Source organism: Vigna unguiculata, chromosome 2, assembly GCF_004118075.2.
Source record: "Vigna unguiculata cultivar IT97K-499-35 chromosome 2, ASM411807v1, whole genome shotgun sequence".
In the NCBI taxonomy this organism is placed as follows: Eukaryota; Viridiplantae; Streptophyta; class Magnoliopsida; order Fabales; family Fabaceae; genus Vigna; species Vigna unguiculata.
The window spans coordinates 4,940,748-5,012,836 of record NC_040280.1 but is presented as its reverse complement, the minus strand read 5'-3'; the positions used below and the strand labels follow the sequence as shown (position 1 = coordinate 5,012,836).

The 72,089-nt window shown below is 36.6% G+C and overlaps 4 protein-coding genes across 4 annotated transcripts in view; 2 read left to right on the top strand and 2 right to left on the bottom strand.

Annotated features, from left to right (window-relative positions):
• Positions 1 to 36,599: 36,599 nt before the first annotated feature.
• On the bottom strand, positions 36,600 to 40,449 carry LOC114166330 (pentatricopeptide repeat-containing protein At5g39710). The gene is made up of 2 exons (XM_028051046.1): positions 37,929 to 40,449; positions 36,600 to 37,229 (listed from the first exon to the last, which is right to left on the bottom strand). The coding sequence occupies exon 1, from the start codon at positions 40,410 to 40,412 to the stop codon at positions 38,109 to 38,111; it is 2,304 nt and encodes a 767-aa protein (XP_027906847.1). The 5' UTR covers positions 40,413 to 40,449; the 3' UTR covers positions 36,600 to 37,229; positions 37,929 to 38,108.
• Positions 40,450 to 40,636: 187 nt separating this feature from the next.
• Positions 40,637 to 41,539, bottom strand: LOC114174205. The gene is made up of 2 exons (XM_028058996.1): positions 41,196 to 41,539; positions 40,637 to 41,123 (listed from the first exon to the last, which is right to left on the bottom strand). Exons 1-2 carry the CDS (start codon positions 41,455 to 41,457, stop codon positions 40,855 to 40,857), a joined length of 531 nt encoding a protein of 176 aa, XP_027914797.1. The 5' UTR covers positions 41,458 to 41,539; the 3' UTR covers positions 40,637 to 40,854.
• Positions 41,540 to 64,207: 22,668 nt separating this feature from the next.
• LOC114174148 lies at positions 64,208 to 65,156 on the top strand. The gene is made up of 2 exons (XM_028058924.1): positions 64,208 to 64,547; positions 64,620 to 65,156. Exons 1-2 carry the CDS (start codon positions 64,286 to 64,288, stop codon positions 64,886 to 64,888), a joined length of 531 nt encoding a protein of 176 aa, XP_027914725.1. The 5' UTR covers positions 64,208 to 64,285; the 3' UTR covers positions 64,889 to 65,156.
• An 850-nt stretch (positions 65,157 to 66,006) lies between these two features.
• Positions 66,007 to 72,089, top strand: part of LOC114167398 (armadillo repeat-containing protein 6) — a 6,988-nt gene continuing 905 nt past the window's right edge. The window contains exons 1-7 of the mRNA XM_028052490.1: positions 66,007 to 66,304; positions 66,373 to 66,648; positions 66,736 to 67,019; positions 68,876 to 69,004; positions 69,839 to 69,961; positions 70,551 to 70,658; positions 71,662 to 71,840. Coding sequence (XP_027908291.1) covers positions 66,169 to 66,304; positions 66,373 to 66,648; positions 66,736 to 67,019; positions 68,876 to 69,004; positions 69,839 to 69,961; positions 70,551 to 70,658; positions 71,662 to 71,840 — 1,235 coding nt within the window. The 5' untranslated portion in view covers positions 66,007 to 66,168. The remainder of the gene's footprint in view (positions 66,305 to 66,372; positions 66,649 to 66,735; positions 67,020 to 68,875; positions 69,005 to 69,838; positions 69,962 to 70,550; positions 70,659 to 71,661; positions 71,841 to 72,089) is intronic.

Below are 72,089 nucleotides of genomic sequence, written 5' to 3'. Positions count from 1 at the left end.
CTAGATCCGGCTTTTGTAATATTTTTTGGATTGGGTAGTCGGTCTTAACGGTTATGGTATGGTTTTGGAAATATGGGCGAAGGCGGCGTGCTGCGTGGACCAGGGATAGGGCTAGTTTTTCTACCATCTGATACCTGGTTTCAGGATCTTGCAGTGTTCTGCTCACAAAATACACAGGATTTTGTGTGCCTTCTACTTCTTGAACAAGCGTTGCGCTGACGGTATAGTCGATGGCCGTGATGTATACCAGCAGGGGTTGGCTGGTGTCTGGTTTGTGGAGGATAGGCGATGAGGTTAAGGTTGTTTTGAGTTTTTGGAAGATCTGTTCACAATCATCAGTCCACGTGAACCGGGTGGATTTCTTTAGGAGTTGGATTATGGGTTGAGTTTGTTCAGCTAGTTTGGGTAGGAAGCGAGAGATGGCTGTGAGACGGCCAATGAGACGTTGGACTTCTTTGACGGTAGTGGGGCTGCGCATTTCGATGATAGCCTTGCATTTTTCAGGGTTAGCCTCTATGCCGCGTTGGGTTAACATGAAACCAAGGAATTTACCCCGGTCGACGCCGAATACGCATTTGTCGGGATTTAGCCGGAGGTTATATTGGCACAGCGCGGAGAACACTGCCGCCAGGTCTTCAGCATGTTGATGATGACTTAGGGACTTGACAACCATGTCATCGACGTATACTTCGACACAATGTCCTGTTAGGTGGCTGAAGACTTTGTCCATTAGTCGTTGGTAAGTTGCCCCGGCGTTTTTGAGGCCAAAGGGCATGACCCTATAGAAGTAGTTGGCATCGTCCATGATGAAGGCGGTCTTATGCATATCTGTTGTGGCCATGGGGATTTGGTTATAACCTGAATATGCATCCAAAAAGCTAAGCACCTTGTTTCCTGCCGCGCCGTCTACGAGTCGATCAATGTTGGGTAAGGGGTAGGCGTCGCGAGGGCAAGCCTTATTCAAGTCCGTGTAGTCTACGCACATCTGCCATTTGCCATTGGCTTTCTTCACTAAGACAACGTTAGAAAGCTAAGTGGTGTATTGAGCTTCTTCTATAAATCCTGCGCTCAGTAACTTGTCGGCCTCCACCTTGGCTGCTTGTCGGTGTTCTTCCCCAAGCTTGCGCTTTTTCTGGGATACGTAGCGGGCTTCTTTATATATAGACAGCTTGTGGGATGCCACCTGGGGGTCTACTCCAAGGAGGTCGGCGGCTGACCAGGCGAAAAGATCTGTGTTATTGATGAGGATGGGTGTGATTGTGGCACGCTTGTCAAAGTTTAAACCGGTGCCTAAGTTAATGGAGTGGCCATTGGGGAGCTCCAGAGGAGTGGTGTCCTCGACTGGTTCGAGGTGAACATCCCGGCCTATTCTGGGGTCAAGGTCCTCGCCGGATAGGGCTATGCTGGAACCAGGGGGTCGTTCGATATGGTTGGTTTGTTGGATTGGGAGTTGTGGTCGTAACCTTGCCATGTAGCACTCGCGTGCCAAGCGCTGGTCACAGTGTATGGTTAGGATGTCGCCGGATGGGGCAGGGAACTTCATGGCCAAGTGAGGGGTGGAGACGACTGCGCCAAGTGTTTTGAGGGACGGACGACCCAGGAGTATGTTGTAAGATGTTGGCGCATCGACAATAAGGAAACGGATTGGGATGGTTTTGGTTTGGGTTCCGTCCCGAAAGACGGCGTGGAGGTCTATGTAGCCCCGGGTGGATACTTGTTCGCCGGAAAAGCCATATATGGGCTCATCATATGGGATCATGGCGGTGTCAGGAAGTTGTAATTTTTGGTAGGTGGCCTAGTAGAGGATGTCAACTGAGCTGCCTTGATCCACAAGGACTTTCTTAACAGCATAATTTTCGATTTCGACAGTGATGACCATGGGGTCATCTTGTTGGTGGTCGAGGCCGTGGAAGTCATCATCTGTGAATACGATGGGGGGCATACGGCGTCTGTGGTGGGAATGGGTGATATGGTTGATGGATTGTATATGGCGGAGGTGTCTCTTTCTGGCAGACGAGGTGGAGCCTCCACTTGCGAAGCCACTAGAGATGGTGTTAATGGTGCCTCGTAAGTGGGGGTCGGCAGGGGTGATGTCGGTGTGGGCGGGCTTTGGTTGTTGATTGTTGGGTTAGGTGGGGTGGCTATTGTGATGGGAGTCATTTGGTTGACGTCTGTGGTCAGGTCGCGGGGGGTGGCGGGATCGAGAGGAGGAGGAATGGTCATCCCTACGGATGAAGCAGCGAAAGTGGCCAGCACGGATCAGTTCTTCTATTTTATCCTGGAGTGCTTTGCATTCTTCCGTAGTGTGACCATGGTTGCGGTGGTAGCGGCAATATTTGGTCATGTCGGCGTTGGGAGGTGTGGTTGTCTTGCGTGGTGGAGGGATTAGATCGGCTTGGAGGGCTTCGTCTAGAATGCGGGAGCGGGCTATTGTGAGGGGGGCGTATTTGGTGAAGCGAGGTTGGCGGGGTTCACGTGGGCAGGTATCAGGGCGTGGGTTAGGTTGTGGGGTGGGGTTGGAGGTGGTGGCGGCGTAGTCGTTGCAGAATTTGGTGTGAAGTGTTTGCATTTCCTCCATGCGGACGTAGTCGGCTGCACGCAGCTTGAGTTCGTGCATGGAGGCAGGTGGGTGGAGGTAGACGTTGTTGGCGAAGGGTCCGGGTTGTAGGGTAAGAGTCATGCACTGGAGAATCATTTTCTGGTTGAGGTGCGGTGTACGAAGGGCAGCTTTACTAAAGCGATCGATGAACGCTCTGAGTGGTTCGTTAGGTTCCTGTTTGATACCGAGTAGGGATATGGTGGTGGTTTGATGGGGACGGCTTCCGGCGAAATGGGTGGAAAACACGTGGGAGAGGATGTCGAAACTATCGATTGAGTAGGGCGGGAGAGTTGTGAACCATTCTAGGACAGAGCCTTTGAGGGTGGTGGGGAAAGCTTTGCAAAAGACTGCGTCTTGGGATGTGTACAAGGCACACTAGTTACGAGTGCAAGTCTGTCTAAAAACAAGACTTTTCGTGTGGTAATGGAAGTAGTCAAGCATAAGTATTTTGCTATGCTAAGGAATGAGTCAGAATGACTATGACACCTACGGTTTGTGCATTTAAACTTCAGAGACTTATCCAGGCTGAGTTAGTGTACAATGGTTAAAGACTTGCCACAAATTACACTACAAGAAAAACTTAAATTATCTATGAAAAATTAGCCACAAAATAAAATTTGTATGCAACTATTAATTATCTACAAAATTTACTCACCGATAAAAGCTTGAACCAAAATGAAATGAGTAAAACACTTATTCCACGGGAAAATAAAATCCATGGATACCATTCTTTATTCCACGGATAAACTAAAGGTAATAAAATTAAATTAAAAGTTTAATTAGTGTTGTCCTCTCCCCAGCTGACACATCAAATCCCACTCTCCAAAAATGAAAGAGACCAAAGCCCTCAAAAGATAAAGACATGAAGTTCTCCTAGGAAGAACCCTAAACTCTCGCAATCTAGGAGGAACCCCAAAACCGACAATAACTCTAAAAAAAATCCCTAAAAACTCGAAAAAATCTTGCAATAGAACCTTAATACTGGCAGTAACTTTCCAAAAAACCACAAAATCCCGGAAGTTATCCAAGGAACTTGAATCAACTTCGTGATAATTGTCTTGGAATTCACAAAACCTTTAAATGAAGTCTCAAAGACTCCTCCGCAACAGTTGTCCTGGATTTAAAAGTGCAAACATGTAAATGCTCAGCGAGACCAATCTCATCCTCATTTCATGTTATTATTGTTAGTTTTAAAATGGTGATTTAAGCCAAGAAGGGGGGGGGTGAATTGGCTTTATAAATTTTTTAAAAAGCTTAAACCTATTTACAATTCAATCAAATAGACTGGAAAATTACGATGTAAAAGCAGCAGACCAGTACACTTTCAATCGATTAAAACATAAAACAGCAAACTAATTTGTTCTTGAACTATAAAACAACAGATTAAAAAGACAAATCAGTCGGCTAAAATACTAGAGATTTATGCAAAATGTAGAATTCGCAGATTTAACTCAAACAACAATCTTTTACATACAAGACTTGTTCCAATCATTATTTTTAACAAGTATACAACCTCATATTACATAAGAATGCATTAAATCACACCAAAGAATGAATTGCTTGGTTTTCTTGAGTTTTTAAAGTGATTCAAAGTGAGTGAAATGAGGGAGAGAGAATTGCACAATTGTTTTTATACTGGTTCACTCAATCATAGAGCTACATCTAGTTTACCAAGACAACCTAAGCCTGGTTTCCACTATATTCAAAAGTTTTACAAATCACACACCAAGATTACACTTTTGAACAAATAAACACACAAGATTTTTGACTCACACAAAAATCTAGACACACACCTTGCAAGAATCACACTTACAGACCTGAAACCACATCAAGCAAACCAACCAGAGGCACAAGAACGTCCAAACCATATGGTGGCTATCCCTAGCCAACCATACATGTGTTCTTCAAGCTACTCACAAGCCAAAAATGCCTCCAAGATCAACCAAGATCTTCAAACCACGAGTTGCAGCTATGTATTGTAGAGAGAGTTTTCCAAAGAAGAATAACAAAGTTTCGTGCTAAAAAACTCATATTTTGCCTCTGCTCTTGAAAACACAACATATATAGTCTAGTTTAAGTGAAAACAATCGATTGAATTTTCCGTTCAGTTAGTTGATTTCACTTTACTTAAGTGAAATCAGTCGATTGAAAAATAATTCAACTGACTGAATGCATTCATACCAGAAACTATATACTGCAAGCCTTTTAACCTGTTAAAACCCATTTTAACAGATTAAAAGAGACACACTAAGGCACACAAGACACCTAATCTATGTCATATAGCCTACCAAAATGATATAACAACAAAACTTAATCTAAAAGAGACACACTAAGGCACACAATATGTAAGACTCGTAGAATTTAATTAATTAAATAAATAATTAATTAATAAATACGGGAGGGGAAATAATTATGACATTAAATTATGGTTGGTATGATGTGGAAAAGTGCTAGCTCATGTGGCTGAGAGCACTTTGATTGTGCGAGAGGACTTGGGTTCGACTCTTATGTATGCTAACTTTTGATGTTATGGTTTTATTATTTAAATCTATGAAAACATGTTCTTGTATATTATGATAATTGAATTGTGATTCCTAGCAAGAAATATGAATTGGTTAAATGGTTTGATATAGACTTGGTGATTACATGGTTGTGGGTTCAAGTCTTGGAGAGCTTACATTAATTTTATATTTTTTGGCATTTTGGATTTGACTTGAATATGGAAAGGTGGAAAGGAAACCTAAGGGAGTGGGCAGCCAAAGGGGGTTGGAAAGGCAGCCGTAAGGGGGGAGTTGAATGGCAAAATATGCCTTATTCAATGCCATTTTCGTTTTGGGTAATTAAACACTTAGTTTAGGCACACTTTAAAAAGGAAAATTAGGTTAAGGGCTAAGGTTTGATAAGTTGGGAAGCATACCAGAGAGAGCACGAAAATCTGAGTGTTAGGAGATTTTCTGGTTCTATGCTTTTTGGAAGATTTCTGATCGGTGAGAAAGATGGGGAAAGGTAGTTATAAGATTATGGGAGTGGTATTTGTTGATTTTCGGCTTGAATAATCTGTATAAGTAATGAAACAGTGTAGCTAGGTACCAAGATGGAAAAAAATTGGGAAATCTGATAATATAAAGTACAATTGTGTGAAGATTCTGAAAGGAAAACCTATGGAATAGGTAAAGTCATTTAAGGGACGTTCGGATTGTGAAATTGCGAGAAGTGGACGAGATTTGGAGTCTGGTTGGTGCAGTGCAGGAATCTGGGAAGTTCCAGAACTGATGCACCGCCTGGCGGCGCGAAGCTGGCCGCCAGGCGACGTTGGTGACAATGCAGAGGGAGTGCTTTTCGTGATTGAGCGGGTGTTGAGGGTCAGTGGGAGCTTGGTGTAAAAATGAGTGCATTTGGTTGAAGTTCGGAGTCATAGGGATGGGAGTTGATGGAATGAAATTACATAGATGGTGGATAGGGTATGCGAGGATGAGTATATTAGAGTAACGAGGGATAATTGTAATTGAGGTTTTGGTATGAGTCATAGAACTGTGTGAGTGCAATATTGGACCTTGAGAGGTCTGGTTGGACGGTGGTACTGTAATCTGAGGATAGTGGAAATAAGTATAAAATATAGTGAGATAAACCTGTATAATTAAATAGGCTATAAAAGGGGAAGGAAATGAGGACAAGTATTGTAGGAGCATGGGTAATGTTTAGAGAAAAGGGTGAGTTATACTAAATTATAACAAGAGTACGTGAATCTAGACTAGGAAATGGTTTCAAGTAAGGTACCCCCAGTGATGCAGGGGCATTGTGACTAGTCAAGTCTAAGAGACTTGTTATGATTCAGTTAGGGAGAAAAGCATTGGGAGCTAGAAGCTGTGAACCATGAAAACTCGTGACAGGGAACTCAATTGGAGTGCTGTTGTACTGATACAACGCCTGGCGGCATGATTGGGTCCGCCAGGCGATAGTTTGGTAACAGAGGGCAACTGAGTGGCCGGCGCCTAGCGGTGAGCGTAATACCGCCAGGCGATACTTACTGCGAGATGAATTTTGAGGCGTTGTGCGCCTGGCGGTACGCGACACCCGCTAGGCGGTCTGGGAGCTGACAGCGCCTGGTGGCACGTGTCCCCGCTAGGCGATTTATACTGCTGCAGCTTTGAGTTTTATTTATGAATTTGTGATCTACAGTGCATCTAGTGATGCTTTAAGGGTGAGATTGTTGGTGTTCCTTGAGTTGTGGCTCGGAACGTATCCCTTGAGTTGTGGCTCGGGATAGGGGTTAAGCACGTGGTATTCCTTGAGTTGTGGCTCGGAATAACATCTCTTGAGTTGTGGCTCGGGATGGCAGATGGACACGAGGAACCCTTGAGTTGTGGCTCGGGTTGGCGAGTGTTGCCGGTGTGAGTGTGCTGGTTGTGGCCAGTACGGATGGGTCCAGATGGATTGCCCTCCTCAGTTTTTGGCTGACGAGTTTGGTAGTCTTGGGACGATACGAATTATGTTCGTATATGGGAACTCTACCTGGCGTTGCAGTGTATGATCCGTAGCATGTTTTCCCGCACGTGCTCTATCAATTGTGGCCGATAGGTATGACAGCAAGTCACCTTGAACCTTAGACGTTGTAGAACACGAATAATCTGATTGGGGGTCAGATGGTAGGAATTCAAGAATAGGGCAATGTGAGATGTTTATGTTATGTACGATCTCTTGTGTTTATATGCTTATGTTTCTGTAACTTTATATATGTGATTTAATTGTTAAGCTCACCTTATCTACGTGTGTGTGGCGATGATCGTGTACGCGGTACACGGGAGCAGATGTTGGTGATGCAGGTGGCTCTGGTGTAGCCTAGTCGCGGAGAGGGGATTGACTTGGGGAAACTCTTACGTTTATCTACTTGTTTTTGAAAACATTTGTAAACCCTGATGGGTGACTTGATAATATTGTGGTTTTGGTTTTGTAATGGACGTTGTAAACTTTATCCGCTCATTTAATAAAGTTTTAAATTTTCCCGCGTTTTGGGAAAATGAGGTACTATTAAACGCACTGTTTTATTTATTTCATTTATTTATTTATAAATCAGTAATATCCTGACGGGATGTTACACAATACACCTAATCTATTATCTTGAGATTTAACACACTAAAACTTAATCTTCAAGTGGATCTTCATCAATCTTCATCAAACACCTCTAATCTTCATGCACATGGCTTTATCAATTCTTTGCTTCAAGCTTGCTTGTGCCAACAATTGTTATAGGGGAAACGACGTTGATGGGGTTTGCGGGTTTGCCATTTTGATTTACAGGTTAAACGGCGTTATTTTTTATCACATACATTGGTATACTTTGTCAAAAATGCATTCTTGGTGAGAAATGTTCATTTTAAATAAATGCATTTTCTTAGGAGATCTTGTTGATTTAACTTGCATCGCATATCCTATCTTTAAATAGTTGTGTTATGGGTGCATATTAAAATGACTTGTCACAAGAGGTAGGGTTGATACACTGCATATGCTACCTTTGTCAAAGTACTGAAACAAGGTAAATGCCTCATTTTCTTTTTCTGTTCTCTTTGTGCTCTTTAGTTTATGTTTTTGTTTACTGTCTTTGCCTTCTATCATTTCTAAGCATTCAATTAAGTGATAAATAAATGCAATAATTGATTATATCAGAATACTCAGGGTCGTAGTTAGGAGACCTCCATATCAGCTCAAAAAGTTTTTTTATTTGGTTTTCGGTTAGGTTGTTGATTAAAATTGGGAAGATGTGTTTGGTTAAAGTTTACATTGATTAAGTTTACTAATAACACATTTTAGTGTACCAAGTAAAGGATTAGAAAAATTATGTTTAGACAACTATAATCATTAGAAAAAATAAACTTATGTTATAGTGGGAAAAAAGAGAGTAAAATATAACTTGAAAATTGTGTGAGAGCTTGTGATGTTGTTTATATATACCAATTAAACCAAACATGAATTTACGTGAAAGGATATTGTAATAAGACTTAATCTTTATAAATAAAATCATCTAGTATTATGTCTTATACATTTATTTGCTTTCTTGGAGGTGTTGTTTCTCTCTTGATAGTTGGTCACAAATCGGAAGATCATGCAAAGGAAAGGGAGCATCAAGAGGCATTTCAAGCTTTGAATCAATTGTTGAAGAACTTTGTGGTTACTTTTGCTAGAGTGATGTTTAATACTCAAGGTAAACAATTCATGTTTTCTATATAGTGATTTGTATGTTTACTTTATTAACATTACTTTTTAATTAATGTTTAACTTTTAGTACTCTTATTGTGATTCAATATATTTTGAAATTTGGATTGTTTTAATTTCATTTGAATTTTGGATTAAATTGTAAATGGATTTGATTTAGATAGGTGTGAAAAAATACAATGAAAGGCACCAACATGAAAAATTAAAAAAATTAAATTAAATAAAATTAACATATTACCCACAAATGGTGGTTTGTATGTATTATTCATATGAGTTGAGCAGTAGAAAATTACCCACGAATGATGATCCGTATGTATTACCCACGAGTGGTGGTCCGTATGTATTACCCACAAATTGATCTTTCCCACGGACCAAATGTTCGTAGATAATTTACCTACAAGCTTATTACCTACGAATCTTGCGTTGTTGGTAGTCCATGGGTAATTTCTGATTTCCCACGAATTTTTGTCATTATCTACAAATTTTAGTTATAGATAAATACAAGTTTTTTTGTAGTGTTAGAGTATTTGAAATTGTTTGTAAAGAGTGTGTGGAGTGCAAACAAACAAGAAACAACTTCCAAGAAGTGCTACCTTAAAAGTATGCAGAAAAGCTAGATGTCATCCACTCGGATGTATGTGGGCCCATGCAAGTCGATACACTAAGAGGTAGTAGATATTTTGTTTTGTTTATTGATGACTAGACTAGGAAGGCATGGATTTACTTACTTAAACGCAAGGGTGAGGTATTGGATGTGTTCAAAAGATTCAAGAACATGGTGGAAAGGTAGTATGGCCAGAAAATAAAGAAGCTAAGGTCTGATGATGGTGAAGAATGCACCTCTAGTGAGTTCAGAAGATACTGTGAGGATACAAGCATAGTGAAGGAGATCACACCACCTTACACACCAAAGCATAATGGCACAACAAAGAGGAAAAATCGCATGATACTAAATATGGTGAGATGTATGATGAAAAGTAAGAGTTTGCCAAAGTATTTGTAAGGAGAGACAGTTGTAACAACCAGATATATTATGAACAGACAACCTACGAAGAGGTTAAAGGCCATCACACCTGAGGAAGTGTAGTCAGATGAGAAACCATTGTTAGCCATTTGAAAGTGTTTGGTTCAATTTTCTATAACATGTTCCAGACCAACAGAGAAGGAAACTTGATGACAAAGGAGTGCCATTAATTCTAGTTGGATATCACACAACTAATGGATATAAACTATTTGAACCCAAAACAGGTCAAGTAGTGGTGAGTAGAGATGTTGTAGTGGATGAGATAACTAACTGGAATTGGGAGAAAAAGGAGCCAGAAGAACTGATGAGTGCGTATTTTTGCCCTCATTTAATGTTTAACTCTGGGTATTTAATTGAATTTGTGTGCTTAAAGAGTGATTTAATTGATAATTCTGATAATTAGGTTGTTTGAGCTTGTGTGATAAAAATGTCTTAAAAAGTGATTTTTAGCTGCATAAATTATTTTTGGATATTTTAACGTTTGTTGATGCAGCTGAAGTTAAGTTTTAAGCTCATTTAGAGGTGTGGAAATAAATTGATTAAAGCTTCATGACACCTTAAAGATAAATCAAAGAATAAGAAATTATCAAAAGCACAAAAATTCAGGCCAAGCATTGCATGAAGACGATAAGAAAAACTTGGAAAAGTGAAGAAGTTTGGCTAAACCAAGAAGAAAGGGACAAAAAAATTGGACCTTGCGGTTTTCTTTATCTTTATGATAGAAGATAATTTGGGAAAATATATCTTTAGATATTTTATTTGATATTTTTAAATAATTATCTTATTTAATTATATCATAAAATATTAAAAGATAATAACTACCAAATCTGTTTAAATATGACAAGATCTTCTTGAATCTTTTTAGTTACACAACAAACAAATATATCTTGAAGATATTGGATTATTTAGAAGATAATTTAAGGAGATTGCAAAGGGTTGATTTGGAAAATTAATACAAATATTAATTGGTGATAATTTATCATATATCTTTAAGTAATTAATTAATTTAATTATATTAGATATTGATATTATCAACCAATTATATTTGTCAAATAGTCTATATCTCTCCAAGTATTTTTAAATATTTATATTTATCTTTATTTCAAAAGATATTTGAGAGATTTTAGCAACAGAAAAGCCCAGTCCAATTCCTATATAAAGAGACCAAGGGAGAAGTAGAAAACAAGCTCGGGACTTCGGAGTTTTGGAACCCTTAGGGGTGCCTAATTTCGTTTCCTTTCTCTCTCTTTTCTTCTCTCTATTCTTCTTTTTATTTTGTATTCCATGGATTGCTAAACTTCTTGGGTTGATTCCATTGTAATTTCATTATGGATTCTGAGGTTAGAATGAATTAATTTCTTTGTTCTTTTTATTATTGTTGAGGTTTTAATTTATCTATGTCTTTTATCTTTGAATCGCGTAAAAAGTAATGATTTTAAATCTATATGCATGTTGATCATATGAGTTCAAGGGTTTTTAAATTTAATTGAGACTTTACTTTGATTTTATTTAGAAACTTTCATGTGATTAAATGAGTTTTTACCAATAATTGAGACTTTACTTTGGTTAAAGGTATTTACTCTAATGAAAATTAATCGAGACTTTACTTTGATTAATTAAGCTTTTTATTTGGTGAGGAGATAAAAGAATAGACATGATTAGGCATAGTAAAATTTGATTGAGACTGTACTTTGATTGAATTTACTATGGATAATCTAAAAGTTCTCACTTTTAATTGAGACTGTACTTTGGTTAAAAGTGAGAACGCCAACAAATTAATTGAACTTTACATTGATTAATTTGCAAATCTACAACAATAATTAATTGAGCAATAATCTTTAGATAACCGATGATGAATCTATTTTGAAAAAGCAATGGAATCAATCTATTTTCTTTTCTATTGTTTTTATTTCTTTTTATCTTTTAAATTTTATTTCTATCTTTGTTTATCTGAATCCCCTATATTTTTTATTTTGTTTGACTAACCGCTTTGTATAGTTTTATAAGAACTAATTTGTTAAAAATCAATTCTGTGTTCGTTGGGAGACGACTTTGGGTTACTTTACCCTTACTATTTTGTTGACTACTTTCTTAACAATACTGAAGTTGTTATAGATAAGTAGTATTAATTTGAACGCGTCAACGACAGCATTATCAAGAACCAAGAATTGTGTTGGAAGAGGATGTTACAGAAGCAAAAGTAAACATTGTTGACCCAAGTGTAGGGTTGCGAATATCATCTAGAATTTCACAATAGCCTCCTCATCTGAAAGATTATGAGCTATCCTATAATACTACAGTTACTACTGAAGGTAACTTTGTTCACTATGCTTTAATAGTTGAGTCTGAGCCTATTGAATTTGCACAGGCAATACTTGATGAAAAATGGTTAAAAGTAATGCAAGAAGAGATTGAGTCTGTAAGTCCATGGAAAATAAAATAAATAAATAAATATTTATTTAATAAATGTGAAGGCAGGAATCCTTAAGTTAATTAATGTGGAGAGAGAAGATAAGAAATAGTATTAGCTTAAGTAGTTAAGAGTACTTGGTTATGTTGAGAGGACTTGGGTTCGAGTCATGTGTATGCTAAATATTTGTTAACTATTTTTAATAAAATACTGGACTGTGATGAGTGATAATATAATCCTAGATGTATAGGGATTATCATGAAATGCGAGTTGGTTGAATTGGTTGTGCACTTGTTTTGAAATTGTATGGTTGTGGGTTCGAATCTTAGGGGATGTGACATAGGTTATTTTTGCCAAATCTTATTTTTGGCATGAGGGAGAATGGTCAGAAAACCCTAGCCGCCATAGAGACCCTAGCTATCATAGAGAGAAGCTAGAAGGGTTGAGAAACCCTGAAAAATGAAATTTAGAAGGAGAGTTAGTGGGAATTGGAAGGGTTTTTGGTACAACTGGTACAACTGCGAGCGGGAAGGTTCGTAGCTGGTGGATCACGTGTGTTGGACTATGGGTGGGGAGGTCCGTAGAGTTAGACCATGAGCGGGCAGGTTCGTGGAAGCATTGGAATCCCTAAGACCAGCTTGAGTATGTACCTGGTGTAGCGTAGTGTTCTTTTCTTATTTTCGTTATCATGTTGTGATGTGAGACTTGGATCAGGAGATGTTGTGCCATGAGCGGGTAGGTTCATGGATGGTGGTGAACACGTGATGATATGAGCGGGGAGGTTCACATCCTGATACTCTCGTGTGGGGATACGAGTGGGGAGGTTCGTATGTTCCGTGCTCACACTTGAAAGATGATGCGAGCAAGGAGGGTCGTAGTTGGTGGATCACATGTGTTGGACTACGAGCAGGGAGGTCTGTAGAGTTGGACTACGAACGGGAAGGTTCGTAGAGGCAAGACCACGAGCGGGTAGGTTCGTGGGAGCATCATATATCCTGAGTCGATGTTCAATTATTTGTGTGACTTGCAGGTTGAAAAGCCTTGGAGAATTAAGGTCTTGGTCAAGAATTAACTAGGATAAAATAGTTGGGTGTATCTTGATGCTATTAACTTATATGTTAATTGTTATGAGCTCACCCTTTTTGTGTGTGTTTGGCGATGATCGTGTGACTTGTCACTCGAGAGTAGAAGACGTTCCAAGTGATGCTGGTAAGGCATATAGCTAGAAAGGGGCTAGTGTGGGGAAGCTTTTTATGGAAGTTTACTATCATTTTATTTTCATATTTTTTTTGTAAACTGTATTTTTATTGGAATATGAACTATTATGGAATATTGGAAAATTGTGGTTTAATTAGATGAGTTTAATAAATGTTTTTAATTTCCCGCGTTTTAGGAAAGACATTTAAATAAATATGACTTTAGTATTTCTTTTATTTTATATTATTTAAAATTAGTTATATTATTTTATATTATTTAAAATTGGTGAAGCTGCTTGATAATAAGAAACTGATCGCATTGAAGTGGGTGTATAATGTAACATCATAGTCGGATATTACTAATTTAAATAATTAAGATAAGAAATAAGTATAAAATTGCATTTATGATAATTCCTTTTTCCCAAAATGCGGAAAAAATTTTATTTCATTTATATACCGCAATAATCCAAAATCCATAGCTATAATTGTCGATTACAAAATTCGAGTTTAGTAAAATAAATGTTTACAAAATATTTAAAATCCATAAAATAAGAAAACATCATAAGGAACATCATATGCTCTCGTGTAATGAATTACACGATCATCTCCAAACACAAGCAGATAGGGTGAGCTAATAGATAAACATATAGATAATTCAAATATATACATATAAACCCATCAAAGGAACTATATCCTTTGATTCCATACCACATGGCCACCACCATGTTATCCATGATCTACATCTTTAGATGATAACCTCAAGATACCCTTTGCTGCCTCCACCTACAAGCCACAACTTATAGAGCACGTGCGGGAAATCTATTACAGACCACACTCTGTAACGCTAGGTGGAGTTCCCAATACGAACCATAGTTCATAATTGTCCCAAGACTACCAAACTCGCTGGCTAACGCCGAAGAGGGCAATTTCTTGGACCCATCCATACGAGTCACAACTCGCACACTCACACCACCACCACTCGTCAATCTGAGCCACAACTCAAGGACTGATCGTGTCTATCCACCATCCCGAGCCACAACTCAAGGGATGTCATTCTAAGCTACAACTCAAGAACGTGCTTACCCTATATTCCGAGCCACAACTTAAGGGATACAATTCTGAGCCATTACTCAAGGAATGCTACAACAAATTTCATCCTTAAGGTATCACCCAAAGCCTCATAGACCACGTACATCCAAATCACACAAGCAATTACTTGACCATGGACCCAGGATATGCATGCTTCCACGAACCTGCCCGCTCATGGTCCTACCTCTATGAACCTTCCCGCTCGTAGTCACACTCTACGGACCTCCCCGCCCGTAGTCCAACATACATGATCCAACAAGTACGAACCTCTTCGCTTACAGCAGCCTTCAAGTGTAAACACGGAACATACGAACCTCCCAACTCGTATCCTCACACGAGAGCAACATAATATGAACCTCCTCACTTATATTATCACGTGTTCACCACCAACCATGAACCTACTCGCTCATGACACAGTCAAGCATTTCCTGGTCCAAGCTCAACATCACAAACATGCAAAACGCAATCCAAAAGAGCACACTGCCCTTTGCACTATCACCTGACGTTGCATAAGTGTCGCCAAGCGACAAGCCAGCGCACAGCCTAGTGGAACCTCTCGTCGCCAGGCACCAAACGGATTCTAGAGCCATTGTTTAAAGGCTATCGCCTGGCGGGTTGCTCCTCACCACCAAACGTTACGCGTTTCAGGGATGTCCCTGATTGAACTATCGCCTGACGGCCCCCAAGTGCCGTTAGACATTATACCAGTAGCGAAACTTTATTGGTTTTAGCACCTAAAATAGAGTAAAATCAATCCTAATCTTATAATTATGCATATCCCCAATCAAGAATATAGGCTTCCAGAAATCAACATGACTCACATGCATAATATCAATTTAGATGGCTTTAGCATAAGTGTACACAAATATCACCATATATCATATGCATCAATTCCTACATATTCATATATATACTCCACCATTTAAATCCATGCTAGCATTCAATTCCAACTTATGAATAATGCATGCTCAAATCAAATATAAAATAGCAACACTCTAACAACTTAAGCACATGATTATATGCATTAATGTGAGTTAATATTGCACTTCACACCTCCTATGCAACAATTTAATTTATATTGATACACATGCATTAACCAATAAACCAATTCTCAACATGTGACTAACCAAAAGACACATTCAAATTCATAGATACTTACAACATAACCCAATATTGCTTCCAACTCATGCCACATTAGTAGTTACTTGAAATTATCAAGAGATTATTCATGCACTTTAAAGACTTTCAAACTAGCAATCATTTGTAACGTATATCTCTGGCTACAAACTTCAAATCAAATCTCCACCGTTCAAAGTAAAGAACAACATGTTATGAATCGCCTGTCAAAATTTCTTCTAAATTGAACGGTTAACGAATTGGGAAATGCAATTTCATGAAAACTGTGCAGACTAGAAAAATTTGTGGCGCCTAGCACCCAAATGTCAGGAACATGGCGCCTGGTGATACCTGCTTCGTGAAAACACGAAAAAAAAAAGCATTTTTCATGAATAAAACACCAAAACGCGGCGCCTGGCAGCAGCTCTTCACCGCTAGACAGTTCTTAACAAAAACCCAGAAACTGAGTTATTTTAACATGAGTCGCCAGGCGGTTTCTCAAAATTTTCAAAAACTTATGACAGTCCAGAAAATCACGCGCACAATATATTCATGCTTATCATACAATTCAAAATTATGAATTTAAAATCAAGAAACGCGATGAACAACTCCCCTAACCTGAATAATCTTTGCTCAAATTGTTATAGTTCTTCTTGCACCACAATTGATCCAGCCCTTCTCTCCTTTCCAAATTTGCTCTAAGCTCTTGATAGTCTCTCTAATTAGTGTCTAGAACTCACTCTCCACAGTCCTCACAATATGGTAGTCTCAAAACCTACTCTCATTCCACAAAAATTAATCTTAACTACACTTTGATTAGGCTTAATGGCTAGAAAACGGGATTGCATTTAAAAATGGTTTCATTTGTCATTCAAAACCATACTAGATGGTTTTTCCAGTCCTTCCATTTGCCCCTTAAGACGGCTAGGGTTTGTACTCCTTCACAATCAGGCCAAAAAGAAACTTATTTTGTGAGAGCTAAGGTTTAAACACATATCTACACAATTATCAAGTCAATGCACAACCAACCAACTAGTTCATGTTTAGTGATAATTCCTATAAATCTAGGATTATATTATCACTCATCATGATTACAGATATTATTAAAAATAATAAAGGTTAAAATACCTTTTTGCTCCCAATTTTCGTCAAGTTTTTTCAAATAAGTCCTAATTTTGGTTTTGTGTTCAAATAGGTCCAAATTTTCGTCAATTTTGTTTAATTGGGTCCTTTTTTGCTAACACCATTTAAATCATTAACGGTCATGAATAGTGACTGTCACGTGTCATTTTGTAGTTTTTTTGAATTTTTTTATTTTTATTTTTATTTTTATTTTTTTAATTTTTTAAATGTACATGTGTCAACCCAGTAGCGTGCCACGTGTCACTTTGTGGTTTTTTTTATTTTTTTGATTTTTTTTTTAATTTTATTTGACTTTTTTTTAAAATTTTTTTAAAATTTTTTAAAATGTCCACATGTCAACCTAGTAGCGTGCCACGTGTCAAAGTCAATGTTCTATATTCAATTTGGTCCCTATATTTGTTATTTTTATTCAATTCAGTCCCAATTTTTTTTAACATTAACCAACATGGTCCCTCTCCAAATTGAAACCAAATTTAATTTTTATATTAAAATTCACATTTCTTTATTAAATATTTTTATATAATATATTAAAATTCGCATCATTATAACTTTGATATAAAAATTAAATTTGATCACATCTTCGATAGGTACCAAATTGGTTAATGTTAACAAAAATTGGGACTAGATTGAACAAAAATAACAAATATAGGACCAAATTGAATATAGAACATTGACTTTGACACGTGGTACGCTACTAGGTTGGCACGTGGACATTTAAAAATTCAAAAAAAATTCAAAAAAATTCAAAAAAAACCACGAAGTGACACGTGGTACATTACTGGGTTGACACGCGTACATTTAAATTTTTTTAAAAAAAACTTTAAAAAATTCAAAAAAATTCAAAAAAAAATAAAAAAAACCATGAAGTGACACGTGGCAATCACTGTTCATGACCGTTAATGATTTAAATCGTGTTAGCAAAAAAGGACCTAATTGAACAAAATTGACGAAAATTAGGACCAAAAAGATATTTTAACCAATAATAAACAATTAAATTAACACATAATTGACATAGACAAGACTTGAACCCAAGTCCTCTTAACACGCCTAAGTACTCTCAACCACTTAAACTAATACTTTCCCACATCATTAAAGCTAGCATTAATTGTCATAAAGGCTCCCACTACCCGCATTTATTAATTAATTATTTATTTAATTAATTAAATTTCTTGGGTCTTACATATAAAGCCAAAATAAATTCACAGGGAGATATAGTGAGGTATAAGGTAAGGCTACTAGCTAATGACTTCTCGTAAAAGGCAGGAATTGATTATGGTGAGGTTTATGCTCTAGTAGCGAGGACATAAACAATAAGATTGGTGGTTTCAATTGCCATACAACACAATTGGCTAATGTATAAACTAGATGTTAAGGCGGCATTCTTGAATGGAAAGTTGGAAGAAGAACTTTATGTAGTTCAGCCAAAAGGATTTGTTAACAGTAAGCAACCTGATCTTGTGTACAGGCTGAAAAAAGCTCTCTACGGACTCAAACAAGCTCCACGGGCGTAAACCAAAGAATTGATGCTTTTATGAGTGAGGTTGGATTTGAAAAGTGTGCTTCTGAACACGGTGTATATGCGCAATGTTGTGAGATTGGGGGAAAACCATAAAAATTGATGATGTGTCTATTTGTGGGTGATCTTTTGGTCACGCGGAGCAGTGAAAAACTTATATACAAGTTTAAGTTGCAGATGTTAACTGAGTTTGAAATGAGTAATTTTGGGAAGTTGAGCTACTTCCTTGGAATTGAATTCACAGAAACAGAAGATGGAGTCATGATGCACTAGTTAAGGTATGTGTGGGATATGATGTGAAAATTTGAAATGGACAACAACAACTCTACAAGTACTCCAGTAGAGGTTGGGTTGAGACTAGAAAAAGAACCGAAGGAGGAAGTTGTAGATCCAACATTTTACAGAAGTATAGTTGGAAGTTTGAGGTATCTATGTAACACACGACCATATATACAGAAGTACAGTGTTGGCCTAATTAGTAGGTTTATGCAGAATCTTAATGTATCACACATGAATGCAGCCAAGCGTGTTCTAAGGTATGCATGAGGAATAACCAACTCTGGTATTCTGCTGCCAAAGAAGAAGCAAGGTGAAGATCTAAAATTAACAACATATTCAAATGTTGACTGGTGTGGTGATAAATTTAACAGAAGAAGCACAACGGGATACATATTTTTCTTAGGAACAACACCAATATCATGGAGCTCAAGGAAAGAATCAGTGGTTGCTTTATCCTTCTATGAAGCAGAATATGTAGCTGCCTGTGAAGCTTCGTGTCAAGTTGTTTGGTTGTATTCGCTGATGAGCGAGTTGGAGGTTGAGCTAAATGAGAAGGTGAAGCTGCTGGTTGACAATAAATCAGCCATCAATTTGGCTCATCACCCTGCTTCTCGTGGGAGGAGCAAACATATTGAGACCAAGTTTCACTATATAAGAGAGCAGGTCAACAAGGGAAGCTTGGGGGTGGAATATTGCAGTTCTGAAAAACAATTGGCATACATGTTCATGAAGCCTTTGAAGCGTGAACATTTCAGTCAATTAAGACAACTTATTAGTGTCAGAAGTGTTAGCTAGATGGTGTTTGGCTTATGGGGATATGTTAGTGTTGTAAGCCAAAAACAGAAACAATTGTCCGTCTGTTATGACAGTTGTCTTAAAGTCTGATATTTTCTTTTGTTAGCTGCTTCTATAGTCATTCTCTGATGTATAAAAGACTTGTATTAGTTTCATTCTTTTTTTAGTGTGAATGAGATATACGCACCTTTTTCTTGCATCCCTATTAAAACCTTTACAACCCCACCCCCCCCCCCCCCCCCCCAAACAATATCACGCGATAGGAGCGCTTCAACTAACCATTCTACCTACAGACCTACCACAACAAAAGCACACGCAACCACGAACTGGATAGAGATTCCGACAAACTTCTTGGCCTCGCGGCTCTAGGATTTTAAAAATATAAATGTTTCTCATATTCATCATTTTCATGTGAGCTACTTTTCTTATTAATATTTTCCTTCTCTTTTACCTAATCATTCGCTAATACTCAAGGTAATGTGACGCATGAGACTAATTCAAATCATTTGTCAATACTCAAAATTGTGAAACAACTTAACAAACATACACATCATTATATTGATAGATAAAAAAAATTACCTAAATTAAAATAGTTAATCTATTAAATACTTCTTTTGAAGAAAATTTTAATTAACATTTTCAAGAAATCATGAATAATTTTGAAAGTAAAAGTGGATTGTACACTATCATGGAGACAAATTAGTTCTTTAAACATTTTTTTTTCCGATCAACAAATTTATGAAGTTTTTCTTGAATCTACTAGATTAGAAGATATGAGTTCCTTAAAAACAAGAAGTAGATAAAATATGAGAGTAAGTGAAAAATTCACAAAAGATAATAGATTGGTTTCAAATTATCTTATTATACATCTAGCTACAATCCACTCATCTTGAGATAAATTGATTTCACTATTTTGTAAATTTGTATTACAACCACACTTCTCTTGTGAAACATGTAATTAATTGCATAAGTTATGAACTAAATTCATGAAGTAACTATAAATAGTTACCACCTTAGAAAAAACCTAAATAAGAAGGAATGAACAAAAAATTAAATAAATTATAAAACAAATAATTGAACCAATACAGAACGATTGTTTGACATAATGCTATCTATTGAAGTAAACTTTTTTAAGAATACATAGAGAGTGCTTGTGTCTCCAAGTGTTGTTTACAAGTGCACTAATTAAGAGTACTTTTTGTAGGAAACATTATCTGTTTGAAGAATACATAGAGAGCGCTTGTGTCTTCAAGTGTTGTCTATAAGATGTCATTAGATAGCATTTTTTTTTTACAAATGCTCTCTATTAATAAACATCGTTCCAATAGAGAGCGCTTAAAAAGCGTTATCTATTAGCAAAAAAAAAAAGCTCTCTATTGAGCATTTGAGCGTAGTAGATACATATTATGGTATAACTAAAGTGAAATTGAGTCAGATGATTAGTGATACATGGAAGGAACCATATTGTTGAATAGCTTGCAACCGCCATGATCCATCATCCAATTCAATTATTAAAGAAAGTTGACTTGATAATTCCAATGAATGATTAAAGTTTAGTATTGGATATTCAAGTCATCACATGAACCAAAGGGGAGAATGTTAAATTATATTAATTTAATATTTAGTTCATGTAATTTAAAGAATAACTTTAATGTAAAGATTCTAATGTGATGATTACTAAATATAAATATATTAAAGTTATCAGGATCATTTTAGACTTGTTAAATTAATTCTCTCACTTCTCCCTTCATATGGGTATTACAGTATTTTATTAAAGTTTTAAAATACTAGAAGTTAATGACAGTTGCTCCTTTAAGAAATGAGAAAGAGTTATGTTCTTAAAAGAACAAAAGGGAAGTGACTTTGACACGAGAAAACTTTGTACTAGACAATTCTATATCATCAAAAATACCATTAAAGGAAGTAAGAGATGAGAAAACATTGATCAAAAGAACTTTGCAATGAATCCAACTAAGTTCTTAAACTCTTGTGAGAATCATATATCTTATAAGTTCCTGTATAATAGAGTAGTTTTTTGAATTGAAAAAAAAAATTTGAAACTACATAAAAGTTTTACACTTGACTCCTAAGCGATGTGGGACTATTAAATGTGGTAGAAACAATCATTATAATAACTAATTTATATATCAATTTATAAACAAAAAATTATTGATACTTAACATAGACTCTATTATGAATAAAAAAAATATAATTAGGTTGTGAATTAGTCACTAAGTTAGTTTCTAATATTAACTAGCAAGGTTTCTTGACTACCAAAGAAATAATGTTTAAATTGGTCACTAATTAATTAAAGACGAATTTAGACATTCATTCTTTTGGTAACCAAAATTTTAGTAACTAACATTAAAAACTAATTTAATTACAAATCAATTATAATATTTTATTTATAATAAAAACTATTTTGGATACTAACAAATCTTTAATTATAAATTAGTCATTGACTAATTATTCTTTGTCTTCAAAATTTATTATTATTTAGATATTTTCTTATAGTGAAAAAGTTTGAATCAATATGTTCTATCTTTCAAGAAAAAGGGAAAATTGTTCCATATCATCCCTACATGAACTACAACCCAAGCCATGCAAGAGAAGCTATGTTTACGTAAAGTCTACAGCTATTAATTGAAGAAAAAAAAACACATATATTTTAATGTTCATCATCTAACTTTTAGTCTTCTCGTATTTTGAGGTCCAACACTATCATGCATAATAAAATAGCAGCAAATAATAGCATGATGCTTCATGAGCACGTCATTGCAGAACCCATCTGAAAATATGTCTCCTTCACCATATTTTATGACCATCTTTAATGCCTTACAATCATAAATTTTCATTATGAACACAATAATTATGTGGCTATGCATGTAATGGATACTCAATTGTTTTAGGTTGCTCATCATCATTTCAAGTACTAAGTACTATAAATGTTAATGGCTATTATTGATGTTGTTCCCAAAGAGTTATATGAAGCATGTATCTGTTAATTTTTTTTTGTATTTATAATACTTGTCTTTTTTATTAAAGTTTTATTTAGTTATTGGTAGAAATATACACTTTTTAAGTAGAGAAATAATTTTTAATTTTTTGGTTAAATATGTTTTTGGTCCCTCAAGTTTCAGCGAAATTTGGAATTAGTCTCTCATCAAAACTTTTGACCAATTTAATCCTTCATCTTTTAAAATGCATGAATTTAGTCCTTTTAACTAAATTTTGTTAAGTTTATATGATGTTTCAAGCGCATTTCATGATAGTATTTAAATTATTTACACTGTTTGACACATTTTTGCTTCAATGTTAACTTAAATACTATCATGAAATGTGCTTGAAACGTTAGATAAACTTAACAAAATTTGATTAAAAGGACTAAATTCATGCATTTTGAAAGATGAAGGACTAAATTGATATAAAGTTTTGATGAGGGACTAATTCCAGAATTCACTGAAACTTCAGGGATCAAAAACATATTTAACCTTTAATTGTTTATGACCTAAAATCTTATTTAAGATTTTGGATTTTATTTTTTATATCATGATCGAGGTCTTATGTCTTGGTATTATGATTCAATTAATACATGACTTATACAACAAAAATGTTTTAATTAGAGTACGCATGCATTTCTTTTAGTGAATTTAGTTTTCTTAATAAATTAATACACTAGCATTAAAATGTGAGAGATTAATTAATAATATATAATACTATAAAACTTGTAAACAATATTAACGAGAAAACATAAAACTTCAAGAGAATATAATTAAAATATCTCAATAAAAAAATATTTTTAACTTCATAATCAATATTTTAATAAGAGTGTATTTGACAAAACTAACTTATAAGTTAACTCATAGTTGATAAGTTAGTTTTTAGTTGATAACACTACTAAAAATTCTCTTATTACATCAGATTTTTATACCAAATTTGTTAAAAAAATTTACAAGAAAATACTTTTTTCTGCTATTTTTTATAAGATTAATTCGCAAGTAATTCTTTCGTAGGTAATTATTTCTTACAAAATTATAAATTTCGTAAGTATTTCTTACAAAGTTTGTTATGAAAAGTGTTTTATACAAAATATTTTACAAAAAAATTGGCATCAATTTCTTATAAATAATTTCATAACTAAATTTATAAGTATTTCCTAAAAAAAATCAAAACAAAATTGACAAGAAATATGAGTTTTTTTAGTAGTATAAATTAGTTGTTGAATTATAAACCTTTTATTTATAAGTTCTGAGTTAATAAACTAATTTATTAGATTAAAAGTATTCGAACTAATTGGTAAATGTAAAATTATTTAAAAAAGACAAATTTTAATATAAAAAAAAATTATGTTTTCTAGGAAAAAATATATTATTACTTAATTTTTAATTATAATTAAAAAAAAAATCAAGGGCATGATTAACATTTGTCAGTGTCATGTTCATGCCAATTTGGATAGATGATTAATACCTAATAGTGTTGAAAAATGAATAATTAAAAGAATGAATGAAAAGAAGTCATGGCCTAATCCATTATCATAACTCATTTGACTCAATCATTTGGCCTCAAAATGAAGACCATATGCACTAACTTCTTGTGCCTTGTGAAGTTCTAAAAAAGTCATATATTTTCACCAACCTCTTCACCTTTTCAGTTATCATGTTATATTTTTGTTACTTTTTTAACTTCAATTACACGTCTTTGACTCGCTCTCTTTTGAACATGTCATCACTAATTATGTCAAGCATGGATACCATCGCAAACATGCAATAAAGCGTAAAAAGTTAGATAAAAATTAACCAACCAAGAGTAATACATCAATCATTTCTTATAGTGAATCATATATATTAGATATAAAATTTTGAATACATATCCTTATTTCAAAAAATAAAATAAAGAATCCTTCGATCCCATAAATTGCTACTAGATATCTTTTGATTATTACAATGTATTATAATTTAACGAAAAAAAATTATTGTTTAGTAATTATATTTGAAAACTAAACAACTATTATTGTAACATTTTTTTGTAATTTAAGGACTAAATCAGTACTTGTAATTGTAGATTAATAAAGTATTATTTTTCAATCGTCCTAATATTATTAATTAGCGTATAAAAAGAAAGAGAAACAAAATAAACACTTTAAATAAAACAAATTCCAATCATACTATTCTTGTTTAGTTTAGTTGAATATGTTGTGAAGTTGTTATTGAATGTAGACCTATATTTGTTTCCTAAATACTTTTAAGAGAGAAAAATTAAAATGAATTAAAAAATAAATTAATTTTTTCATAAATTAAAAGTAGTTTATAAATAAATTCATGTGTAAAATAAGTTAACTTATAGGTAATATTTTCAAAAATTTTAATTATAAAAATAAAAATGAATAAAAAAATTGAAGACTAAAACTTAAATTTGCCATGTCTGCATGAATCATATAAAATCTATTCTATAAATGGGTTGTTGGTGTTATAACTAATAAGGATACTTAGTGTACCTTGATACGAGTAATACAAAGTTTTAACAGGTATACTTTCAAAGCATAGGAGACAAAGAAAGAAAACAATATCTTACCTTGATTCATCAAAGTAATTCAAATTTGAAGAACAAAGAAAGGAAAACATAGAATAGAGCAACAATGCGAAATTCATTTTTCCAACTACAAATCTTCAATTGACAATATCAATAGTCAAAATGAAGAATTATATTCCACAATCCTTCTGTCAAAATTTTAGTTCAATCCAACAATGAATAAAATGGAATGTCTAATTTTACTAAAATAACTCAGTAAATATGTAAACACGTTTTTCTCTTCTTCTTTTTTCTTTCAAAGATTACGAAAATTAACCCAATTTCTAGACCTAAAAAACTTCTCTATTATGATTAAGATAGAATAAACTTCACTGATTTAAATTATTTTAAACATACAGTTGAGAGTCTTATCCACTCCCTAGCTTTAATAAGTTAATCTTTTGATAATAAAAGTTTATTTATTTCACAAGCATGATCATGTGTACATAGTTTTTTTTTTACCAACAATGAATTTTTATATTTATAGTAAAGTACTTGGGGTACTCTAAACCATTACACTAATTGTATACAATAGACTCAACGATTTAGTTTGAGATAGTAAAAATTGAAATCATTATTTACCCTACTAAAGCATCTAGCTAGGGATACAACATGTTCCTGCATGGATAATATTAAGTTATTATGAGGCTCAAACCTTATCTTACTGCAGTCTTTGGATTCCGTGAATGGATACTCCACAATCTTGTCAGTTAGGTCTTCTATTGGTTTCCTTGTACAAGCTTTGAAACAAATGGGGTGTACTTGCAGAAAGGACTCCGACAATCAAGTCAGCAAAAAACTCTCAAAGTCAAAACTCATATTAGGATGCTAATGAATTATGTACCTTTAATTACTTGGATCCACCTTTATTTATAGAGAATTAATTATCCTTGTAGCATATTACTAGTTAATTATGGGCTCAAGCTTTGGGCTTTGACTAGGTTTAATTGGCTTTGACTAAGCTTTATTGGGTTTGACCAAACTTAATTGGGCATGCGTTGTAAGCCTAGTTCCCTTTAGACATACTTCATTAAGTTCTGCTTTGTTTTTGCCCAAGTTAAAGGAGGTTTGCCAACATACTGGCATATTATATTTCTCTATCTGTTTACTTGTCATCTATTGGTGTATTTGGTCTAACATTCGTATCTTCTCTCCTTTTTGGTTGATATTTCCGAATGGTTGACTGGTTTTGCCACTATATAGGCGACCTTAAGTACATGTGGGATATAGTTAGCGTCCTAGCCTTTTATTGATCTGGGAAGTACCCAACTTTTTTAGTCTTAGGAGTATATATTTATGTTATGCCACTATGTATGGTCTTATGGGTACATATTTTTGTTATGCCGCTACGTATCTGGTTGTGTTGTTGTTTACGGGTCTTTTATTGGCAATTTGTCCAGCTTCTATAGTACACAACCCAATAGGATAAAAGCTCATAAACTGTAGCAACATAGAAGAATTCTAGCATGATGATATTCATGTCATAGGCTTAGAAATTTCAATAACTCTAGTATCATATTGATTTTATCCAATGTAGCTTGTACCGTTTCCCTAATCATTTGCTTCAATTAATTGTATATATAAATTGTTTAAGCTACTCCATTTGCACTACTTCTTGCCTTTCTTCCTTTATGATTATTCCACCTTAATAGTTGCTTATACCGCAACTGCACAGAAGAAAACACCACTAGCAGCCCACATATCTTATAAATGTTTCGTATATATACCCACTATTATCTCTTCCCACAAACTATGCTACAACCTTTTCTACATGTTTCTCAAACTATATTCAAGTGTGCACTTATTTCTAAGACACTAGCTTTTAATGTCTTCACACATGACCCAACCTCATACATGGTCTCTATTCTCTCTCTCGGTTCCCTTATATGTGGCTCAAACAGATTTTAAATATTCTAAGGGACACTTACACAAATCTACCTATGAGAATGTTACTGTTGACATTTTGTGTTTGATCCATAACCAAACATTTAATTGTGTCATGGTAAAAATCTCTTTTGCATCAACTTTACCTTGCATAAATAATACTTCATTTCTATGATTTCAAATTGTCCAAATTATTGTTATCCATACTACCTTTCAAAATTTGTTTTGTTTTGTCCAAATTATGTGTATATAGTTCTAATATATATATATATATATATATATATATATATATATATATATAACCAATTATGGAATAGATTTTCTCAAAATCAACAACCACGCACCAACATCTCAAAAATTATGGTAAAAAAGTAAGTTATCCCCCAAATCTCATCCACTCTGGCGAGATGGTATCAGGATATTATCTTGTAAATCCACTAGGGGTGTCAAAGTAAGCATGGCATGCAAGCCTGCCAAGAAAAGGGCGGGCATGGTTGGAGTTTTCAAGATACCAGCCTGTTTTGGCCAGCCTGTCTAACCCGTTAAACTAACGGGCCAAAGGAGGGTCAGCCCGCCCTTGGCCCACTTGTCTGTTTTAATTTTTTTTTAAATTAAATAAGAAAATAAATTTTTATTATATTTTTGTATAAATGTAAATATACAATACTATTATAATTTAAATCATTGACACTTACAAACTAAGTTCTAAATATTGGTTATAATAGAGTAATTTAACATGCAAATATAATAATTATTTTAATTTATCCAATTAAAGATATTAATTGATTAATTAAAAGCTTAGAAAATATTTATATGATTAAATATGCTCTAAATATTTATTTATAAGTATATGTATATAAACAAATTTATAAATAAATATTTTAAAAAATTTAAAAATTTAAAAATTTAAAAATTTTTAAAAAAATGACGGGTCAACCCGTCCTATAACGGGACAGATTGCAATTTCTGACTTGATTTTCAATGACGGTTCAACCTGGCCTAGCACGTTTTTAGGAGCCAAGGGTAGAGATGGCTGTTAAAAACAGATATGTCTAATTATCTTAACCACAAAGGGATCTGAATTGATTAATAGGTTTTTATCTGGTTTAAGATGAATCTTGAATGAATCTTTAGGTTTTAAAGCTCAATTAATTAATTTCACAGTTCTGGGTTAATGAACTGTTTAAATCAATCAAGAAAGATTATGAGAGAGAAGAAAGAAGCAAGACACACAATTTATACTGGTTCGATTCAAGGCGAATCTACATCCAGTCTTCTCCTAAGTAACACACTTAGGAGGATTCCACTAAACAGATAGGATTCAAGAATTACAAGCACACCTATATAATTCTAGACCCTCAAAACCCAAGAACTTAATTTACCAATCAAGAACTTCCCCTAGGAGCAATGCATCCACCCAATTGCACCTAGGCCTACACTTCAAACACTGAAGCAACTGTAATCAGAAATACAATAAACAAAATCAAGAAACGAATACATCTATGTTGTGCAGATTTGACAAGATGCTCCTTGATTCAAGCAAGACCCATCATAGTAGAGTCAACTATCAATCTTCTTGGATCTTCACTTGAGTGATCTTCCAGAATGTTCAGAAACTCTGTGACTCTCAGAGGGCTCTCTTTCAGATGGAAAACTGTGTGATCAATCAATTTTCTCCTGTCCCAAAACAGATTCTAAAAACAGCTTTTATACAAAGATTTTTGCTGTCACTAATTGATTAGCAATTTACCTAATCGATTACCGTGAGTATATTTTCACTTCCTTTGTGCCATACTCACAGCTAATCCATTAGTTAAAAAACTAATTATATGCAAGATTACACAGCAGACCTAAAATACATTTGATAAAGAGAAGCTATTTGCCTAATGCATATCCTAACTAGACCAAGCTATGTTTTATTCTAAACCAGTAGACATCATCAAAATCATTCTTCATTCATAGGTGAAGTAGCTCCCCCTACCAACAATGGCAAATAAACCCGTCCCCATGGGTATTGTCCGAACCCGTCCCTGTTTTGATGGGGAATCCCCGCATTGACCGGGTATGGGTATGGGTATAGGGAATCCCCGATTTTTTCGATTGGGCATGGGGATGGGGATGGGGATGAATATATCCCCGCCATAATACCCGTCCCCACCATATCTCCATCCTCCTTTAAATTATTAAAATATTCACAATTAATTAAGTAACCCTACATATATATATATATATATATATATATATATATATATATATATATATTCTCTCTATTTTTTATTTCTTCTAAATATTTGGTTTGTCATGAAACTCATTCGCATCTCCAGCATATCTTTTATTTTATCATAACATTTATGTAATTATGTTAAAATGATGTATGTCAATTAAAAAAAAATTATGTCTAACATTTGAATATTTCTATTATTTTTTAATATTTTTATTTATTGTATATTTTTCGTTCACATGAAAATTTTTAATACTCTCAATTTAAGTATTTAATAGGATAAACATTTCATTTACTAGGTAATATAAAAAAATTCCTTATCTATTATTATTAATTTTTGTTTCATTTGAACTCTTTTATTTCGCTAAAACAATTTTTGTTATTTCTCAACCATTGAGTATATATGTTGATATTCGAAAAATGTTTTCTTAGATCTCTAAGATATTTTTCGTCTTATCATACTCGTAATTATACATTTGTTTTTCTTTGTACAATTCCTTCCAATAGTCTCCAAATTGTTTATAAGACACACATTTGTTAATTTTTTAATATTTTTATTTTTGTTTATTTTCATCATGTAGAATATTATTTCGATAAATTTTATCTAATTATTTTTTATTTTGTAACTCATTACAATCATACTTTAATTTTTTTTCATTATAATTGTATAAATAATTTTTATTTACTACAATATAAAAATTTAATGTAATTGTCATAAATATTTTTTTATCACCGTCCAACATATATTGGAGTTTAAAAGATACAAGATCTATGATAAAATTTTATTATGTTTATTATTTATTTTTTGCGTCATTTTTTTATCAACCATTGAATATATATGTTGATATTTGAAAATTTTCTTAGATCTCTAAGATATTTTTCATCTTATCATACCGTTAATTATATATTTGTTTTCCTTTGTGTGATTCTTTCCAATAGTCTCCAAATTGTTTATAAGACACACATTTGTTAATTTTTTAATATTTTTATTTTTTGTTTATTTTCATCATGTAGAATACTATTTCGATAAATTTTATCTAATTATTTTTTATTTTCTAACTCATTACAATCATACTTTAATTTTTTCACTATAATTGTATAAATAATTTTTATTTACTACAATATAAAAATTTAATGTAATTACCATTAATATTTTTTTACCACCATCAAACATATATTGTGGTTCAAAAGATACAAGATCTATGTTAAAATTTTATTATTATGTTTATTATTTGTTCTTTGCGTCATTTTGATCAAGTGATGTATTATAACTTTTATTAGTGTATAAAAAATAGATTCACTATAATTTAAAAAATTGAAGTAAACAAACATTTAAAATATATTTTAATTTAAATATTTTTTCCTTTTATATTTTTTTAAAAATAATTTTTTCCTTTTATATTTTTAAAAAAATATTCTTAAAATTTATCAACTAGGTTTCATTAATGTTTGCAAATTTAATAAATGTTTTGGTTCTCATCAAATTTTATTTGGTATTATAATCTAAAATGTAAACAATTATAATTTATTTCAAAGTATTTGATATCGAAGAAACAACCATACTCCTAATATTGAATATTTAATAATATTATGTTTCCTTTATCGTAATTTTTTATAAAAATTAATTAAAATTAATATTAAAATAGTAAGAAAACGGGTATGGGTATGGGTATGAGATTACACCCGTTACCCGGTGGGGATGGGGATGGGACAAAAGTTTGATACCCGTTGGATTTGGGTATAGAGATGGGAATGAATTTTTTTTACGGGAATGGGTATGGGATAGTGAAACTCGTCCCCGCCCCGTTGCCATCCCTAGCCAAGGGTGGGGCAGGCGAAAACGGGTTAGACTGACCCATTTTTTTACCCCTAAAATCTGTGATCTTCCTCACTCACAAATCCTTAGATAGAAACATCATCTTCTTGCATATTCATCACTACAAATCCCTCCCCACAAGAAATCAATGGATGCAAACACAATCTAAGTAAACTTGATTCAATTTAACTAACATTTAGAAAATTATATATATATATATATATATATATATATATATATATATATATATATATATATATATATTCCATCCAACTCAATTCGATTTAATGAAGAAACAAAATGATCCACAAGTTTGATCTTATATTGATATCCCTTAGTAGTCCCAAAAGAATTGAACGTAAAAGATACATCGAAAAAAATTCAATTCATACATAGGGATAAATAGTTTTTTTTCGTAACATATTCAAAATATCACTATAATTTAAAATTTAATGATAGAAAAGGAAAAATGGATTAAGAAAATACTTAATAAGTTTCGCTCAGAAATTCTTAAAATATAAAAGAAGAAATAGGTATTGAGCAAGAGAAGAAAAATAAAACTAAGCACTTGCAACAAGTTTCGAAAATATAAGAGTTAAATATATTTTTATCTCTCAAGTTTCAGTGAAATTTGAAATTAGTCAATCTTCAAAACTTTTCACCAATTTAGTCATTCATCTTAAAAAATGCGTGAATTTAATCCTTTTAACTAAATTTTGTTAAGTTGATATTTCAAGCATATTTTATGATAATATTTGAATTGTTTACACTGTTTGACACATTTTCGCTTCAATGTTAATTCAAATATTATTATAAAATGTGTTTAAAATGTCAAATAAACTTTAAAAAAATTTGATAAAAAGGGCTAAATCCATGTATTTCTAAGGATGAAGGACTAAATTGGTATAAAATTTTGAAGATGAACTAGTTTAAAAATTCACTAAAATTTGAAGAACATATTTAACCCAAAATATAATGATGAAAAAGAGATACACGATTCCATAAGTAAAATATGTATTAGGCTATCTTATTCTATGATATCTGTACTTTTGTTAAATAAAGTCTTTCTTTTCTTTAAACATCTTCTGGAGAATATTTTCTACCATAAAATTAAATGTTGAATGCAGATTTAATTCCTCTTCTTTTTCAAGTGAATCTAATTTCGTTGCATTACTTATTAGTCAAATAGAAATAAAATTCAAATACGTAAACGAATTAAGAATAACTGTGAACATAAAAGTCTTCTGAGATTACGTGACATGCCTAACTTTTTTTATATTCTATGGGATTTCTTTTCTCAAAATTTGTAAAATATGAATTTTCTACATGTGTAAATTTTAGAAAGCTTCACACAATATTTATAAGGGTTAAATATGTTTTTGATCCCTTAACTTTCAGTAAATTTTGGAATTAGTCCATTTTGAAACTTTGGACCAATTTAGTCCTTCATCTTTCGAAATACATAGATTTAGTCCTTTTAATCAAATTTTATTAAGTTTATTTGATGTTTCATACGCATTTCAGGAGTTGTTTATACTGTTTGACACATTTTTACTTTAATGTTAAGTTAAATATTATTGTGAAACGCACTTGAAATGCCAAATAAACTTAACAAAATTTGATTAAAAGGACTAAATCCACATATTTCAAAAGATGAAGGACTAAATTGGTTCAAAGTTTCGAAATGGACTAATTCCAAAATTCACTGAAAGTTAAAGGACCAAAAACATATTTAACCCTATTTATAAAATATCTCACATCACAAAATATAAAATATTGTAGCTTATGCAAGCTGAAGCCACTTACACGAATGACCTTTAAAATATATAAAATTGTCAATGCATGTGCTTATCATCTGCCAACCAAATATGTTTGTTTTAAAATATAAAGGCTTAAATACCTTTTTAGTGCTCATTTTCATAGTGTTTGTTGCGGATGGTCCTCATTTTTACAGAATGTTTAAAATGGTCCTCATTTTTACCGAATGTTTAGAATGGTCCTCATTTTCGCAATTCGTGTTTTATTTGGTCCTTTTCTGTAACGCTGTTTAAATCATTAACGGAACATTGTACAGGTGTCACGGTTTGTATTAGGGTGTGTTACGTGTACTGTACAGGTGGCTAATTAACGTTAATTTTTCAATTTACGGGAAATTTTGCAATTAGGGAAATTTCTTTATCTTCGTCTTTCTTGAGTTCAGATTTGCAGAGGAAGCAACTAATACTTGTCATTTCATCATTGGATTGCAGTTGCACTCTTCATTTCAATTTTCTAGTTAATCATCATCAACGAGATAAGTGGGTTCAGGGTTTTCTGGGTTGTGTTTGCTCTTGGTTGTTTTTTAAAAGGAAAATACGAAGGTGAGTTGTTGAGTGTTGTGGGTAGAGATGCTAATGATCAGTTACTGCCCTTAGTGTATGCTGTTGTGGAAGTTGAAAATAAAGAAACTTGGACATGTTCTTGGAATTGCTTATTGGTGATCTTGGAGGTATTGACGTGTGTAGGACAATGACCTTTATGTCTGACCAACAAAAGGTATGTTTAATATATGTTCAATTTATTAATTTTTGTTTAATGTTGTAAGTACTAATAATCTTATCATTGCATATGGATTAGTGCCTGTCATTCAGGACATATTACCCACTATTGAGCACAGGTTTTGCATGAGGCATCTGTATGCAAATTTCAGAAAGACTCTCTGGCCAAAAATTAAAGATACTCATGTGGAAGGCTGCTAGGAGCACACACCCAACAATTTTGGGAAAGAGTGATGTTAACAATTAAAGAGTTAAATATTGATGCTTACAGATACCTTATTGTTATACCTCCAAGGTAGTGTATAAATACTTGATTTCTATACAAATACCTGATTTCTGTACAAATACCTGATATCAATACTGACGCTATTATTTATGCAGGTTCTAGTCCAAGTCTAGATTTAGTGATCGAGCCATATGCGACACAATTGTCAACAATATGAGTGAAGCTTTTAATAGTGTCATAGTGGATGCAAGAGGCAAACCCATAATCACCATGCTCGAGGAAATCAGAGTTTATTTAATGGAAAGGTGGGTCACCAAGAGAAAAAAGGTTACAACTTTTGAAGGAAACATTTGCCCAAAGGTCCTTGACAGACTACGTAAGGAAAATGAGTTAACCAAATATTGGATCCCAAGGTTAGGTTTTTGTCTTTTTTTAACACAATCAACTTATTCGTGTACTGATATGTGTAATGATATTTGCAGCTGGTCAGGAGAAAAGATATTTGAAGTGAGGCACATATCCATGGTTGGAGATAAGTACACAGTGAATGTGGATGCTCAACATTGCAGCTGTAGGAAATGGCTTCTGACTGCTATCCCTTGCTGCCATGCTATTGCAGCAATGAATTTCATCAATGTCAATGCTGAGGACTTCATACTAATCTGTTTCAGGAGATCCACCTATGAAGAAATATATCAATCCATCATCTTTCCAAGTCAATGGTGAAGTCTTATGGGAAAGAACTCCCTACCCTGACGTCCATCCACCACATAAGAGAATCTTACCAGGAAGACCCAAGAAAAAAAGAAGGTTGGAAGAGTGGGAGTTGAGAAAGGATAACACACAAATCAGCAAAGGAGGTCATAGAAAAAAATGTAGCATATGCCGTCAGATTGGACATAACAGGAACAATTGTCCAGATAAGCTTGTGGATGAGCAGACTGCAACACCTGTTGAGACTGCACTAGATGCCCAAACTGCTGAGAATGCACCAACTGCTGAAACTCAAACAACTCAACCACCAAGGAATGAAGTTGTTGAGAGTCAAGCAACACCACTACCAACACTAGAAGAACCATCTCAGCAGTTTAGGATGAAATTACAGATTTGGAGGAGGCCATGATAGCAGCTACAAACGTCTTAGTCATTTTTTAGAATTTCTGATATAGAATTCATTATTGATGTACTGCATTTTGACTTCCCTTAAACTTCATTCAGTTTCACTTTTTCCAAACATTGATGTAGTGCATTTTGATGAGGATGAATTAATGTTATGAATTTAACTTCTTCCAGACTTATATCAATTTAATTTTTTCCAAACTTAAATCAATTTCACTTACTTCAATGTTCAGATTAAGATGTCATTTTGAACATGTTGGGACTAATATCAACATAATCAAACTAATTCATTTCTTCATTTAACAATAGTACAAAATAGATTGGACTTTAAAAGATTACACACAAAAACAGTACGAATAATACAATAACAACTCAAGTGAACCCTATTACTAATTGCAACCTCTTCTCAGCAACCTTCAATGACTTCTCCAAATCATTAATCTACCTCATTTGTGTCATGATGATGACATCCTTTTCATCAACACCACCATTTGAAAAAGTTGCAGCCCACATTATTGAAACCACCACTCTGTAAATCAATAAACCAAAAACTAAAACCAATTTATTATTAACACAAAAATAAAAATAGATTGTACCCAATTGCAAGAAGAAGAAGATTACAGCAATACCAATTGGGAATGGAGGAATAAGATTGCCAAAACTCACCAACTGCCCAAACATTCCCTACCAAAACCCTAGCTCACTTATTTATCCCCAAATATCTAATTAAGCCACTGTACAGTACACGTAATACACCCTAATACAAATCGTGCTACATGTACAATGTTCCGTTAATGATTTAAACGGCATTACAGAAAAAAAGGACCAAATAAAACACGAATTGCGAAAATGAAGATCATTCTAAACATTCGGTAAAAATGAGGACCATTCGGAACAAACATTACGAAAATGAGGACCAAAAAAGTATTTAAGCCAAATAAAAAATTAAAAAGCGAAATAGAAGACAAAAATAAGGAAATATAAGAACCTTGACAAAATAGAAGACTAAGGTTTTCTCTACCCTGGATTTTTTTACCTCAGTATAATTTGTGTACCAAAAGTACATTCAGTGTAAAATTCAACAAAAATATTAGAAAACTGTTTATGTAAATCACATGCATCATCCCTTAAAGACATTAGTTAAACTGAAACACTTGTCTATCTGTTAACTCACATATTCAGAAGGCATAATGCAGAAAGCTATATCTGATGATTGAACAATCAATTTAAGTAAAATTTTAGCAACTAAATATATTATACATGAAAACTACAGCATTTTTACCTTTGGGAAAGGCTAAATTTGTTACGAACATATATCAGTTATCTTAACATGAAAAATGCAATATCAGTTATCTCAGCATTTTTACTTTCTGTGATTTTGATACAGTTCTACCAGCTTGTGAACAAAATAATGAATCTTCATTGATGAACCGTAGTTCCCAATCCTGTCCCCGGCATAGGTACAATACAAAGAACAATTCTATACAAGAATAGTAAATAAAATTCCTGAATACTTGAGAGATTCAGGGTCTATCCTGAATTGCAAATGCAACTACAGTCCCTTTTCCAGTCCAAATTCCTTTCATTCTTTCCACCTAACTATGTCCATAGTTTAACTCTTCTAACTAAAACAACCCTTAACTAATGCTATTATCCCCTACTTCTCCTTTATGTTTTCCCCCACTATAATCACCTTTCCATCAAAGGTGAAAACTTGGAAAGGAAGTCTACTGTCATCTAAAATCTGTCTAACAGTTTCTGTCCTTACCTAAAGAAATGACTTATATCTATTCCCAAAATGAGAGTTAAATAAATGAGGAATCATGGGGAATTAATTTCAGGCTTCCAATGTAAGCAACGACAGAGTTAAATAAAATTTGCTGTTGGAACAGCTAGTTTAAACATGCCAGATGAAAATCTCAACAGATTGTGCCTTCTTCCATTTCTTACATTCTATGTATAAGTGTTTGTGTGTGTGTTCTCTCTTCCTAAACAACATTCAGCAAATATTCTTTCTCTAGTTGCGACAATAAATATATTCTCTGGACCAAACCGTTCGTGACCTCCACACAGATGACCAAAGCCTTTCCGATAGGATACTTCCCCTTATTATAGTCCTTCCCAGTTCAACGTTATGCAAATTCATCCTTCTAGTTTTCAAGATGTCTGGAAACTTTTCTTGCAAATAAGCTCTGCCGCTACCCTCACCATGGTCCAAATTACACTTAGTTTTTGCAATGAAACTTTTACCTCCCAGGTTTTGACTGATTTCATTGTAAAAGCCTCTGGCAATGGTTGTTTAAAAGATTCCTCCCAATGCCCAAGATTCCTTCCATGAGAACCTCATTTGATTTACCAAGTAGCACACGAGATTTCATCTCCAGTGGGTGATTTGCAACAAATAAAAAGCGCCTTGTCTCTAATTTAGTGATAATGTAATACAACACTTTAAGAACATCAGCAATCACCGCCAATCCAATTCTGGTACAAGACAAATATATTACAAATCAGATTTAAAATATCATTCACCGCAAGTCATTATCACTTATAGCACAACCTATCAAAAAGGAGAGGAAGCTGGAGAACCATTACATCATTAATATAAAAAAACAGGAAGGGAAATTTCAAATGACCTAATCCTGGCTGATAGATGGAGTTAAACAATTAAAAGCATCTTATTCGTGTGGCTTTGCAAAGAATCTAAGATTCAAATTTACAATTCGAATGCTAAAATAAAAGGCATACCATGCACAGATTATGCTTTCTTGAATTCAGCAGCACCCATTCATGAAACATAAATAATAAAGTCCAACAAATTGAAATTACGTAAATTGGCGATAATAAGAACCAGTAATTTGAAATACACACCAAGAAATTCACAACAATGTCCTTTTTTGAGAAAGCAAGTTACTTCATGCTTGAGAATTAAAAAGCCCAAAATAAAAAGGCCACATTTGGTTGTTTGAATCACATGAAAGAATAAGAATGGACTTGTATTATTATGAATTATTTTGACATATTTTGTGTTATAAACAAGGAAATGACTTTTTGATGTAAAAAAATTCACACGTTCTGGGAAGGAAATTGGAAACGAAAAACAATACACAATTGAAAGAAACACCTCACAAGTAAATTTTGTTTTAGGAATTGATTGAGAAAACAGATAGAGGAGATATTTACCTGTCCAAGATGGTGGTCTCTGATAATTGTGGAGCGCCAAAAAAATATGATAAATTAGTTTCCCAGGTAGGGTTTCATTCTCACATTGTAAGTCCAAGCCAAACATGCTAGGTGTAAGCTAGAAGGATCCATTTTAATTTCAGCATACATAGCATAGTTCAGCGCAGAAGATGAAACACATTAGGTTCTTCCGGGAGCAAATGAATGCATCCCACCGTCAGGTAGCAGGCCATCCTTGGCCATTTCAGTTAGCACATTCAAAACAGCGTCCATGTTACCTTCTTTAAAGTTAACCTCAACAAGTACTTTAGCTACCTCAGCATCATTAAGCTTACAACTCCTCAATACATTTTGCAATACCTGACTCAGCTCATCATTCATCCCTTTCCTAGATAGTGCCTTCACGAGAGCAAGTACAGTCACTGTATGAGAAACAAAACCATAATGTTCCAACTCAGTATACATCTTATATGCCTTGTGAACATTTCCACTTCTACAATGTCCGTGTATTATCAAATTCTGAATTGCTGCATTAGGCTTATGATTCCTCTGAAGCATTGTCGTAAGAACTTGATCCGCTTCATTCATCAAACCCTTCATGCAGAATCCTTTCACAAGACCTACCACGCTCTTAAATTCACTATTACTGCAGTTTTCTATCAGTGTATTGTATGTTACATGATTTGGTACAGACTCTTCATAAAACAACTTCAGAAGAAGCCTCTTTGCTTCCTTCGTCCTAGCCTTCTTATTAAGTCCATTAATAAGTACACTGTAGGTAACATCATCAGGAAAAAAGCCCCTTTGCATCATTTCATCGTGCAAACGAAGAGCCTTGCTCAACTCACCCTCAACGCAGTGAGCATTAATCAAACTAGTATACGTAACCTCATCAGGCGGGAGACCCATCTGCAGCATCTCTCGGAACAAATCAAAAGCTTCTACCAGTTTTTGCTGCAGACAAAGACCTTGTATGAGCGAGGAATATGTAACCCCATCAGGCATAACACCCTTCTCAACCATCTCCTCCTTCATTCGAAAAGCTTTCCCCAGCTCCCGCTCTCTGCAAAACCCAGCTATAACAGTGGTATAACTAACAACATCAGGAAACAACCCCCTCTCAACCATCCCCTTCAAAATCCCCACAGCCTCCTCCACCCTCCCCAGAAAGCAATATCCATGCACAAGCGCGTTGTAAGTCACAACCGACGGCGAAAATCCACTAATGATCATCTCACTCAGGACCCTATAAGCATCATTTAGCAATCCTTTTTGGCAGAAACCATCAATCAAGGTTGTGTAAGTCCTCTCATTCGGCCTCAGCCCCCTAACACGCATCTGATAAAAAATTTCCATCGCTCGACCCAAATTCCCAGCCTTGCACATGCAGTTGATCAAAGTAGTGTAGGTAACAACATTTGGTGACAACCCCTTCTCAACCATCTCCGAAAGTAGCAGAAACCCCTGGTGGAAATTCCCCTCCTTGCAAAACCCATTAACAAGAGTATTATAAGTGACCTCATCAGGAACAAACCCTTTCACACTCATCTCCTCAACCAATTCCCCAACCTCACTAATTCTCCCCTCAACAAACAATCCATTGATCACCGAATTGTACGAAATCAAATTCGCAACCATGCCTCTCGCCGCCATCACTCTCAGCAACACCATCGCCTCCTTCACCCTCCTCCTCTTGCAGCACGCATCGATCAGCGTGTTGTAAGTAACCACAGTCGGCGAAACCCCTTCCCTCTCCATCTCGCGCATGAACTCGAACCCCCTCTCCAAGTCTCCCCGGTCAACCACACCGCGAATCATGATGTTGTAAGTGTACACGTTCGGCGACACGCCGTTGCCGATCATGTCACGGAACAGTTGTTCGGCTTGGCGGAGGGAGTTTTTGCGGTGCAGGCGGCGAAGGAGCGCGTGGAGGATGGCGTTGTGGGAGAGGACGGCGAGCGCGAAGCCGTGGCGGGTGGAAATGCAGAGGACTTCCAAGGCTTTGTCGGGAAAGTCGAGGCGGGAGAGGGATTTGACGACGAGGTCGAACGCACCAGCTGCGGCGGCGACGGAGGAGGAGTTGCAGAGGTAGTGGGTGTCATGAAGGTGACGGAAAAGGTCGGCGGCGGTATGGTCGATGAGGGTGGCGGCGAGGGAGTGCGCAGTGTTGTAGAGCTTGAAGCGGGTGAGAATGTGGATGGCAAGACACTTGCAGTGCAGGGTGAGGAAAGTGTGGGCCTGGGCCTGGGCCCATGAGAGGAATCTGAGGAGAATGCCGCGGTTGGATTGGGAGTGGAGTAAAACGTAGGAAGCCGCTTGGGGAGTGAAATGAGGAGAGAGTGATGGGAGCATTTGAGGTTGGTGTTTTAGGTACGCGATTGCTCTCTCCCCAACGAGAGCGTCGTTCGAAGAAGAAGAAGAAGATGAACACAGAGTGGTTGAAGAAAAGCAACGACGGTGGTGTTGAGGTTTGGGGAAAACCATTGTGGTTTTGGCACTGGTGCGACACTCATCAACGAGATGGAACCATAGATTTATTTGTGTTTTAAGATATTGTTAAGCACACATTTACATTGGGTTTTGAATATTAAAAATAAAAAAATGAAAAATCACAAAAATATATAGAATTGTGAAAAAAATTGTTAAAATTTAATAGTCAAAAATATTTTTTATAATAAATAAATGTAAGTGTTGTTAATATTATTACAATAGACACGTTTATTTAAAAGGCCTAAGTATACAACACAAACAACTCTTTATGGCTGATTATGATCTTTCACCAAAGTGCATTACAATAATTAAAATTTGATAAAAATCAATCAAGTTGAAGCTACAGTATAATTTATTTGAAGAAAACTTGGGACAAAACATATAATAAGAAGAAGAAAAAAAAACTATAGCAAGTTTGAATGGTGGTGCAATTGTATCATGGCCACGGCCAGAAGGGACGAAACATTGGCATGACAGCAAACTTCATGGTGCCATTGCTGCAATGGAAGCCATTTCTCTCACCGCAGGCAAAGTAATGAGGCTGCCACTTCTGCAACAGAAACTTGAACCCCTCTCCTCCACCTTGCACCGGACTTGCCAACATCTTAGCCTTTTTTATGTCACACTTCAAGAAGCTGCCATAGTTTTTGAACATGTAGACACTGTGTGGGAAAGTGGTGGCATTTGGAGCATCATATTTGAACACTGCATAACGAATTCAATCAATCCATGCTCATTTGTTAGCATATTTCAATGAGTTAGGATAACATAACTGACCTAGAGTGTCATTGAGGTAAAATGGGAAGTTCTTGATAGCCCAATCAGAGTAGTTGTAGCCAAAGTGCCAATGCTCAGAACCACCCACAACAATCTGCCTTGGTTGTTGCTGTGTTTTGTTTTGTTGATGATTCCCAAATCTGGACCACCAATCAGTGTAGTTGAAAGCAGGGAACCAATCCTTGTTGGCCATGCTCACTGAAAACATTGAAGCACTCATTATAACTATTATCATCACTGCATGTGTAAACTTCAGACCCATTGTGGCTAAAAACAACAAGGGAATTAATGTGGTGAATGTGAAATGTGAAATGTGATAGGGTAGTTGTTGTTGGGAGAATGGTTGGAGTTAAGGGTATTTATATATATAGGGAGGGAAGTGAGTCGTGGAATAATATGGATCTCACTCCAATGTCATGTGGTGTTGCAAAACGGCCAAATCAACTTAACTTCATGGTAGATTACACATTATAAATAGCTGAAATCTGAATAGTTGGGTGTCTTTTCCCAAATTCTTGAGGTCAACTTTTTTGCCTCACCTATCCTATTTCACACAACCTGTGTTTGACTTTGGCGGTACATGTTCCAGGATCCTAGTTGACCCAAATGAAAATGTTTCCTCACCTCCACTAAGTTACTTTTTTTCATATAATATCTTACTATCATGTAATAAATTTAAAAATAATGAAATGTTGATTAAGAAATTGTATTGACTTGAAATATAATCAATTGTATTATGTAAATAGGGTAAATCTCATTTTATCAAACTGATTTTGCGATGTTAACATAGTTTTAATAATATGATATTCAAGGTTATCAATTGTTTATTGGAAGATTACTCGAGTAGCTATTAGACCATTTGCAAAATTTTATTCACATGATCGATATTCTCGGCGTGAATACTTGATGTCTTCATAATTTTCGGTGTGATTCGTGAAATCAAAAGTATTAAGATTCTTTATATTTTGATATATAATGCACAATTAAAGAATTTGAAAACATAGAGTGCAAGTTGGAAAAAGAAATTAGAAATCAAAACGTGAAATCAAGAAAAAATAAAATTGATCAAGTGATAAATTCAATAACCAAACAACTCTCTCTAAAGACTTATATTCAAGTTTCAGCACCGGAAAAATTTAATTAATCAATTTAGTATTAAACGAATTAAATAAAAATTTCATTCAATCAAATTCAAATTTAGTTATTAAAATAAGATTCAATCAATTTCTAAATTGAGTTTTAAGAGTAGAAGTCCAATTTGATATCACAAAGAACAGTACCGAAATTAGAGAAGAGAAAACAAACTTACAATAAAAAACTACAAGTGTAAAACTCAATTCAACTTGTCTTATTTTAATTTTGTGAATTGATCCTTAGATATTTAATTATCCACTGTTAAATAACAAAAAAACTAGAGATGGAGTGAATGATAAAAATGAAAAATGAAAACTAAAACTTTGAAATTTAGTAAATAATGTTTGTCTCCTTAATCTAAGCACATTTAGGCCTTATAGAACCTACAAATTCAAGAAAACGTGGGCCTAATAATGAGTTATAATTAATTTCATAATTCCAGTTACAAAAATTTAAATTAATTCATACAAAATCTAATCGGCATGAGTTCCTTTATAAAATTTTAACAAATTTGTCTTAACTTATAAAAATCGTAAAATATAGTAGAGAACTTCAAATCCAAACAATCATATGTTCATTTTGGATACCTTAAAATGTGGAATCAAATGCTACTAAAATTAGTTAAAAATAATATCTAAAATATATATATATATATATATATATATATATATATATATATATATATATATATATATATATATATATATATGTATATATATATATATGTATGTATATATATATATATATATACATACATATATATATATATATATATATATATGTATGTGTGTGTGTGTTTGTGTGTGTCATCAAGTCACCCCGTCTGTCTGGGCCGTCTGGGTTGTCGGGCCCGCTTGACTCGTATGGGTCGTCGGGCCCGTCTGACCCATCTGGGTCGTCGGACTCACCTGACCCGTCTAGGTCGTTAGGCCTGCTCGACCTATTTGTGTTGTCAGGTCGGTTCGATCCGGATCGTCTGGCCAGCCCAACCTATCATGGTTGTCGGGATTATCGGGTCCATTTGGGGTTGAGTCCAAAGTGTGAGGTTGAGTGAGAAGAATTTTAAATTCCATCTTTTTTTAGAGTGTGTTTGGATAGAGTATTTTAATGAAGCAATTCATTTTTTTGAAGAATTTAGATTTCTTTGTAATGAAATGCTTTGTTTGGATAGAGAAATTAAAAAGCATTTCAAATGCAAGCATTTTTTTTTGAAGGATTTCAATTAGCTAAATTAGTAGAAATTCAAATACCCTCAAAATAGGTGGAATTTGAAATTCTTCCCACTCAACCTCACATTCTAGACGATCCGAACGGGCACGATGACCTGGACGTGCCCGACGACCCGAACGTGCTCGATGATCCAGACGGGCCTGACGACCCGAACGTGCCCGACGACCCGAATGGGCCCAGCAAATTGGACGGGCCTGACGACCCAAATAGGCACGATGACCCAGACAGGTCTAACGACCCAAATGGGCCCGACAATCCAGACGGAACCGATGACCCGGACGGGCCTAACGACCTAGACGGGCCAGACAACCTGGACGAGCCCGACGACCCGGATGGGCCCTTTCAAATCATTGGGCCCAACGACTCGGAAGTGCGGGACGATGTAGACAGGCCCTATAACCCGGACGAGCCCGACGACCCAGACGGGCCCGACGACCCGGACGAGCCCGATGACACCGACAGTCTCGACGATCTAGACGGGCCCAAGGACTCGTGCGAGCCAAAATATCCAGACGGACCCAACGATTTGAAAGGGCACGTACGAGTTGTTGGGCCCGTTCGAGTTTCAGGCCCGTCTAGGTCATCGGGCATGTCCAGGTCGTCGAACGTGTCCAAGTCGTCTAGGTCATCGGGCATGTCCGGTTCGTCGAACGTGTCGAGTCGTCAAGCTCGTCCGGGTCCATGGGCCCGTTCGGGTCCTCGGGCCATCCTAGTCATTGGACCCGTCTAGGTCTTCAGGCTCGTCTGGGTGTACGGGCTCGTCTAGGTGTACGGGCTCGTTTGGGTATTTGGACCCGTCCGGGTATTTAGACCTGTCTGGATATTCGGTCTCGTCTGGATTGTCGGGCTCGTCCAGGTCATCGGGCCCGTCCAGGTCTTCGGACCGTCCAGGTCGTCGGGCCCATCTTGATCGTCGAGCCCGTTCGGGTCGTCGGACCCATCTAGAGCATTAGGCCAATATTGACGAACTTGACGGCACAATCGTGCAGTATGGGCCGTTAGGCCTTTAGATCATCGGGCCACCCAACTTGTTTGGGCTTCCCAGTCGTTCCAGCTCGAGTTGGTCATCGGGTCTAACCAATCTGGTTGTGTAGTTGGGTCTGCCCGACCCATCTGGGTTGTCAAGCATGTTTCCAAATGTATCATGAACTAAAAACATAATTAAGCCTAAAATAAATATTGTTAAAATTAAATTTTATCTCACAATAAATTCAAAATTTTTTTCCAAACAAGAAATTGAAATGTAAGGTATTTTAATTTCCTTATCCAAACAAATTATTTAAAAAATGAATGAAATTTAATTGCAAGCAATTCAAATGCAAAACATTTCAATTTCTAAGCATTGTTGAAATGCTCCATCCAAACACAAGGTTAGAGTGTGTTTGGATAGAGTATTTTAATGAAGCAATTCATTTTTTTGAAGAATTTAGATTTCTTTGTAATGAAATGCTTTGTTTGGATAGAGAAATTTAAAAGCATTTCAAATGCAAGCATTTTTAGAAGGATTTCAATTAGCTAAATTAGTAGAAATTCAAATACCCTCAAAATAGGTGGAATTTGAAATTCTTCCCACTCAACCTCACATTCTAGACGATCCGAACGGGCACGATGACCTGGACGTGCCCGACGACCCGAATGTGCCCGATGGCCCAGACGGGCCTGACGACCCGAACGTGCCCGACGACCCAAACGGGCCTAGCGAACTGGACATGCCTGACGACCCAAATGGGCCCGACAATCCAGACGGACCCGATGACCCGGACGGGCCTAACGACCTAGACGGGCCAGACAACCTGGACGAGCCCGATGACCCGGATGGGCCCTTTCAAATCATTGGGCCCGACGACCCGGAAGTGCGGGACGATGTAGACAGGCCCTACAACCCGGACGAGCCCGACGATCTGGACAGGAACGATGAGCCGGACGGCCCGATGACACGAACAATCTCAACGATCTAGACGGGCCCAAGGACTCGTACGAGCCAAAATATCCGGACGGACCCGACGATTTGAAAGGGCACGTACGAGTTGTCGGGCCCGTTCGAGTCTCGGGCCCGTCTAGGTCATCGGGCATGTCTAGGTCGTCGAACGTGTCCAAGTCGTCTAGGTCATCAGGCATGTCCGGGTCGTCGAACGTGTCGAGTTGTCAGGCTCGTCCGGGTCCATAGGCCCGTTCAGGTCCTCGGGCCATCCTAGTCGTTGGACCCGTCTAGGTCTTCGGGCTCGTCTGGGTGTACGGGCTCGTCTAGGTGTATGGGCTCGTTTGGGTATTTGGACTCGTCCGAGTATTTAGACCTATTTGGATATCCGGTCCCATCTGGATTGTCGGGCTCGTCCAGGTCGTCGGACCGTCCAGGTCGTCGGGCCCATCTTGATCGTCGAGCCAGTTTGGGTCGTCGGGCCCATCTGGAGCATTAGGCCAATATTGACGAACTTAACGGCACAAGCGTGCAGTATGGGCCGTTAGGCCTCTAGATCATCGGGCCACCCAGCTTGTTTGGGCTTCCCAGTCGTTCCAGCTCGGGTTGGTCATCGGGTCTAACCAATCTGGTTGTGTAGTTGGGTCTGCCCGACCCATCTGGGTTGTCGAGCATGTTTCTAAATGTATCATGAACTAAAAACATAATTAAGCCTAAAATAAATATTGTTAAAATTAAATTTTATCTCACAATAAATTCAAAATTTTTTTCCATACAAGAAATTGAAATGTAAGGTATTTTAATTTCCTTATCCAAACAAATTATTTAAAAAATGAATGAAATTTAATTGCAAGCAATTCAAATGCAAAACATTTCAATTTCTAAGCATTGTTGAAATGCTCCATCCAAACACAAGGTTAGGGTATTTGAATTTCTTCTAATTTAGCTAATTAAAATACTTCAAAAAAATGCATGCATTTTAAATGCTTTTTAATTTCTCTATCCAAACAAAGTATTTCATTGCGAAGAACTTCAAATGCTCCACATAAATGAATCACCCTCTTGAATTACCTCATCCAAACACACCATAAAGTTTTCTTGCAACTATATGAGAATTTCTCTTATTAGTCGGTTAATCCTGTTATAAGTTACTTTTACATTGTTGATTCATCTCTTTCCTATATGAAAGATGTATTAAGAAGGTCTTTTTCTTACAATAAAGGGACAATTCCTTTTAATTATTTGGATGTGTCCCTTTTCGTAGGGGCTCCAAAAATTGGATTTTTTTTGGAAACAACGTTAGGAGAAGTTGGCTTGTTGGAAAGGTCGTATGTTGAACATGATGGATGGGATTCAGTGGTCAATTATGTGATTGTGAGTTTATTATCATATAGCTTCCAAGTTTATAAATTGTACTGTAAAACTTTTTCAGCAAGTGGGTATATTGATTAGAAACTTTATTTGGACATGGGATACTGAACAAAGTGGGCTAGTTTCAATTAAATTGTCCAATTTGAGTTGTTCTAAGTTAGGTGAAGGTTTGTAGGTCATTGACAGTAAGATTGAGAATAAAACATTTATTTTAGGTTTAATCATGACTTTGGTCCCCATTTTGGAGTCAAAATTTCAATTTGGTATCCAAATTTTTAAAAGTCTCAAATTGGTCTTTTTTTTGTTAAAACGTCTCAAGTTTGCCCTTTCTGTTAACTCTGGGTTGACGCCGTTAAATGGGGTGTCACGTGTCAGTTCCTCGATTTATTTATTTATGGGTTAATTATGTTTTTCGTCCCTCAACTATTGCTAATTTTTGGTTTTAGTCCCTCATCTAACGTTTGCACTATTTTAGTCCTGACGTTTTGAATTGGATGAAATTAGTCCTTAATTTTAAACTCCGTTAATTTCAATTGACACCTGTCAAACAGAATGGCATATCAGGATCTGTTTTCAGTTGACTTAAATTTTTTTGCATGCGATTATTTTTTGGATAACTTGTGAGGGTTTGTTCTGCGTGCCCTGCTCCACCATTGACACTGCCACATTGATTCCTTCTTCCTCAAAGTTTATGGCCACCACAGACAACCACCGCAACACCCACCACAGGCGTGCCTCGCCAGCGTTGGCAACGGGCCTGATCCTTCGATTTCTCTCTTTTACGCGACTTTGCCTTCCTCTCCGCCCTCTACTACATCGAGTTTGCCATCGACGTTCCAGTCGGCGGTGGCTCCTTCTCCTTCCTTTGCATCGAGCTCAGCGACTTCCTCGCCTTCGTCGTCACCGGCAACATCCTGCTGGAGGTTCAAACCCGGGTTCGACCTGCTTGATCCGTTAGCCGTGGCGATTCTTCTCATCACCAACGACATTGTCGTTAGCGGTACCCACAAAACCTCAATCTTAACCTGGCTGAATTCGTTGATCACCACATTGGTGATCGCGTTCATAATTATAATCGGCTTCATCCACCGAAAGGCATCGAACTTGTCGCCATTTACTCCTTTCGGTGTAAACGGTGTGTTCAATTCCGTGGTCGTGGTGTACTGGTCCTACAGCGGTTTCGACATGGTGGCAACGATGACTGAAGAGACGAAGAAGCCTTCGAGGGATATCCCCATTGCTATGGTTTGGTAAATGAGCATGATTACGGTTATCCAATGCTTGATGGCTTTGTCCCTTGTGAGCATGGTGAAGTACAATAAGATTGACGCTGACGCTGCTTACTTTGTGGCCTTTGTTCAGATTGGGATGAGTTGCGCGAAGTACCTTGTGGCCTTTGTTCATTCTTGGCAAGCACTGAGAAGCACAAAGAAATTGATGCTTTTGATAAACTGATCTATGATTCCATAAAGAAGATCCATGAACACCATAGGAGATGAGCATTCTTTCTCGGCTTTAGTCAGTCTCCAACGGAGTTTATTAACGCTTTGATAGCTTCTCAAAGCAAGGATCTGAAGCTTGTATTATTGACTAATAGTTAGTTGAAGACTTAATTTCAAAAAATATGATACAGTGTATAAGTTGAAGCTTAACGTATAATGGTTCAAGGCGCCTTGTTTTCGAAGGCATTTTTTTATCTTGTTTATGCAAATGCCAATTCTAATCCGCATTAGAGCCAAAATAAATGAATTTATAGTGAGCTTAACCACGAGAAAGAATGAATCATGTTCAAATTTCGACAACAAAAGAATAAACTGTGAGGGGTTCATTTCCTTTTCCTTCAACAAAAACAGCTTTTTAAATAAAAACGCACGACACTTAATTTATTAATTTAAAATGAATAAACTGATAAATTACATTAAAATAATAAAACATAATTTTAGAATAAGACCGGAAGAAACAAATAAGTATCGTAATTTTATAAATTTTTAGGTACTAGAAATTAAACAAAATCAATACTTCTATAGTTCTACACTTCTAATTCTAATTTCTATAAGATTAAATTAAAAAAAATACATGAACTAGGAGACATTTAAAATTGAGGGCAAGAATTAAATTGAAGTTATATGATATCAAATAACAAGATCTTCTATGTATGTGAGGAGGTCTGCACGGGCAAGAGACTTGTCTGGTATGTTAACAACCAATTGTCCACAAGCACCACTTATCTCTTGACCCATCCGCTTCCTAATTATGGTTCGAATATTATATGTACCTCTCAGAATTTTCTGAAAAATTTGAGACTTTCTACTCACTGGTAGGTTTGAATTGACTCAAGGTACCGATAGGGTTGAAAGGTATTAAGTTCACCACCTGTTTCATAATTCAGACCATATGCAAAAGGTTAGTACTTAACATTACTCAAAATTCAGAAATTTCCGTGTGCTTCTAACCCAACACGCATCATCCATTTAAAATTCCAACACCAACACCAAAAAAAGAGAGTCCATAACCAATGAACCCATCATCACTCTTCACTATCAACAATCAATAACCATACAAGAAGAGAATTAATAAAGAGAGAAGGGTGTTCTTCGGTTGTGAAATCTCCACCGAGGGCGTTGGTGGTAGACGACGCTGGCTAACGTGGAGGCCGTTGTGGCTGAGAAAAGAGCACCCGAAAGTAAGCACGGAGGAGGCACACCCTCGCGTAAAAGAGAGAAATCGAAGGAGCAAGCCCGCTGCCAACGCAGGCGAGGCACGCCTGTGGTTGGTGTTGCTGTGGTTGTCTGTGGTAGCCATAAAATTTTAGGAAGAAGGAACCACTGTGGCAATGCCAGTGGTAGAGCAGGGCGCACAGAACAAACTCTCACAATTTACCAAAAAAATAACCTTATGCAAAAAAAAAATTAAGTCAACTAAAAACAGATCCTGATATGCCATTTCGTTTGACAGGTGTCAATTGGAATTAACGGAGTTTAAAATTAAGGATTAATTTCATCCAATTCAAAATGTTAGGGACTAAAATAGTGCAAACGTTAGGTGAGGGACTAAAACCAAAAATTAGCAATAGTTGAGGGACGAAAAACATAATTAACCCTTTATTTATTTATTTATTTTTGAATTTTATTTATTTATTTATTTATTTATTTATTTTGAATTTTTTTAAAAAATAAAAAAATTGTCATGTGTCAAGCCGTCATCGTGCCACTGGCAATGACAGAGTGATGTGGCAGTGATAATGTCAGGTGTCAGTATTATGCCAAGTGTCATTTTCTTAGTCTCAATTTGGTCTCTGTATTTTAATTTTTGTCTCAATTTAGTCCCTATTTTTGTATAAATAATCTAATTTCGTCCCTCTCCAAATTAAAACAAAAATTAATTTTTATATAAATGTTATATAAATATTTTTATTAAATTTGATATTTTTATTCAAATTGATATTTTTATTATATATTTTTAACATAACTAAGTTTATTTAAAATTGTGTTTCACATTCAACTTTACTTAAAATTGTTTTCAAATTTTAAATTTATATGTTTTTTATTGTTACATGAACTAGTTAATTTATGATTTTTTTTTCTATTAACATTATTTTCTATTAACAACTTTAAAATAATTTTAAATAAAGTTCAATGTAAAATATTAATTAAATGAACTTAATTTGGTTAAAAATATTTACTTAAAATATCAATTTTGATAGAAATATTTGTGTACATTTATATAGAAATTAAATTTGATTTTAATTTGGAGATGGACAAAATTGTTAATTTTTACAAAAATTGAGATTAAATTGAGACAAAAATTAAAATAAAGGGACCAAATTGAGATTTTGGAAATGACATAAGTGACATGTGTCATTGTTACTGCCACATCACTCTATCACTACCACGTGGAACGGTGAAATCTTAACACGTGGCAATTTTTTGATTTTTTTAAAAAAATTCAAAAATAAATTAAAAATAAATAAATAAATAAAAATAAGTCAAAAAAATTCAGAAACTAACACGTGGCACTCCCTATAACGGCGTCAACCCAGACTTAACAGAAAAGGCAAACTTAAGACGTTTTAACAAAAAAAAATGGACCAATTTGAGACTTTTAAAAATTCCGATACCAAGTTGAGATTTTGACTCCAAAATGAAAATTAAAGGCATGATTAAACCTTTATTTTAAGACTGACATAAGATTTAGCTTATAGTAAAATGACATGGGTTGCACCGACGAGAATATGGTTTCTTAAATTTAAATATCATAAGTTTGTCATTTTTCCTTAGTCACATGTTTGAGATATATAAATGTGTGTTGAAGAATTCTATATAAAAGTATTTATATTTTTCTGTTATACAAGAAAATGGACATGTATGTTTGTATTTTGAATAATAAATATCTTATGGATTGAAAGCACGTAATCATCAACATCTATACTAAATTACTTTAGAAATAATAGTAAAAAGATGTTTTTTATTAATTGAAACTATTAAACTTTAATATTCTCAAACAAAAAATAAATAAAATTTAGATTTATGTATAAATGTTAAATTTATTGTTTCTTCTAGACCAGTCGAGTATCTACAACTCAACTAAATTATTCGTTTCCTTCTCTCATGTTGGTATGCTCTTATATCTAGCCGGTCGATATTTTGGATTTTCCGTGTTTGTCCAAAATCATTCGGATGACACTTGTAAAAGGTACTCTGATGCTTAAGTTAGAAAGGGTGTGAGTGCTCATGTATTAAATGTATTAACTAAAGTAACAAACTAGCTTACTTGGACCCCTTATTTATACAAATTATAATGAGTTTTTACTTACCAATGACCTAATCACAGCCTAATTACCCCTTAAAAACAATTATTAGACTTATTTGCACTAATATCTACACATATTCTTAACCATACTTGTTATGTACCGGATCAATCATTATATCAACCGGTCGACCTTCGCAGGGATTTGACATGGAGGCGCCATGGACTTTCTTCACTGTCCAAAGTGCCCAGCCAGATCAAGCTAGGCTTCTAAAGCTGGTGTTTACTCAATCGATTTGTATTTGGATACCTACTGTTTCGGGTGTAGGAGACAAGCACCTACTATCAACACTCAAATTACCCACAAGTCCTTTCGTTCTGTACTTTACTTGGCTATCTAGTCCAATCCTCAATTTAGTGCAATCCTTCTCTTCCTTCGTTCGGTCAGTTGGGCGATCGGGGTACCTATCTAAACGACTCTGATGTTTAAGTCAATTAAGGTCGATTGGCGAGTGGTAATAAAAGTTGTAATAAATGCAGTTTTCAGATCCTTACCAAATTACCTTGGGCCTCTATTTATAGTTTTTTTGTGTGGGCTGGTGATTAGGGTTCTTTAATCATGGTTCAATTACTTTTTAAACTTGATTACTAACTTACTTTACCTTAATTAACTTTCAGCTCACTGGCTTAGTTTCAGTTTGGCCGCCCGGCCGTGCGACCTGTTGATTGCCCTTACAGATGAGGGTCTCCGTAGGAGTAGAGACAAAGTTCAAATGGAAATGAACATTGGGGGGTTTTAGCCCGGATGACCGACGGGTAGCCGATTTAGCGTGTTCAGAGTTGAGACTTCATACAGAGAACGGGGGGTTGGTTGCGGCCCCTTTAGAGCACTCTGGAGAGATTGTTACATTAACGTCCCAAGGTGAGGTGCGCCTGCGGCCGCTTGACCTTGGTCTGCCTGATCGATGGGCCATACAGTACACAAGCCCCCAAGCCTTGAGCGATGTTGGGGACGAAGCAAAGAGAGTTACAGAAAAATTGCCGATCGGGTGAATGAGAGGATAGGACTTTTCGACGGTTATATCGCTTCGTGGATCATGCCTGTTAGGTGGGAGGCGAAGAGTCATAGTTCTTGAGTCGTTGATCATCCTGTGATCATGTGATTCTGTTGCTGCCACATGTCCTCCGGATTTTCTATAAATAGCGATGTGTAGTTCTCGTTATTTTCACGCTTTCTATCTTCTCTTTACTCGACGTGTCGATCGTTTTTCTCTTTCTATAGGTAATAATGGCTTCTTATAGCTGGTCGAGCTCGGATGGGTCCTTTGGTCGGGATGTCGAAGTCTTTGGGGACGACGGGTCGGTTTTTTCTCTTGCGCTTAGCTTGTCAGAGACAGAGGGGTCACTCGGTCGGTCGCTCGGCCAGAAGGGTGCGAAAATTCTAGAGGCGGGGGAGGGGATCTCATTAGCATTGACGTTGTTGATGAAGGGATCGGCTTGACCTGCCTTCCGTCCCGGGTTACGAGTGGTCACCTTACGAGCCCAGGACCTATACGACGAGGTTCTGATGGGGAAACGATCTGGGGGATCTGGTCGAGAAAATGAAAATTTTTGGGGATGCCATTGAGGACGAGTTCCTCCGTGTGAAAGTGTGTGCATGCAACGAGAGGGTGTGCCACGGTCGGGAGGGGGCGAAGCTAGACTTTTTCTATGTCTATGATTTCCTTTTTCAGATGTGCCCCCTACTTAGATTCATCTGAACGCCTGGGCGTCTATGCAGCCGTTCGATGTACTTTGTCGAGCGACCGGTCTCACAACGACCATGCCCCTCTTCCTCCATTTCTACAAGACCCGCCCCACTCTAACGAAGGGGTGGGTGTCGTTCCTTAGAGCGAACAAGATCCTGATCGGCCTCTACCTTACCTCCTATAAGGGCTTCAAGACCGAATTTTTCAAGGTCTTTATTCCGCCTCGTGGGAGGAGATTCGTTTTTGATGAGAAAGATCAACTGAAGTTTCCTCTGTACTAGACGCAGATGCCGCTGCCCATTGACCCCTGGTTTGAGGATTGGATGACTCTGGCCGAGCGGGCATACCTCACCGTCCTTAAGGGTCTTCCTGAAAAGATTCCACTAAGGCCCTTAATCCATTGGCTTCGCTCGCAGGATTTATCCAGAGCGGTTTATGGTTAGTTGTTCTAATCCGACCGATCGTTTTAGGGGTAAATTGACTTATCTAATTTTTTGTTTGCTTGTAGATGTCATGGCCCGTACGACCATCTCTAATGTTGAATTTATGGCACGAGCCAAGACACGTCGCAAGCCCGAAGAATCCTTTGAAGCTGTCGCCGCTTGTTTGGCTGGTCCTGTTGCTCCCTTCGCTGATCCAACACGAGAACATGACGCTTCGACCGGGGCGTCAGGGATTGGGGACATGCCCCTCCCACAAGTCCTTAAGGTTCCTCCGATCACCACGATCCCTACAGCCGAGGGAGGAAAGGCGAAGAGAAAAAAGAAAAACAAAGGGGTTGTATCCATTGGCCGATCGCCCAAGTGGAGTAAGTGAAGAGAGGCCTCCGGATCCTTGGCTTCTGCTTTCTTAGGGAGTGATGTCCGGTTGAGGGAGGACGTTTCTTATCACCCGGGGTCTCAGGTGAAGGACATGTTGAAGGACGTGTCCGAGGATGAGGTCGTCCAGACGGTTGGGGAGCTGAGCCTCAGGCTATCTGTTCTATGCACCAAGTTCCCCAAGGCTGATTAGAGCAGAGATGAAGGAGCTGGCGACGGCTCGGGTGGAGCTGCAAGAGGTGAAGGCATTCGTGTCCGACCTGAAGTTGGAGTTCAACTGGCTCAATGTCGTGAAAGCGGAGCATGCTAAATGTGTCGGTTAGCTGAAGGAAGCAAACAACCGGCTGAAGGATGAGCAGCAAAAGACTATGGCTGCAGTTGAAGAGCTCCGCAAGCTCCAACGATGCTTTGATCACCTATCTTTGGAGCACTTGGCATCCGTCTAATCGGCTGATGGCTGGCGCAAAAAGGCTGATGAATTTGAGGGAGAGCTGCGGATAGCATACGAGAAAGTTTCTAGATGGTTGTGGATCAAACGGTCTATCACTTCAAGGTTCCTGCTGATCGAGTCGACGTCCGCCTTGGCGTGGTTAAGGGAAAGTTGGCCAACGTGTACGACCCGCTGGATGACCGGGCCGACCTTCCTGCTACTACCACTCATGTCCCAGTTGTTGAAGATTTAGATTCTTAGTTTCCTATAACTTGTAATTTTTTTGTTTTGTATATATTTTTTGAGCGATCGATCGACCCCGATCATCCTTTAGGTGGATCGTGTTCGATCGGTCTTAGATGACTTTTGGTGACGCTTGGCATTAATCCACTGATAATTTTCTTTGCATATTGGCTTGTTCGATTGGTTTGATTATGGCTTTCTCTGCGCTTCTTTTGCTTGAGCGATCAACCCTTTTGTATTTTATACCATGCTTGTGCGGTCGACCCTGGTTCTTTGGTCGCAATCGTCTAACATCATTTGCGCTTTAGTTATTTATGGGTTGATCGGGTCTATTATTGTTTCGTGTGATTTGATTTGATCGTTTGGGCGATTGGCCCTTCTGTTCGTGTTATTAGGTAAGTAGCCGATTTGAGCAGTTTAATCGATCGTTAGGTTGATCGGTGAGGAAGTGTTATAAATAGTTGATTACTTGTTCGCGTTGATTTCGTGCACGACGATCGACATTAGTTTGCGATCGACCTTTCAGCAAGGTTGGTTGAGGATTAAGTTAACTCGAAGCCCCGTAAGGGCGTTCGTTTTGACAATGCGTGTCACCAGTACCCATTGAGGGTTCCGTTTGATCACTTGGATCGGTGTTGTTCGAACGGGGCTTTCGTGGAAGCTCTCCCTTTGATCGAACAGGCTTGGTTTGGATCCCGTCGGGAGCACCGCTCGGCCTATCGGCCTTTCGCCCTAGATTAGATTTGAGAAACGCCCATTTTATTGATGTATGGATAGTTATAATCAACTGTAGTACATTTTTAAGTGGGTAGCGTTCCAAGTGTTGGGTATTTCCTTTCCGCTCAGGTACTCCAGCCGGTAAGCTCCGTTTCTTAGATCTTCGATTACTCGGAATGGTCCCTCCTAGTTGGGTGCTAACTTCCCGTGTCCAGATTCTTGCTTGCGTCATTGGTCTTCCTCCATACCAAGTCCCCTTTGATGAAGCTCCTAGGTTTTACCTTTGCGTTGTATCTTCTGGCCACCATCCTTTTGCAGGCTTCTGCCCACACGGTCACCCACTCCCATCATTCGGTCGTCTAATCGAGTTCCTCACGGATTCGCCTGCAATTGACGTATAGGTTCTGCATCTCCCTTATTAACGTCAGCTTTCTTACTTCAACCGGCAACATAGCATCCGTCCCGTATGACAGGTTGAATGGAGATTCGCCCATCATCCCGTGCGGGGTGCATCAGTAGGCCCATAGGATCTGCTGCAACTCATCCATCCAAGCTCCTTTCGCTTCTCCCAGTTTTTTCTTTAACTCAGCCACGATGACTTTGTTTATTGCCTCGGCTTGACCATTGGTTTGGGGATGCTCGACCGAGTTGGTTAAGTGTCGGATTCCGTGCGCCTCGCATCCTTAGCACTTACATATCACCATTTTGCAGTCTTGCTCCATCGTCGGCCAGTAGTAGCCTGCTTGAAGTATCCGAGACTTCGTCGTCCGTCGGCTGGTGTGCATGCTGCAAACTCCGTTGTGCACTTCATTCATAACATAGGAGGCTTCTTCCTCTGATAGGCATTTCAAGAGCAGGGCGGTGAATCCCCTCTTGTATAAGTCTTCTCCGATGATTATGAATCTGAGTGCGCGTCTGCGCTTGCTCGGCTTGATTCCTTCTCCCTCGTCGTTCTTCCTTAGGAGCTCTTTCATTTCGTTTCTCCAATCGATCGTCCGGTCGATAACTGCACATTTTCCTACCAATAGTTTGACTAGAGTCTGTTTGATTATGGTCTTTAATTGCCTTTTTTCCTTCCCTTATGTCAATTTTGAAAGTCGGCCTGCTCAAGTATTTTCTGTAACATCCCGACTTCTCGGGTCTTACATTTTCCACTTGAGGGATCTGGTGCAGCGTTACCTCTTCAAAATCCTTCATGGCCTCTATCACCTGATGGTAGTATTGGAGTAACAGATTGTCCTTCATTTGGTATTCCCCCCGCACTTGTCCTACCACCAACTGCGAGTCTGTGTTACACCTAAGCTTCCTCGCTCCCAAATCCTTCACTAGCCTTAGGTCGACGATCAACGCCTCGTACTCTGTTTGGTTGTTGGATGCCTTGAATTTAAACACCAGGGAATGGTCTACCGAAAAGTCGTCTGGTCCTTTGATAACGATCCCTACTCCTGCATTGCGTTTGTCAGACAACCCATCGACAAAGAGTGTCCACACCTGCTCTGGCCGATCGGGTGAACCCTGTAGTTCCACAACAAAACCCGCTAGGTGTTGGCCCTTTATGGAGCCGACCGGTTCGTACTTTAGGCAAAACTCAGATAATTCTACTGACCAGTCTATCATTCTTCCAGCGAGATCAGACTTTCTGAGGATCTTGGCGATAGGATGATCGGTGCAAACGATTACCTGAGTAACGCCAACGCTATTTTTTCCACCAACTGATACCTTGTTTCTAAGTCCTGCAAAACTCAACTGATGAAATATACCAGCCGTTGTTCCGAATTTTCTTGCACCAAAGTCGCACTAATGATGTCCTTTGAGACCGATAAGTACAGCTGCAGGGGGAGTTATCGAATGGTCTACACATGATAGGAAGGTTGCCAATCATGGCCTTGATTTCTTGGAAAGCATTTTTGCAATGGTCATCCCATTTATCAGCCGTTTGTTTTTTCATCACCTTGAGGATTGGCTTGATCCTCTTCGTCAATCGTGGCAAGAAGCGGGCTAAAGACGTCAGCCGACCGACCAGCCGCTGTACTTCTTTGAGGTTTTTTAGGCTTCTCATCTCCATGATGGTCGCACACTTGTCAGGGTTTGCCTTTATCACTTGGGCGGTCAACATGAACCCGAGAAATTTTTCGATCGGTACGCTGAACAGGCACTTCTCTGGATTTAACCGCATGTTGTATTTCCGCACTTGGTGGAAGATCTCCCTGAGTTCATGGGCGTGTTCCTCGGCCGTCTGTGATTTCAACACCATATCATCAACGTAAACCTCCATGCTTCGGTCGATCTGCTCCTGGAAGATGCGATCCATAAGACGTTGATAAGTGGCTCATGCGTTCTTCAAACCGAACGACATCACTTCGTAGCAATAATTGGCCTGATTGGTGATGAACGCCCTTTTGGATTTGTCTAGACCATACATCGGGATCTGATTGTACCCTGAGTAAGCATCTAAAAAATTTAGGAAGTTATGCCTAGATGCCCCCATCGACGAGCCGGTCGATACTGGGCAAGGGGTAAGCATCCTTCGGGTAGGCTTTGTTGAGGTCGGTGAAGTCCGTGCACATTCTCCACTTTCCACTCGACTTCTTCACCATAACCACGTTGGCAAGCCAAGTAGTGTACTTGATCTCCCGAACAAGCCTAACTTCCAGGAGCTTCCTAACCTCCTCCCTAACCGCTTGCGGTCGTTCTTCACCTATCTTCCTCTTCTTTTGGGCTATCGGTCGAGCTTCTTTAAAAGTGGCTAATTTATGCGACATGACATTGGGATGGATGCTCGGCATGTCGGTAGACGTCCAAGCAAATAGGTCCCTGTTCTGGTTGATGACTATGGCTAAGAGGGCCTCTTCCTCTGGTTTCAACAACCATTCCAACTTGGTGATTTGGTTTGGCTGCCATCCGATCGACAACTTCCGACCGATGTTGTTTCCTTGAACGGTTGTATGAGACTATTTTCAGCCTGGCAGCGTAACACTGTCTTGCAATTTGCTGATCAGCGTACACGGTACATATCGTTCCCTTATCAGATGGGAATTTCATCGCAAGGTGGATGGTGGAGACGATCGTTCCGAAGGCGTTCAAACAGTATCTCCCTAACAAAACATTGTAAGAAATGTTAGCTTCGACCAAAATGTATCGAACTCTTACCTCCCGGTCGTTTTTCCTAGAGCCGATCCGGGTGCGAAGATCCAGATACCCTCGGGTGTCCACCCGTTTGCCTGAGAAATCGACGATCTGCTCGTTGTAAGGGACAATTAGGTCCTCGGACAAATTCATCCTTTGGAACGTCTTCCAGTACAGGATGTTGACGGAGCTCCCTTGATTTACCAGGAGTTTGCCAATCCCGTATTCCGCCTCGATGGAGATCACCATCAGATCGTCATGATCTGGGTCGAGCGCCTTAAAGTTGTCGTCGGTGAAGGTGATAGGAGGCATTGATCGAACTTTCTTCTCTACCAGGTGGACCAATTTGAGCGCCTTGACGTGCCTTTTTCGGGCGGATATGGTCAATCCTCCACCTGCAAATCCTCCGGAGATAGTATTGATGTAGCCTCATAAAGGCTTGTCCCTGCTCCTGCTTCGGCTCCAACTTCTTTGACGCCTTCTGGGATGTTTCTCTCTTTTCCTCTCTGGTGCCCTCCTCGATCTGTCGCTTCTTCTGGGTTAGGAACGGGCCTGAGCCGGACTCCTCCTTTCTGGGCTGCGAGCAGGGCGATCCTGCTTGAAGTACTTCTTCAAATGCCCTTGCCAGATAAGTTCCTCAATCTTGTCCTGGAGGGTGTGGCACTCCTCAGTAGTGTGGCCGATCTCCGATGGAACTGGTAGTGCTTACTACCATCAACATCAGGAGGGGGAGGTTTCTTTCTTGGAGGGGGAAGTGTTTCATTGCTGAAAGCCTCTTGCAAAATCCTCGCCCGAGGGATGGCTAGTGGTGGTGTGTAGGTGGTGAACTTGGGGCCCTTTTTTTCAGCCGGTTTAACGATGGGTATTCCTCTCCACCGCCGCGTCCTCCTTTTCTCGCTTCTTTACCCAAAATTCTTGCATGTCCTCCATCTGTATGAACTTTGTCGCTCGCTCCCTCATATTCTCCATCGTCTTTGGTTTTTTGCGGCTTATTTTCTCTACGAAGACGCCCGGTTGTAGGCCATAGGAGAAGTGATGCGGAGTTATCTCGTCGCTAAGATCCTTGATCTTGATCGACATGCGGTTGTACCGGTCAAGGTAACTCTTTAGGGATTAACCATTCTCCTAACGAATGTTGACCAGGTTATCCACCGTTAGAACGACCGATCGTAGGGGCGCGAATTGTGTGCTGAACCTGGCTTTCAGTGTAGCAATGAAGTCTATGCTATTGGGCGGCAGCTCGAAAAACCACTCCAGCGCCTCTCCCGTCAGAGAGGTCGAGAACACCCGGCATCATATCGAGTCACTTACTACATGGAACATCATCTGGTGTGTGAACACTAGTAGATGGTTATTGGGGTTCGTCGTGTCATCGTACTTATCGAACGTCGACATCTTCCATCGGTCGGGCAGTGGGGTTTCCAAGATGAACTGGGTGAAGGGGAAATTCCTCTTTGCGTGTACCGCCTGACGACCCAGATGTCCACCTCGGCTAGCTCCCGAGCTCTCAGCAACCGTATGGGAAGCGTTGCCCCTAGAGGTTAGAGTTTTCTCTACCCTTTGTGGTTGCGATTGTTCCCCTCTCGTCGGGGGGGGGGGGGAAGGGGGTCGGCTTATCAGCTGCTCCTTCTCCATCCTGGGTTGTGCTCTGCTCATCCAGGGCGGGTCTGGCACAATTAGCGTTGAGGGGATATGGTCGTCCTTTTTACCTGAGGGCGGCATTCTCTTCCTGTAGAGCACGCACCTGCGCTTCATAGTTCCTTTGCATTTCATCCATCCTTTATTGCATAGCTCTGATCATCTGCTTGGTGTCCACTTGATCGTCAGTCATCCTTCCTCCGTCTGTGTTGCTTGTTCCGTTTCTTGTGGTCACCATAAGGGTATGATGTCTCTAAATGACTGCTCGGCCCCACGGTGGGCGCCAAAATGTTTCGGGTGTAGAAGTCAAGCACCTACTATCAACACTCAAATTACCCTCAAGTTCTTCCATTCTGTACTCTCCTTGGCTAACTGGTCCAATCCTCAATTTAGTGCAATCTTTCTCTTCCTCCGTTCGGTCAATCGGACGATCGGGGTACCTGCCTAAAAGGCTCTGATGCTTAAGTCAGTTAAGGCCGATCATCCAGTGGTAATAAATGCTATAATAAATGCAGTTTTCAGATCCTTACCAACTTACCTTGGGCCTCTATTTATAGTTTTTGGTGTGGGCCGATGATTAGGGTGTCCCAATTGCTTTTTAAACTTGATTACTAACTTACTTTACCTTAATTAACTTTCAGCTCACTGGCTTAGTTTCAATTTGGCCGCCCGGTCGGCAGGCTATGCGACCTGTCGGTTGCCCTTACAGATGAGGGTCTCCACAAGAGTAGAAACAAAGTTCAAGTGGAAATGAACATTGGTTTTAGACCGGCTGATCGACGAGTAGCCGATTTAACATGTTCAGAACGGAGACTTCATTCAGAGAACGGGGAGTTTGGTTGCGACTCCCTTAAAGCACTCCGGAAAAATTGTTACATCAACATCCCAAGGTGAGGTACGCCTGTAGCGGACAGCCTGCGACCGCTTGACCTTAGTTTGCCTGATCGATGGGCCGTACAGTACACCTACTGTACACTTACGAACATATATAATAATTTAAATGAAGTCGAATTTAATCTAATACTTTAGATGTGAGATATTGTTCTTGATAGTGTATATGTTTATTTTATTTTTTTTGGCCTGATATATTTATTTTAGAATTACCAATTATAATTATTTCAATAGAATTAATAAATTGGTTGAATTCAACCTCTCATCCAACATCTATGCTTCACGTTTAATTAGGCAGAAGCAACTTCATATAAGTTTTTGTTTTATATTAGGGCTTAATGCACATTTAGGTGTTTATTTCAAACGAAGTCAAATACAAAAAGGAATTGTTCAACATGAACTGAGAGAAAACATCTCAAGAAATCATGTCTAATAGTATGATTTTACTGTTGCAAATTTAGTGGCAACTAGTGTGTAGAAATTTAGAATCACTGTTCACAAAATTTTCCACGGTTTCATATAGTATGAATGACCTTTAGCAAGTTGACTACTTCAGCAGTGATTCCATGATGACATATGAATGGCGTAGCGTAGTATTATTACAACATGCTAACTTCATTCATTTTTTCCAAAAGATAAAATTAAATCTATATTTTTGTTTATTTGTTTTAATCAAATCTATGTACAAGCTAATTGTTAATTGAAAAGGTGCAAGTTGAGACTGTATGAGTAATAACTATTTCTATTTTCTTTAAACATATTCCATTGTTGATTGTTATCTCTTTAAAATTATTTTTTAATTATTTTTTTTTATATTGATAGGTATCCATAGATACTACTTGCTTAGATAAATTTAGATAAATTTCAAATAGAGTTATTCAAAATGAATATATATATATATATATATATATATATATATATATATATATATATATATATATATATATATATATATATATATATATATATATATATATATATATATACTATCCTATGATTTACATCGTAAATCATTAATACGAATAAAATTAATTTCTTCAAAAAAGATTTAAATAAATTAAATTACACTATAGTAGATCATTAGAATATAAGTTAGAATGTGAAATTCATAAAATATTATTTCCCTATAGCTAATAATACGCCATGAAGCCCTCATTGTTACATCACTTATGGACATGTATCTCATTTACACAAAGGTATAAAAATGAATATGAGGACTAAGCCCTACCACACTATATGCTTTCAGTTAATGTTGCAATTATAAATTAGTCATAATGTTATTGCTACACTTTGACGTACATACGATGAAAATTTTCTGTTTCTTTCCACTGCTACCAACCCACTCCCATCATATTAAACATATAAAGATCATACACATAAGGTGAAAATTATACAAGAACGTGTTAGGAATTTTTTATTGTGATTAATTACAGAGATTGATTATTTTTTATGTATATATGAGTTACACGTATAAAAAATCTAAGAACCTTCAACATAAAAATTTAAAGTTTATGTCTTTATTTTTTTATATATTACTTACATTTTTATTTTTAATTAATGGGGTTTTGAATTCATACGTCAATAACTTAATACCAGAAAAAAAATCTGAATTTAAATCATAAATGCGTATCTAGCTATAATGTTATTTTATCCTATAATTACCCACTTGCAACCGATAAAAACTTCATTTGCAATTTGCATTCACAAAAGAGGAAGTGTTTCCGAGCCGTGGGCTACGTAATAAATTTATGCGTTAAATATATTTTTATTCTTTAATTTTTATAAAAGATTTGATTTAATCTTTTTTTCAAATATTGATCCTCAACTTTAAATATATTTGAATTACTCAAGTGTTCAACAGTAGAGTGACTTATCATATTTTATGAATGAAAATACATTAAAGATTAAAATTTATAGTTTTATTTTATTAAAAATTTCAAATTTGTTTCTTTTGATGTGTATTTTCAACAAAATTCCCAATTATATATATATATATATATATAATTATGACATCAGTTTTCATATAAATATTAATTATTTGATTTTATTTAAAATAAATTACATGCTTATATTATAACATAAAAAAATTAAAGAAAGAATGATACTGTATTTTAGTAAAATATTTCATAAACATTCTTTTATTACTCTTAATAGAAATAAACAAAGCTTAAATGTATTTACTACAATGAACTTTTATAATTGTTCATATAATTTTATCGATAAAAATTACGGACAAATTTTAAAATTTAAATTATTCATGAAAAATTTTGTTGGTAAAATCTATTAATAAAACACTGATTGGATTGGTCATTATTAATACATAATTTTCTTGTACTAATTATTATTATGAAATAAAGGTGTTACTAATTATGGAAAATATTAATGCAAGCCATGAAATTAAGATTATTCACCTTTTCATAGACTTAAGAAAAAATATTTAACTAGTTGTTATTTGTAATTTGAAAAATACAAATAAAAATGTATACAATTGCAATTTATTCTATTGTGTTTTAACTCAAAAAAAGTTTTTAAAAAATGATTAACTATGGTAAAAAAAGATTACTATATATATATATATATATATATATATATATATATATATATATATATATATATATATATATATATATATCTGATTCCATTGTTATCATAGAAAGGAAAAGATGTTCTTTCATGTGATTACGTACTTTCAGTTCATCTCTTACGATCGTAGTTCAAAATAGATGTCAAACCTACGAATTAATTCTCCTTTCCCCTATGCTCAAAGTCAAACTCATGTTCCATGAAAGAGGCCAAGTGTGGAAGAAAAGTTATAAAAGCCAATGAGAACACAACATACTCTCAACTATCATGTTTAATTGCAGTATACAAGTTACCAACCAACAAGAAACTATAAAGTTGATTTGGCCGTTTTGCACCACCACATGACATTGGAGTGAGATCCATATTATTCCACGACTCACTTCCCTCCCTATATATATAAATACCCTTAACTCCAACCATTCTCCCAACAACAACTACCCTATCACATTTCACATTTCACATTCACCACATTAATTCCCTTGTTGTTTTTAGCCACAATGGGTCTGAAGTTTACACATGCAGTGATGATAATAGTTATAATGAGTGCTTCAATGTTTTCAGTGAGCATGGCCAACAAGGATTGGTTCCCTGCTTTCAACTACACTGATTGGTGGTCCAGATTTGGGAATCATCAACAAAACAAAACACAGCAACAACCAAGGCAGATTGTTGTGGGTGGTTCTGAGCATTGGCACTTTGGCTACAACTACTCTGATTGGGCTATCAAGAACTTCCCATTTTACCTCAATGACACTCTAGGTCAGTTATGTTATCCTAACTCATTGAAATATGCTAACAAATGAGCATGGATTGATTGAATTCGTTATGCAGTGTTCAAATATGATGCTCCAAATGCCACCACTTTCCCACACAGTGTCTACATGTTCAAAAACTATGGCAGCTTCTTGAAGTGTGACATAAAAAAGGCTAAGATGTTGGCAAGTCCGGTGCAAGGTGGAGGAGAGGGGTTCAAGTTTCTGTTGCAGAAGTGGCAGCCTCATTACTTTGCCTGCGGTGAGAGAAATGGCTTCCATTGCAGCAATGGCACCATGAAGTTTGCTGTCATGCCAATGTTTCGTCCCTTCTGGCCGTGGCCATGATACAATTGCACCGACCATTCAAACTTGCTATCGTTATTTTTTCTTCTTCTTATTATATGTTTTGTCCCAAGTTTTCTTCAAATAAATTATATTGTAGCTTCAACTTGATTGATTTTTATCAAATTTTAATTATTGTAATGCACTTTGGTGAAAGATCATAACAGCCATAAAGAGTTGTTTGTGTTGTATACTTAGGCCTTTTAAATAATAGGACATGAAAATTATCTATAAGAGCCTGTTTTATTAGAAGATGAAACAGAGTTATCTTATATATTTGTTATTAAAAAATTCTTTTTTTTTTCTTTTCTTTACCTTGGTATATCTAGTATAATTTATATATATATATAATAAAAATTTTAACTTCTTTATTCAATTTAATATTATCATATCGAAATAATTTTTTTTCTTTTTTAACTTTTATTTTTTTTCTTTATTCACTTTTACTTTACGTATTCATTAATATTAAAAATGAAGTCGTACTATTATGGTAAGACTTTTTTTATAGTCCAATACACTGAAATCGTGCCATTACAGCAAGATTTTCTTTATATTGAAGTTGTGTCATTATGGCAAGACTTTCCTAATAACCCAATACTAAAGTCGTGCTATTATTGCAAGACTTTCCTAATAATCCAATACTGAAGTCGTGCTATTATGACAAGACTTTCCTTGTTATGGAGTCGTTCCATTATGACAAGACTTTGGTTTCGATGAAGTAATTAATTTAAGTGAAGTCGTTTCTATTTGTGACGACTTCATAAAAAATATTGAAGTCTCTGTAATTTGGGACGACTTCAGCACAACTTAATCAAAGTCGTCTCACTTTGGCATGACTTCTCGTGCTATCTTCACACATATCGGGAATTTGAAAAAAAAGTGTACCATTTTTTGGAAATTATGATTAAAATTGCATCATTTGGGGAAAAAAAACCAAATTTCCAACTATGTTCTCTTTAACTTTTATTTATATGAATTATTTTTTACTTGATCAATAATAATTAGAGAGGGGTTTACTTCAAAAATATTTCAAAAAGTTTAATTATTAAAATAAAATGTAATGATTAACGTAAAATTTAAGATAGAAAAAGAAGACAAAGTGTAGAACGAAGCTGGAAGCAAAGTGAGGATAAAATAGAAACCAAACAGAACCCGCCGTTTCATCTCCATTTCAAAATCAGTTCACCCTAGTAAGCATATACTTTCACAAGTCACAGGCTAAAACTCAAGAACTTTGAAACAGAAGGAAAGAAAGGAAGAGAGTGAGAGTTAAAGAAGAAGCAATGGCGACGCGTACGATCTCGCAGGAAGCATTCGAAGAACTGGTGAAAGAGAACGTCGACGATCTCGGCATGGACCCCATGGAGGCTCTCCAAGACGCCATCCAAACCCTCACTCTTCAAGGCGTCGATCTCTCAGGTTCCTCTCTCTCTTCTCACCTTCTCACCTTCTCCATTTTTCAATCCCTCAACAACGTCGTTTCGCAGGCATCGTCACCTCCGTCCCCGGCGACACCAACCCCGTCATCGACTGCTTGGACCGCTTGAAGAACCTCCAATCCGAACCCGACGATGACGAACTAGTCATAGCGTTCAACACGCTCCACGAATTGTGTTCGAATCCAAATCCAAATGCAAATTCGAATGCGGCAATTGCGACCAGAAACGGCGCCGTCGAGTTAGTTTTTTCGTTTATCCCCCGAGCCACCGGATCTCGCGCGCTCCTTCTCTCCGCTTTAAACGCATTGTCGACTTTGCTTCACGGTTCTGACTACTCGTTTATCAACCGTTGCCGTTTCGCCACTGTTCTGAATTGCTCCTTTTGAATGCTGATTCTCTCTGTCGTTTCAGATGTTCAGAGTACGGGCACGTTTCAGCGGTGTGACGGACCGACGATTGTGATTGGTTTTCTGGCTGATAATAAGCAGGATGTGGAGATCTTGAGCAGTGGATTTCGCGTCGTGGCTTCTGCGGCGACCGGCGATGAGATCGTGAAGGAGTCGTTTATGGAGTTGAAGGTTGATGAGCTGGTTTTGGAGATCTTGTCGTTGCATAAGAACGAGGGGATCCAGAGTTTGTATGACGCGGTTCGGGCGCTTTTGACGCCGGATGACAATCGTGTCGTGGCTTCGCAGGTGAGTTGGGCTGCTTGATGATGTGTTAGACTATGTTTGGTTTACCGTTTGGTCATTTCCAATTTACGTTTTGTCCCGAGAACTCAGTTTGGTTGTATGTTTGATTTTCCTTAAAAGTACCTTAGCATACTACATTTGTCCTGAAACCAGGATTCAATTGCAAGTAGTATCGAGGTTGCCTTTGCAAACTCAGTTAGCAAAATGAAATCTGCTCAAACTTAGTTTCCATACTTTAATCCAAACATGCACTTAGTGTGTTTATTATACTTGAGAAAGATATTTGAGAGTGTGTGTTTCCCTCTCTTAAGATTCTCATATTTTTAATAACTTGGGATACATGGGACACAATGTATAAGAGGGAAAATAAGAAAATTCGAAAAGATACAAATAAGAACTAGGTCCAACACAAAGCACATAACACCTTACAATAAATCCTATTAAAAACTATTTATTCTAACGATTATTATGGATGTAGAAGAAATCCGGTAAAGTTTATCCATGGACACTTGAGGTAGAGAAAGAAATATAGACATGTTAAGTAATATAATGTGATGAGGAATAAGATATGGTACGACGACAGATAGCCAGAAATGAAAGATGTCAATTTTGTGTTTGTACTTTAACATGTGTCCATGTATAATTACAAGAATTTGATTTATCTTAAAAGTCTTACACATTTACCATTTGTTCTGCAGCATGTGTCCATATATCATTACTCTTGTTTGGGTGTTGGAAACAATTCTTGTTTGTCATGAATTCACAAGTAATCATGAAAGGAATTTAAATGTTTGTTGCACTGTCATCTAATCACAGTTCATGTATAATAAGTTCATTCTAATTGATTACAACAAGAAGGCCTTACAAAACACAGATCACACCTGCTATTCGGCTCAGTTAGAGACTGAGGTTTCAGAGTTTGTTCGACAATCTTGAAATGTTTATAGTTGCAGTGTGTGAAAATTAAACTCTTGCAAAAAGTTTCAGTTACTTTTACTATATCTTTTTGTATGACGAATAACAATGATGTGTATATCATTACTTTTGTTTGATTGTAGAAATCATTTATAGTTTTTCATGAATTCACTACAAGTAATTCCAAAAAGAGAATTTACTTATAATGTGATACAACTAACTAGTACCAAGAATTGAAAGAATTAACTCAACAATACATAGAGGTAGAGATAAAGAGAAAAGTCTAACTTATTCTGTATTGATTAGTGAGAATTCAAGAGTCTCAGCACTCTCCTCACAATGGGTTTCTAGAAACTGCTCATGCAGAATTTACATTGCTATTTGCGCCCATTAATTAACTATTCGCTGACTTGTGGGTCAGTTAGGTTTGCTATTTCATTTCTTATAGAGTACTTTAATAATATTCCCCATGTTCTAATAGAACCCATCGACCCTTGAAAAGTTTCTTTCAGCATCATCCAATTACGTATAAGTTCATTCACTTTTATAGTAGTTACATATAGATAATTCTAATTGGTTAAAGGTTTATACTGAACATTCGTTGTGCTATTTTTACTTTATGTGCTGTTTTCAAATGTATCTATATGGGATGAATATACGACACATTGAAAAAGAAAGCAAAATGAAAAAAACAAGGCTTTTGTGTCATTATTTGAAAAATTGATGATGGGAATATTGTTTTAGACCAAATATTTCCTGGAGTGTCATAGGTGTTCATGTACACGGACACGTGAAAATAAAGAAGTAAAAGTGTGCAAGTTAGGAACTTAATTTGGTGAATATGAACGGGGGATTTCTAGTTCATGTCTTTCAAAGTTGTAACCTGCTATCATTTCAGCTATGTGTACATCATGGCAAAAGTATTCGTTTTGATCTGTTTTCAGGTGTATGGTTATGCACGAAAATTTGCCAAGATTGGAATTGCAGAAGCTCTTGTGGATTCTCTGAGTGCAGGGCTTTGCTCACCTGACCTAGTTCCAGCATGCACGACTTTGAAAGTCATTGCTGTAAATGTAAGTGGAGTAATATCCAATCCTATGTTGAGTATGCAAAATTGTGTTTGTATTGGAAGTTCATAGGAATGTAGCCATTAGATAAAACATGTAGTTGTATGGTTTTAGGTGATTTTTGTGGTGACAAATTGTCGGTCATACTTTGTCTCAAAATAGCTGTTGAAACTAAGTTTTTATGGACTGTCTCACCGTAAATGATTCCTAAGATTGAGTTGCTGCAATGGTTTCCTTTTATTGATTCAGACGAGGCAAGGTGGACATGTTAATGGAAATTAAACTTTGGGCTAATGGTGTGGTATATTTGCCTGTGTATCTTTATACAGGACTCGCAGTCTCATTGGTCAATTATTAGGTGACTTTTGCTTTTAATCCCTGTTAGACTCTATGTTTTTCCAGATTTAAACGTACCATGCGTTGCACAATAACTAAAATATAAGTTTGCTTCCTTATTGGGTATGAACAGTAAAATCAACTCCCTGACTGTATACAAGAGTAGTGCTGATAGAATGAAAAAGGAGGCAGAGAGAGAGGAGGAATAGAGTTGCATCACACCACGCACGTCCTCAACAATTTTCTTTTTTCTCTCTTATGGGCTCAACCCTTCAGACATTCTCTCCACTTGGAGTTGGTTATTTGCTTTCTGGTTTCCTAGCTGTCCCATTTTACTATTTTTTTGTGTCATTATTCCCATGGAATAATTCATTCCTTGGCTTCATTACAGCATGTTGTCTTAGCCATGCTAACATCTTCAAACTGAAGACTTGCTGACACAAGTATTGCATTGCATTGATGCCTTGTGTTATCTTTGTTGACTATCTTTATTTTACGTTGCAGGATGAAATATGTAAATCCATTGCTGAGAAAGGTGGCGTTGATGCAGTACTCAGATGTATCAATGACAGTGCTGAACAAGGCAACAAAGCTGTGGCTAAAGTTTGTTGCTCATTACTTTCAAAGGTATAGGTTGAAAATGTGTGGACTGGTTCACCAAGTCATTTGTTTATTATTATTATTATTAATTTTTTGTAATTTCTCTCAGCAAAATATAGTTTCCAATGCTACTTGTTCTTTGTAGGGTTTGCATTGTCTCTTTCTCTGTTGTGTTGATGGTTGTCCTACATTTTCTTCTTGAGCTGAAAGTTTTCCTTGCATATTATAGGTGTTATAATTTCAATCACTTGGGATTTGAGAGTGCTTTGTTTGTGTCCTAGATAAATCCCTTGCATCTTTTTAAAATAAAAATAAAAATGTGAATGCCATCCATTTTTTTGGGAGGATGTAGCTGATGAAATTCACTTGGCTTCCCCAAAATCAGGGGCTGGAGTTTGCAGTAAATAATCTCATAAATTTCCAATCCAAACACAATTTATACTTGTAAATTTTTATATAATGATATGAATGTAGTTGAGTAATGTAAGTAAAACTGAAATGACCTTAAACATATTCATTATTTGATTGCTTATAACTTTTAATGTTCAATTCCATGAAGTTAAAAGTTTTTCATTCCCTTTAGTTAAATGACTTATTTCTTGGTTTAATTGATCAGTTAGCAGGAAGTGACATGAACAAGAGTGAAATTGTTGGGAAAGGAGGTATGGCGAAGTTGATGATACTTTCATCCAGATTTTCCGATGACCCATCTGTTTTGCAAGAGGTGAGAATGTGCAATATCTATTTAGGAAGCCAGTTTAAAATCACAGTCAGACTAAAACATCCTACTCCAAGTATTGAATTGTTCGTTTTGGGCACATCAATTTCGTTATAGTAACCTCAATAGCTATTAGTCAATTGGACAGTGGCTATTGAAGTTTGTAAATGATTTAATCATGGTTTATAATGTTTGTTCATGCGGAGGACAAATAAGAGATGTCAGACACGAATTTCACCTTACCTCAATCTGCAATCTCCCTAGTAAGCTTTCTTCTGGCTTGCATATGCTATCTGCTGGTGTCTCGGCTTAGACCGATTTGGACCCGAGGGTTACCTGCGGAGGAGATTCCGACGCTCAAGTCAACTAAGAATTCTCAGAAAGTCAAATCTCGTGATTAAGGGATTAATGAATGCGTACCTTTAATTCGTGGGGTCTATGTATATTTATAGATTATTAATTATATCTGGCCACGTAGTGAGTTGAACCGCAGATGAGCCTGGGCCAAACCCAGGCCCCACAGTTTCATTATTGTGGGCCCCAAGGGCCTGATTGGTAGTGTTGTAGGTCTATCAAATTCTTGTTCAACTTTCTTAAGTTAGCGGCCTATGCCGCTTACTATTGATTGTTCGATATACATGGTGATCGTTTGCGTCCTTGAGGGGTTATGTAAGCGGATCTCATGGTCGTAGTCAGGTTAAGCCGCTTAGGTGTAGTACACCAGTCCCCTAGTCTGTGTCGGTGTATCTATAGCAGCAAAGGATGAGAAGTGTTGGTGTGTTTTGTTAGACCGCCTAGGTGTAGTACAGTACAATGTTGTTAATGCGTTCAGACTCCTAATATACTTGATCATGCTATTGCTACCAACATTTATAAAGAATTATATCAGACCATATCTTGGACCTAATATTCTCTTTAAAAGTCATGGTTTACTTGTTTCCTTCGAATTTGTGTATATATGTACATCTTGTACCTGTTTTTTATTTTGTTGCTTTTATTTGTGGCACAGGTTATGTCTATTATTTCTGTGCTTTGTTTAAGATCACCTGAAAACGCAGCCCGTGCCGTTGAAGCTGGGGCCGGTGAGCTAGCTGTTCAGGCCATGAAGAAATTTCCTGCAGCACACCAAATGCAGAGAAACTCCTGTCTTATGATCAGAAATCTAGTTGTGAGAAATCCAGAAAACAGGCAAGTTTATGATTCGTGATATTTATTATGCAAGATGTTTAATCATACATTGCTTTGCATTTTTTTTTTGTTTTCTCGTTTTTCAGTTATGTAGTCTTTGCCTTTTAGCATTTACTATGAATGTAGTTTTAAAAACCGGAACATGCAGTACTGGGAATTGACCTGGTAATTGGTCCGTTAATATTAAAAACCAGAACATTTCCGAACTGGTTTAAAACTGGGTTGAACAGTGTTATCAAAAGATTATTT

What these genes read in the sequence shown, in the direction of transcription:
- LOC114166330 (XM_028051046.1), bottom strand. Translation starts at nt 40,412, where the DNA reads ATGGTTTTCCCCAAACCTCAACACCACCGTCGTTGCTTTTCTTCAACC.
- LOC114174205 (XM_028058996.1), bottom strand. Translation starts at nt 41,457, where the DNA reads ATGGGTCTGAAGTTTACACATGCAGTGATGATAATAGTTATAATGAGT. An exon ending in TTACCTCAATGACACTCTAG is followed by an intron (nt 41,124 to 41,195) that starts GTCAGTTATGTT and finishes TTCGTTATGCAG; the next exon opens with TGTTCAAATATGATGCTCCA.
- LOC114174148 (XM_028058924.1), top strand. Translation starts at nt 64,286, where the DNA reads ATGGGTCTGAAGTTTACACATGCAGTGATGATAATAGTTATAATGAGT. An exon ending in TTACCTCAATGACACTCTAG is followed by an intron (nt 64,548 to 64,619) that starts GTCAGTTATGTT and finishes TTCGTTATGCAG; the next exon opens with TGTTCAAATATGATGCTCCA.